Raw genomic sequence first — 52,089 nt, 5'->3', positions numbered from 1 at the left:
GTCTATTTTAGTACTGGTTAAGCATTAACGAGTCTGCTGCGGGACAAAAGATGCGTTGAAATTCTTGCTCTTTGTAAGTACATTATTTGTACTGTAGCATATAGATTTAACCCTGATGAAATGTTGTGTTGACATAGTACTGTGCTGTCACCTAGAAGACCAAACCAGGCTGTTTTAACACACCCTTATAATTAATTGGTTGCCTCTATACATTAAGCAACATATGGAAGTAAGCAAAAATTCAAGATCTAGAAGTTCTGATGTACTTAAGTTTAGTCTTTACAAAACCTTTGCAAAAACCTCCTCAATACTCTATGAAGATGACTTTGAAAGTAAACACAGATGTTTGTCTAAGTGGAGCTACTCTTTGTTTACGAGTAACTTCAACATTTAGTCAGTATCTTATCAAATGTGAATTCTCTTTTGCCGACCAGTAATCAGAAGCACAGTTCAAAGTACTGTCATATACTTACAGTATTGAATAGACATTCAGCCTTTAAATCATAATCTTATGTCTGTTAATATTTTATTTACTTGCCCTTCCCTCAGTCAGCTGAAAGATTTATTTTTTGACCGCATTGACCTCCCTGCTTAAAGGGAAAGTTCACTCAGGTTTGTCGGGCTCTGACTCTGGCTGTCACCATAAGTCAGCACTGGTATTAAGGTCACATCAAGTACTCAACCGAGAACAGATACATGCATGACTTTATGCAGAAAATGGTTGTAGCTAACATTTCAGTTTAAAATGCTAAACTGATTTTAAAATGATTACCATTTTTGTAACAACAATTTCAACAACAACTTTTAATCTTTCATCTTTAATCTTTGTCTGCTGTGAATTCCCTGGTTGTAAAAAACTACTGTATTCTCACAGAGATGTTTGATCTTGTAAAAAGTTTAATCCGTACCATTTAACAGAAAAATGTGATGTATTATTATTATTATTAGCAGTAGTAGTAGTACTAGTAGTAGTAGTAATCTTCCTTGTATAGCAAACGTGTCACTTGGTGTTGGCAGGTGAACACTCAACAATTCCCTTAAATACTTCTAAAAATAAAATAAAAATGCTTACTTTTTCTTGAGTTTTTTTGTGTATGCGGCAGAGACAGTGAATACATATTTTTTTTTCCCAAGCACAGAAACATTAGTGCTGTGCTTCAACATTTAAAACCTTACATTTCTACTTAAATTAGTATTCAATTAAAAGCGTTATATTGATCAGGAAATTAAGCAAGCTCTTCGGCCTTCAAGATGACTTTGGAAATTTAGAGAATTATGAAAACCAAACAACCTTGCATTTGTCCACTAAACTAAGTTTAGATTGTGATTCATAAGTGGGTTCATTAATTTGCTGTAAAAGCTGTTTAAATAATGTGACATTGGCAACACTTTGAACAGTCAGTATTTGTGTGAAGTCACTGTTTCAATACCTGCTTTTATTGATTAATATGATCATGAACTCAAACACACACATTTACACAGAAGCTTGAAAAGTCATTGATGTGAATGGCGGACCATAGTTGACCTCATATTGCTGGGCTGGTGTAATGAAACATTTAATCTGATTTACAAGAATAACTTTCATGCTCATCTTAGATATGCATGGAAATGCCTCTTTGTTGGTCTGACCAACAATTTGGTTCAGACTGAAATATCTCAACAACTATTGGATGGATTGTCATGCTATTTTGTATGGACATTCATGGTGCCCAGAGGGTGAACCCTTGTGACTTTACTTATCCGCTGACTTTTCCTCTTGTACCAACAGGTTTACATTTGGTTTTTTTTGTGTGTGTTTAAGAACAAATACTTGCAAAACTAATAACATACCCATCAATCTCATATGTAGGCTACTTTGTGTTTAGTTCAAACTAATGTGGTGACCATGCTAAACATTGCACACCTGCATCAGCATGTTAGCATTGTCATTGGGAGCATGTTAGCATCCTAATGTAAACTTTTCGCTCAAAGCAGAGCTGTGCATGGCTGTAGACTCATAGTCTTGTTAAGCAACAATTTTGATAAGTAAAGTCTAAAGTCACAGTTAATAGTAAAGTGATGATTGATACATTTCACTGTACTATTTCAATCTTCAAATAAAATATGTGTGGGCAGTAATTACAAGATAATTCTTTGTGAAATTGTGTTAAAGTATGACCACTGTTTAGAGTATACCTGACAATGGTATCTGATAAAATGTAATCCCACAGTCACTTTTACTGCTGTTCCAAGTGTTAATTTAAGATTAACTTTTAAAGTTAGACCTGAAATGCTCTGTGGTTTAATAATTTACCCCTACGGTAACCCAGGAGACTGAGACAATTTAAATAAACAAGTGTGGTGGTGATTTCAGTTATTGTTTGACCAAAATTGAAACTTTGTTGTATTGTTATCTAAAATAGAGCGTCATAAACTTAAACCACCCCATCACTTTTGTATATAGATATCAAAAAGTGGTTTGATGTACAAACTGAATATGTAGTCTGATAAAGACTTCACTGTTGTGAACAGAACAACAATCTTTGTGTTCTGTTGTGAACAGAACACAAAGATTTCCAATGTGCCATATTACATTTTTATTACTAAAAGGGTTTATAATAACATGATAATGAAGATAATGGTTAATATTAAGAATATATGGTAGATCCTCAAAAAAGTGCCCTATTCACATTTTTGTGTCATTTTCAAATGTAGAATACCTTTTTTAATTCACCAAAGTTCTCGTCATTGCTATCCAGTTATTTATATAACTTAAGGTTTATAAGTATATTATAGTGGCATCAGTAAAATCTTTTTTAATCTAAGCTTTTGCAGAATATTCTTACATCATATGCTAATGAAGATATTTAGAAACAATAAAATATTTGTATAAAATACAAAAGAAAGAAACACATATGTGTCAGATCCTTGATGCTTTATTCAAGAGGCGTAATTAGCATTGAATTTGTATTTTTATTCTCTCTTGTATTCTCTTTATTTGTGGACAGCCTCATATAAACAGCAAAGCCATGAAAAGGAGAAAGAACACACATGTTGTGTTTACAATATTTGATTGACTGCTTTTTCTACCATAATAATAACTATTTGTTATATAATAAATAGATAATTACATAATGTTATAATGTCAATACTTTCTTCCGAAAAATATATAAACATTGTATATAGTTTCTATACAAAATAACTTATATTCAATTTGTCTGTAATTACTTAACAAAAATATTGACATATGTGGTATGGCATTATTTTTGCAACCATATTTACATTTTATATTACATATATTATTACACCATACAGTTATAATACATGTTTACCATGCTTCCACTTTTACTTCAACACTATAAATATTACAATATAGGTACATGATGATAGTGATATTTAAATACGCAAATAGTTCATGAATTCATTACAACAATGACAGACAGACTAGAATTAAGTGGCACCAAATGAGAACAAACTCCAAATGTGTTTAGTAAGAAATTCTTCCCTTTGCTCTCTCCATCTGTTTCTGCTCAAAGCAGCACACATCCTCCACCTTTGGCTTCCACGTAGTTTGGATCAAGATCATTTGGTAGCTTGCCGTTCTCTCCCCAGATATTCATCTCTCCAAACACACCTGTCTCGATCATCTCATCCTGCCAAGGAATCGGGACATTGCCAGAAGAAAAGTCATTGTAGAACTCTGTGTCCTTGGTATCCAGGACCACACCTTTGATTGAGCTGAAGGCGCCCACATCACCAATATTTTTGGCATAGACCATCTTAGGATCGGGGACAAATGGTGGAGGTAGCATACCTATAGATTGAACACAGAAGAAACAAATTCAATACCTATTATTTTTGTAATTTGGTTGAACCATCTATATCCAAAGTCTCTGTACCTGCTTCCAGACGGCCCCAGTTAATCTCTTTAAAGAATGGCTGATTCTTGAGTTCTTCACACTCATTATTTTTGAACCTGAGGCGTTTTGATGGATCCTTTTGCATCAGACCTTCACAAAAATCCTTGCATGCTTTGCTGAAGTTTGGTGTATATGAAACTGGATCGTTCAAGATTCTGCGAGCTACCTCGTCATTCTCAACCTGAAGAAAGAGACCATTATATATATGTATGATTTGGCATCGGAGAAGATGATTTGGACAAGAGCAAACAGGTGAATTGAGGATATCATTTTCCATAAAAGTCACCCAATGTGTCTGTTCTACACATGTTTAGTACCTTCTCTCCTCGTACTCTAAAGGGCCCTTTAGCGGCAATCATCTCAAAAATGGTGACTCCCAGCGTAAAATAGTCCACCGAGTAGTCATACTGCTTCTTCTCCAGCAGCTCAGGAGCCATGAAACCTATATTTATGGACAACATGATTTCACACACAATAGACTGCTGAGAGAAACATGCTCTTCATGGAAGTACAGGTTTTTTTTCACAGTAATATTGACATGGATGGGCCATGTCAATATTACTGGGCCTTTGTTTAACTTAATATTAATATGTTGGATTTTTACTTACCTGGAGTTCCTGCATATCCAGTAGTTGTGTCTTGTCCTGGTGGAAGTTCAACAGCCAGACCCAAATCTGACAGGCGGACATGTCCTGAGTGAAAAGGCTTTGATTACAACAGTGGCATGTGGCTATTAAATAGACAACCAATATGTCAAAAACAAGTCATAGTATAGTATGTTTTAAAAAGTCATAAAAAAGTCTTTAATAAAGTCATAGTATGGTATGTGTAAAAAAAACACTTACTATAGTATGTCAAAAAAAGTAATACAAAAGTCATAATATATTATGTCTTAATAAAGTCATATTATAGTATGTCATAAAAAAATCAGAGTTTAGTAAGTCATAAAAAAGTCATTGTATAGTATGTGATAAAAAGTAATAAAAATGTCATAAAAAAAAGTAATGTAATGTGAAAAAGTGAGAATATAGTATGTCGTAAAAAAAGTCGTAGGATGGTATTTCATGAAATGGCGATGAAGATTTAATGGCTCACCTGCATCATCCAGCAGTATGTTCTCTGGTTTCAGGTCTCTGTAGATGATCCTGTGCTGGTGAAGGTGCTCCAGCCCACAGATGACCTGAGCTGTATAGAAACATGTTCTCTTCTCATCAAAACCAGGATTCTTTTCATCTACATCATACATATGAAACCTGTAAGAGAGGGCGGTATGTTATAGGATTTTCTGAAGCCTCTGTGAAATCAAGAAGTATTGAAGAGGCAAGTGAAGGTACACAATACTCTTTTAGTTATTCTCTGACTTAAAGCATGGTGCCCCTGAGGGCTGCACGTCAGTTTATATAATTTAGGCTGATTAGTGGAGATGAAAGGAGGGAAACGCTGTCCCCATGTTAAGTACAGAAACCAGTATGTAGCATGTGATTTAGAGGCATAGTGCTTAGGTCAGTGTGAGTGTATATAAAGCTGTATTCATATAGAGCACCTGAGGTCTCCACCATTCATGATGGTCATGACGAGGCAGAGGTCATTCTTGGTCTGGAAGGCGTAAGCCAGCGTCACAATAAAGCGGCTGTGAACTTTTGCGAGGATACGCTTCTCCACAATTGCTCCCTAAACACAAATCAAACATCAGAACATGATCAATCCAACAAAAGCAATAATTAACAATGTCAACTAATAGGAATATTTAAAGGCCCGATACACTTACTGTCCAGCCACACAGGTATTTTGCTGGATTACACCTCCCCTGATGTCTTAACATGTCACTTAATGTCATTGTATTTTAAATGCTGGCTTGGGTTGGCCAACCATGTGCCATGTGCAGGTTTTCATTCCAACCAGTTACCTCAGCAGGTGATTTCAGCAGATGACTTATTCAGCTTTACTTGAAACAAAGCTAATCAGGTGTCTTTAGTTTTAGTTTAACAGGATTAACTAATTAACTAGTAGTTACACCTGTGCTTCTCTTTATTTAACAGGTCAAAATGTCTGTTGTGTCTATTGTGGCTTACTGACAGACCCAAAGGGAACAGAGACAAAACTGCCCTTAGTTACATCTGTGCTATGAGAAATTGTCTACTCTCATTAGTACATCAAGCATCAGCAGGTCTAATCAGCATTAACTGAAAAAACTGTTTGAGTAGACTTTAACAGACCGGGTGGACTTACTTAAAGATCTTTTTTAGAAGAATTAGGCTCAAGTGTTTACTGTCTTTGAGCCACTTTGTGAGGTCTTAAAGAGACTCACAAGCTTCTTTGCATTGAGCCTTTTTTTTGTAAAACTAAACCTCTGCACTCACTCTTATTTCCTGCTGTAGTTCAGTATGAGGTTGCTAGTAGAATGATTTCGCTTTGTGTTGTAACTATTTTCATACACACAAAACATGGTTATAGGTGGGACATAGATGCCTCATCATTGCTTTACCTCGTAGCCATTGCGTTTCTTCAGCCTCTTTTTCTCCAGTTTCTTGTTGGCGTACATTTTGCCCGTTGCCTTAGCCTGACAAGCAAACACTTCCCCAAAACCTCCTTTACCCAGGACCCTGAAGTCCATGAACCAGTTCTCATCAAAAGGCTGGCTCTCCACCCATTTGAACTGAACAAAACGCAGAAAGAACATGCTGTTCTTGAAGGAATCTGTAGCCGTCTTCTCCAGGTGTTTGAGAAGCTGCTGCTCGCTCTCTTTAAACAGGTCACCACGGGCGTTCTTGAAGTCTTCAACAACTCGAGCGACGGCCTTCTCTTCCAAGAAGCTGCAAAAACTCTTTGAAGCTGACTTATAGTATTTATTGACATTCTTTTGAGCCTTCTGCACTCTCTCAGTTTCTTGACATATGGTGTAGTCTTCGATGTCTTTCCACAACTCGACAGCATTTTTATGGGTTGTGTCACTCTCCAGAAACTGTTGGAACAGGCGCTTGCCGATGGGCTGTTTGACACACATGCTGTCAAAAGTGGTGTCTACAGATGTTTTCATGTGTTCACAATCTCTGATGTGTGGGAGCTTCACCCTGGCACGCATCTTCTTGTCACGCATGGATGCTGCTGCTGCTCCTTCCCCACGAGCTGAAACGTAGGCAGAGTTTGCCACCACTGTCTCCAAACCACCGATGTCCATGGCTGCGCCTTTGTCTGGCACACACAAATCCAGGAAAGAAGTTAATGAGAGTGCTGAAAAATGCCTTTTCAATCATTATGATCCTGGCGACTCAGGAAAACAGCAGAGTCTTGACATTTTGAATACACAAAAAAGGGATTTTTGATTAAATCTGCTATCATATTCTATTCTTGATGTTGCTATACTCTGAATTTACTTTATCTGTCTTGTACAGTTAAAAGCTTTTTTGTCTTGTTTCCTTTATATTGACTTCAATAGTACCAACACCATGTTATAATCTTATTCAATTTTCATATTATCATTAAAATGCTTTTTGTACAACATGACATAAGAAGAGGCACTGATTGTTTTGTTTTTTTCTTAGTTAAATATAACGTTAAAGTATTATAATGTATGGGTTTAGTCATCAATAGCGAACGTATTCCATGAGTTACTTTGTTTGATCATGTATTGTTTTTGTATACTAATTTTCCCAGTGTCTATCCACCTACTGCTCAAGAGTATACTAACAATAACAATTTTTCCAGGTAAGAGGAAATTGAAGTTGGAGAAGAATTGATGTTGTGATATGCTGCACCCTGCTGTTTGAAAGACACATTTCACAGAAGAGGGCTTTCTATTTCAGATGCAACAGACAGGCCAGGAAATGAAGCTTTGCTTGCGTCTTGCTTGTGCATGAGATCACGCAATCCAAGGGATTTGGGGTGCTTTGAGGTAAGGGAGCATTAGCTCGTGCTTAGTAGCCCAAGGACTTTCACTTCCTCAGCCTGGTTCATCTCTGTCTTTTCCATTCTGCAGATTACCTCCCTGATGTTGTAATGTGAACTCGAGAGTGCATTTACCATGCTGCATAAATACCACAAACAGAAGAAATGTGTATAGCTTGGCATTTGTTGCACAGTTAGAGGAATTCTCATTAGATTTCTTCCTGTATTATTGAACGCTGGTGCAAAACAGTAATTCAAGAAAGGAGTTTTTGCTTGTTAATCCAGAGAGACTGAACCAAGAGCATTCATCATGGATCATAGATGTTTTAGATTGTTCAAAAGATAACATCCGCAATTATACATTATTTTAGCTCTGTTAATATCTTACTGCATACTGGGCCCTTCATGTGCTGTGCAATATGTGGAAAAATAAATCTCCCTGCAACAAAATGGGACAAGAAATGTGAAGTGGGTCATAAGATCACTGTGTTAAGTCTTTCTGGGTGTATATTTCGTGTATAAGCTGCTCTACTTTGACCTGGTACATGTAGTACCAAAAGTGATACTGTTGGCTGTGGTGCTTTCCTGACTCTAATCCAATGAAGGCTGACTGCTGATACCAGGGATTATACAATGCAATGCAGATAATTGGCATCCTTGTTAATTAACCTACTTTTTTAGACGTGTTTCTAAATGTTTTTAAACAGGTGGAAGACTTAACAGAAGTGAGGACCTTATCACGTATACAATGTTATTGTTGGTCCGTGTAAAAGTATGTAAATATTACCGACAATCTTTAGTTTAAGTATCACTAGTAAAAGTACTTATTGTGCAAGTGTGATGTTTTTGGATTATTATTACTGCTATACAGTCATATCAAACCATAACAATGACTTTGCATTTGGAGGGAAAGAGAAGTATAGCTATGCTCTTCACGTAAATGTATTATTGTTGTATTAAATCAGGCTTTATAGTCCAAGAGGTTTTTAAATAGTTATTTAGTTTCAGATGAAGGACAATTTTCTCAACCTATAAAAGAACACGTCATCAGAAAAATTAAAAATCCCCAAATTTTGAAATACATGGATATCACTGAAGTAAGAAACATTTTAATCTCAAAAGTAGCTAGTAACTAAAGCTGTCAGACGAATATAGGGGAGTAAAAAGTATAATATGCCTTTGAAATGAAGTGGAGTATAAGTATAAAGTTGCATAAAATGGAAATACCGAAGTAAAGTACAAGAACCTCAAATTTGTACTACAATACTTGAGTAAATATCCTTAGTGATATTCCAACACTGATTAGGATTTAGAAAATAGCACATTTTGCCCAAATTCAGTTGATGTCAGGGTTTAGTTTTTAAATTGTTTAATTATGAAATATAATTGATCATAAAAAAATCTTGAATGTGTAGTATTTTTTGGCAAAACCAATTAATAATGCCATAACAATAAAAATGTTATTTAAGAAAGACAGTATTTTACATCATGGTTACACATTTCATACTGATATAGCAGCACTCACCGGATACTTTTTTGCAGTAGCAGAGTAAAAAAAAATTAAATCCAGCTGGGTAGCATTCAACATATATTTTCCTTCTTCCTCTTATCTTTCATCAACCAGAACAAATAGAAATCATCTCTGCCCTGTTGGATCCTGAACACATTTCCTTTTCTTTCACATCTCTGACCATTCTTTTCTCGCCCTCGTTCCTACAGTGTGGTGTGTTGAAAAGGTTGGCGCATCAGGTCGAGGTTTACTCTGCACCTGAAATCCTACTTGGTTGTTCATTAGCTGGTCAGGATTACACCCTGACATTATTGGAGGGAGCAACACGGCAGAAGCTATTAGTGTAACTCAGCAGCAGGAGTGATTACTGATAAGGTGCTAAATCAGTATGGGCATTACTCAACTGTTAAAAAAAGAGTTCATGCTTGGTTTTAAGGATTTTATATAAAAAAAAGGGCAAAAATACAAACCACGACCCTTAATTAATGCTATTCTTGATTGATAAATGTCCTATTTTCCTTGTCCAATCTATGTTTTCAATCATACCTATGAGGAAAAATTAAGGCTGAGATACATAGCAAAGTAAAATCAACACATTTTGATTTTTGCCACACAATCTGATGAGTGACAGTTTGTCACAGACGCAGACTGCAGATTGTAAGTGGATTGTTGCCTGTAGGTATCTAAGAGCACAACAATGCTGCAAGTCTTTACATAATATTTGCATAATACTCTAAGACTGTATGAGATTCACTGTATGAGAACGTACTGTTTCTATTCATTGTAGATGCTGCATGTGAATCCAGAGCTTTACAAAAGTATTCAAACATGCTTGAGCAGGTGAGAGAGAAATTATGTGGTAATTTTTCAGGTACAAGGATTTAGGGTGGTTAAGTAAAAAGAGAAGAGGGATTAAGATCATGCAGCTAAAGCAGACAAAGACCACGTCAAACAGCAGAGAAACTACAGAGCACCTGTTTAAGATTAAATTATAGTAATAAATAGTCATTCATGATTAGAAACACAAAGCTGCTTGCAATAATGTAGCTGCTGAAAGTAGGCCATTCAATTATAAGAAAGGGGCAGCAATGCACATAAACTGGTGAGTGTCCTTGAGCAAGACACTTAACCCCAAAATTGCTCCCGTAGCTGCGTCTACGGTGTGTAGATAGATACTGAATTGTAAGTCGCTTTGGATAAAAGCGTCTGCTAAATGACCGTAATGTAATGTAATGTAAGGTTTAAGCAGCTGCTAAATCACACTGTGTTTGCAGATTAACATATAATGAGACAACTTCCAGTTTCAATTAGTATAATACCAAAAAGTATACTTTTATATAGCAAATCCTACATTATTAGAAGGCAAAAATATTGTTTAGGGTTTTGGATTTTGTATTAAAGTTTAGCATTTTGTGTAAATGTGAGAATTTAGCAACTCCCTTTGGCTCTTTGCATGAAAATTTTGGCACATTGAAACTTCGTTGTGTGAACTTAGGCAAAGCAATCGTAAAACACGGTAAAAAGTGTTGATGTGTGTAGATTCTCAAAAGTTAAAGAAATAATGATGTTGTGAAGGTAATCTGGAAAGAGATAAGGTATTTTTTGTTAAAATAGAAACATGATTTTATTAAAAATCCTGTACATTATGTACACACCTACATAAGGCATTTTCAATTAAGCTATACAGAGAAAAGCATCTCAAAATTAAACTCTGGTGTAGATAAATAACTCTCTTCAGCCTTTTTCTATTAAACATATTCTACATTTTACATTTAAAAGCTACTAAGAAAAATAACAGTTTACAATCTGACCTGCATTAACATTTTGGGAAGAAAACAGGTTGAAGTAAAGTAAGACAATACAAAACAAATAGGTGGATCAATAGCAGAAACACTTAACCCAAAACATAAAATGTAATTCTATTTAGGTCAGTTGAAACCCACTTCCTGTCCTGTGCTTCAGGCTGAGGCGATGACACGGCGGTACTAAAGACAGTGAGCACAAATCCTATTTAAACGGGAGTAGAGGTGAAACAGATTTTACGTTCATGTCTAATCTAGCTCAGTGACGAAGAACAAACCCACGGATGCGTGAAAAAGAACGATATGCCACTGTTCTCCCACAGACAATAATGTCTAATTGAGAGGGTCATGAAAAAAAGTTATAAAAAGTCATAGTATAGTAGATCATAAAAAAAGCGTTTAGAAGTCTTTGTACAGTATGCCATAAAAAGTCAGAAAAATTCATGGAATAGTATGCCAAAAAATGTCTTCACAAAAGTCATTGCATAGTATGTCATGAAAAACATCATAAAAGGTCATAGGATAGTATGCCGAAAAAAGGCATAATAATATCATAATATAATATATCGGAAATAATTAAAAAAAAGTCATAGTGTAGTATTTTGAAAAAAGTTATTAATAACTCATACTATAGTAAATCGAAAAAAGTCACTAAAAAGTCATAGTATGTTAAAAAAAGCCAGGTTCGAAACCATCTTGAACCATTTCTTCAAAACTTCTGTCAAAGTCATAAAACATTCATAGTACAGTATGTGGTAAAAGTAATAAAACAGTCATAGTAAAGAAATCATAGTATTGTCATAAAAAATCAAACAGTCGTATGTCAAAAAAAGATATAGTATGGTTTGTTGAAAAAAGTCATAGTATAGCGTGTCAAAAAAGTCATAAAATGCCATAAAAGTCGGTACAGTAAGTTGAAAAAAGTAATAAAACAGTCATAGTAAGTCATGTTAAAAGAGTAATGTCGTGTTTTGACAAAAGCCTGAAAAAGTCACACTATAGCATATTAAAAAAAAGTCTTTGTATAGTTGGTCGAAGAAAGTCTTAAAGTCATAGACTCAATAAAAAGTCTGAAAAAACTCATTGTATAGTATGTTGAAAAAACTAATAAAAAGTAATCGTATAGTATGTCTAATAAATTCATAATATATCATAGTATAGTTTGTCAAAAAAAGTCATATGGCATGTCAAAAAAATGAATAAAAGTCATAGTAAAACATATTGAAAAAAAGTCATAGTATGTCAAAAAAATTCGGAAAAAGTCATAAAGTATGTCACAAAATGTCAGAAAACGTCATTTCAAAATGTCTACAAAAACATCTTAGTATAGTATGTAGAAAAAAAGAAAAACATATCATTTTAATATGACATACAGTCATAACAATTTCATAGAATAGTGTCGAAAAGTATAGTATAGTGTGCCATAAAAATTGCTAAAACTTAAAACTTGACCACCCTAACAAGTGTCTGTTGGGTTAGGAATGACAACTTGTGTCATTGCATACTTTAAACTCCTTGTGTCTGAAAACTTGCATTTCCGCATTAGCTAGGCAGTTTAAACACCCAGGTGGAAGGAAACTGCGCGTAACATTATCAAGCAGCAGTAATTAGGTCGATTAGTGAGCATGCTAAAGGTTTTCCTTTTCAATAATAAACTAGACAGAATCCACTATGCGCCTCCGCAATGATTACATTCAGACAAACTTTAGCATACAATCTTTTTGGACAAATTACATATATAAAACAAGATAATTTGCTTAATTGATTCATCAACGTTAATACCTTTTATGACCCCACAGACACCCTGGCTAAAGGAGATGTATTGAACATTCTGAACATTAATATAGCAGCAAACAACCATTAGCTATTTAAAGATATAGTGGAGTAATGTCTATTAGAGCAGAGAATGAAGTCAGTCTAATACTTTTAATCAGAGCTTCACCTTGCTTTGCTTACTTAGTCCGGCTGGGCTTTTAGTGCATGTTCGTGCATGAGAGCGTGCCCTACTGGCTAGCTCACAGCTGCCGATGGCGTTGCAGCGTCGTCTTAGAAATCTAGCCCCCGTCCTTCGAATCCCCCTCAGGTAAACACCGTTAGCTCTGTCAGCACAGTTAGAGCTGTTGAACACGGCTCGCCGTCGTCGTGTTGAGAGGCAATCCAAATGCTCCCAATTCACGTATCTTGCACCTTTAGAGATTAACATCACAATACAAAAATCTTATTTTTTTTAATGACTCAGTAGTTCCCCTCATATTGCTACAGTGATGTAGAAGTGTACTCCAGGGTGTGGTCAGTACACCATGACGTCACTGCTGGGTGTGGTCAGAGGTATTAGGCAGTGAAGTACCACCTTTAAGCTTGTCGCTCAGTTACTGTTTGGACTGACAGCGCATGAATACATATTTTACTAGATGCAGAGCCAAACTGTGATTACAACACAGACAGATGTGACAAAATATTGTAGGGTTGTCTAGCGAGACTATCCCAAAACAGCTTTAAATGTCCAAGACTTAATAAAAATAAGCACACCAGGCACATATTTTCATCACAGTTAAGATTTATTTCATTCAACATTTCACATTACAAATATTTAAAAATTATGCATACTGTTATAAATAGTTGGCTGCAAACAATTAAATAACATTAGATTTTTCTTTTTCGTTTCACTAGCACTTCTACAGACCAACTCCTAGAAATATGGACATATCCGTATTACATAACTTAATTAGAAAGGAAAATACAAAAATAGGAACTTATAAAGTGAAATGACAATAAAAATTAAGGTGATATCTTAAGTAAAAAAATGCTATTAATAAATACAACAACCTTCCCATACACAGTTAAAAACTATTGAAATCTTGCCATTAAGTAACATCATTAACAGACAAATATTTAAATATTTATTTTCCTTCAGAAAATGTGAACCATATATTGTGGAGCACAATATAGCAATTAGTAAAAACTAGACACTTTAACATATTAAAAGCTTCACCTCAAAAATATAACAAAAATCTGATCAAAATTATAAAAATCAATTATACATTCCAATTAAAAATATACCAATAAACAGCTAAATACATTGTTGACCTAATAATTACAATGCAATCAATCACAGTAGCTTAAAATAAACAAAATAAGCAAATGAGCACAATACCTTTAATGTTTTAAAAATAACTTCAATTATTTATATTAGTACAAATAGTTTGATTTCTTTTCTTTTTTACAAACACCAGCATGAAAAGGATTACAATAACAGTAGAAAATGACTGTGAAAAACATATTAACATCTTCTTTAATTAAATGTCTGCAATTAAAAATGGCATTAAAGAATTACATTGCAAAGAGTCTTTATCTGGAAAAAGGTTCAAAAGAAGTATTGCACATAACAACTTGAAGTTAACTTGCAACATTTACCACATTCAAGTCTTTAAGCTCCCCTTCCTCCAGATAGGTCTATATAAGATCACCTCGACAGACAGTGGGAATGAGTTCTCAAGTCTTTTTAAAACAGTGTTTCTATAAAAGGATGCTCAAAGTCCTGCACTGCCAAATCGATTAAAAGTTATGTTTCTGTCTTGTTTTCTCGTCTTATCTCTGTCATGTGCATCCTGCAGAAGTCTGCAAATGGGGAAGCGAGGAGATCAACACGTGGGGAGGGGAGGGGAGAGGGGGGGTGAGGTGAGAGCGGGTTTGGGGTGTCCTTAACAACTTAATAGTTGAGAAACATTTGGTGCACACCACAACAATTAATTTTAATAGCTAATTCATGTACTTGTCATTTTCTCTTTTTTTTGTCATGCATGCTAAGGATTACAATAGGTGCTAGTTGGCAAGTTCAAGAATATATATATATATACTTTTTTTGAAATATTAAAATATCTAAACACCAAACATCCATTCTTGTGATACGAGATTCAGCATTAAGCATGAACCAAATTTTGCATTCTCCTTATAATAAGTTATACTCCATCTATGGAGAGGAAACCAAGACAGAAGTTACCATTTTCCAACTAGTATAGCCATGTTTAGAGACATTAACATCAATTTCAAATTACACCTGTTTTTTGTATTTTTTATTATTCTCGCCATGCTGTTATTGACCAGATTGACTGGAAATATCTAGTGTACGAAAAGCTAAGACCAAGAGAGCAATACACTTTGGTCTCTCCTCTGCAGATCTGAAGCCGCATCAACAGAATTGCGCACTTAGTTGTAAAGTTTCCTCAGCACTGAAATGTATAAAAAGCATAATTGAAAATAATATATATTGAAATCACCCAACTTTTTTTTTTCTTAAAATGAACATTTCCATATATGCAGATCTCTCAGTAACAAAAGTACAAAAGCTACCTTTCACAATGTGAAAAATTGAGGTATTGCAAAAAGGAGTTTCCCCATTTGTGAAAAATGTGCCTAAAATGACTGTTGGAAAAAGAAAAAATATTTAGAAAAGTAGTGCATAATAAATGTTTATATGTGCATGACAAAATAATTTAGCTAGAAAACACTGTACCAAAAATCAGCAGGCCATGTATAAAATAATTTTTTTTTTCATCTCATTTAACAGCAAATTCTTCACAAAGTGTTTTAACTTCTAAAATGCTCACCCACCACACCCACAAAACTAATGTCCAGGGTGCAAAACTGGTGCAACAACGCCGATATGAGGATACGTTACTCACTAGTGTGTATAATCAAGTTTCTGTACTAACTCCCTGACATATTTAAATGCTCGGCTAGTAGGTTACCACTGAGTGACTTAAAACGTCAAACAAATGTAAGGATTAGTTAGTTACTTTTGCTGTGTGAATGTGCACTTTATGTTAAACTTTCCACAGACCTATTTGAGATAAAAAGAACTGTGCCTACCAGCGTGCACCTTCATTTTGAGCTATGAGGCCTGTGTGTGTGTGTGTGTGTGTGTGTGTGTGTGTGTGTGTGTGTGTGTGTGTGTGTGTGTGTGTGTGTGTGTGTCTACAAGCCCTGTTGTTTTTCCAGTGGTGTTCTAATGTGTTTTGACTGCACTGTCAAATATACATATATAAATATATTATGTTCAAGGCCAATCTTTGGTTTGCTGGGCTTGACAGTTGAGCAAAACTGGGTAGACGTGACAGAATTTTAAAAATATATATGAGAAAACATCCTTAAAGAAATGAGAAGGAAAATAAGAATAAAAGACCTAAATAAGAAATGAGCTACAGTATGACCCACTACTGCACAGCCATCTTTGGTTCCCAAAAAACCACTGGGTACAAGCGACTGTTATCAAGAGCAAACTGCATGTGGGTCACAAGTGTGGAGTAGTAGAGCACACTGCAGAGACTATCTTCATTTATGCTTCAAAAACACTGGATGCTGAGTTGGATTAGCTTAGCAGGAGAAAGGATAAAGGGTTCGCCGAAAGGGCAGACCACTCCGTGACTCAAACGTGTGCTGACGATTGGGAAATCAGACAGACTTTAATTGCTTCTTTCATTAAATGTAGCTGACTCTCAGATGCAAAGTAGAACTTTTTCATTAAAGACCGGGGAGAATTGCACAAAAGCATTTAAAGAAAAGAAAAAACTAACAAAAGGACAGGCATTTCCTGTTTGGTGGTAGCCCCGTAGAAACTGCAATGAAAAGGTGGCCACTTGCCCCGCCTTCTCTCTAGGAGTTACCATAACTGCAGACCTGAAAGATCCAGATCCAAACCCAACAGACACAGAAAGCAGGGTTTGATCCATGAGGCCAGCCCCTTTGTTAGCTGCTAGCTTAGCAGCAGAGGCCGCAGGCAGGGGGGAGGAGGGGGGGGAGGGGGAGGGGGGGGGGGGGGGGGAGAGGGCTGGATTTATCTCTTTACCAGTAGGCCTGTCTGTCTCTCCTGTAGCCAACCTATGCCGTACATTCCCCTAATACACTGTACGATGCTCTGCTCTGTCCCTAGCACAACCCTGGGTTTGATTATAAAAATAAGGAGGTGATGAAGCAAGCGAGTACAAAACGGTGCCAGTCACATCACACTCTGCCTGTTGCATCACTTCCCTTTGATTATAGTTCTAAGGAAAGGAGAACACAAGCAGGTAATAATGTTTTCTTTCTTTTTTTCCTTTCTTTTTAACTGTATTCGGCACATTAGCAGCTGAGTTTGAGGTATTAGTTTTTGCATGTCAAAATGGAGATCAAAACCCAAATATGTGTTGCTAAAATTTCGTTTGCAAGTTTCAAGTAACATCAAAATATTTGTATGACGTTGGAAATCATAAAAAGAAAGGTTCAAACATTTTGATATGGGAGAGAAAAGAATCCATTTCGTTCTGCAGTGGGCCCTCTCTGTTGAAGTTAATTCAAGATTCCGCTTTGGTTAACTACTAAGGGTCTCATTTACTGTCTCTGCACTCTGTAGAATTGGAAATAAGTGCACTCTTCTTTAGCAACACCTTTTTCAAGTCACATTTGTTCTGGAGCCTCTTGTACCAATAGAGAACTTAATCACACCTCTCAGAAATAAAAAGCCTCTGGAGACTCGGTACACAGTAAAAAGCAATAGCTCTGTAACAAAACAAGTCAATCAAAATGTCAAATGAAGTGTATTGTTTTGGGGCATCTTGTATCAAAATTAAAATCAAATACATCGTTTAGAAAAAAAAGAGCCAATTGAACAGCAGAGTACCATATCAAACCTCAAACTTTCCTATATATGTATTTTTTTGAGAACTAATAAAATATTAAAAAAAAAAATCAAACGCATAAATAAAATTATGTTACACATATTTTTTCCTTTGCTGGACATATTTGGATATAATTCCAGTTTTTCTTTTCTATCTTCAAAATATAGATATATATTAACTTAAAAAAAAAATTAGGAAAAAAGGTTCAGTGAAATTGGAACAAAAAGGAACCAGCAACAGAAAAGTGCATTTATTTGTACAATGATTTGCGACTCCTGCACTACCTGCCCTCCTGCTCCCCTGTTGCCTCTCCCTCTCTGTCGTCCGCTCAGTTCCAGCGGAAGGAGATGTGACGGGGCCGGTCGCCTCCTTCCTTCACCAGGGGTTTGTGAAACTCTCGGCCGGCGCGCGAGTGGATGGCCGCCCAGCAGTACTCGCAGTAGTACTGCAGACAGGTGACATTGGCGCAGAAGAACGGTGCAAACTTCCCGCCGCAGCGAGTTCCCTGGCACTCATCGCACAGCTGGTCATCCAGCACGTATGGCTTCACTTCCACCTGCAACCAGAGGAGGGAAGAATTGGGATTCAGTGATGGTATTTCTCTTGTCTGTATGCCAGATGTTTTCCAGCAAACTTGTGGGAAATGAAACAAATGGAAGGTAAAAAATTCATGTGAAAACTTATCGTTCGTTTCGAAAATGTAACAAGTATACTACTGGTATTATTCAGAAAAGCGTTTAGATTTCCAATGAAACATTTTTTCATTAGCAACAGCCAATGTATTTAGCTTCAGTAATAAGATCTTTTGGCCATGAGAAAGCAGCATAATATTCCAGTATTTCATACCATGATGTTACCTCTTCAATAGATATTTGTCGGATTTCTGTTCACGTTATCTTGTTCACTCACCTCTATTGTGCAAATGTGAATAATATTTGAATAATTACAAATTCATTGGCTGCAGACAATAGCGGGTAAGTCACTGCCTTAGCTCGAAAGCGTAACCGCATCACACAAATGTAAACTGTGTGTTTGACTGTGAAGTCAACCTTCAACGTGCCTTTTGGACCGTTTGTTGCAGAACAGAAGTAGTTGACTTGAACAAACCAGCAAGTGATCAACGTTTAATGTTGCTGCAGTGGTGTCAGAAAATAATGTTCTGTTCCTGTTATTTTACTTCCCTCTTTAACTGTGAACAAGGCATTGCTATAAATAAGCATGGATGCTCATCAAGCAAACCCTGTACTGTAGAGAGAAAGGTGTTAATAACTGTGTCATTTATTTGATTATTTATCATGCAACCTTGAAAGTGAATATCTGTGTTGGGGCGATGACTCTGTAGAAGCAGCAGTTAAAAATATCACTACTTTTTAATCATCAAAATACTTTCTTGAGATACTATCAATCCTTTTACACATTTTAAGGATTGAACCCTGGGAGCACAGAGCTGTTTTTAGATTATAACAAGGAGACACTAGAGGGCAGTATTACAAAAGATGACACGATGAAAGCCTCAGGAGAATCACCAGGCCATGACTGATTCCCCATAGAATACTACAAAAGATTTAACCAAAACTGATAAAAAACCTGTTTGCAATTTTTAATTATGCCATAGAAACAGGTGGACTCCCAGAATCATTTGAACAGGCACTGATTATTATTCATTCAGATCATCAATAGCCAATGAAAGACGATTTTTCAATATAATCCAAATCTGACCTAAACCAACGTGTTGCGGTGTTGCTCGACGTGGAAAAGGCATTTGAGCGCGTCCAGTGGAAATAAATGTTTGAGACAAAAAGAATGAACATAGAGCTCAAATTCACGCATTTGGTCAAATTGCTCTATAGGCACCCTTCTGCACAAATACAAACTAAAAAGGACACCTCGGTCCTATTTGTTCTATCACGCAGCACTATGCAGGGCTGTTGTCTCTCTATTATTCGCTGTTGAGCCGCTGGCCATTCATGGTATATTTAGTGACTGCGTCCATACTTTATTTCTTAATGCGGACGATATATTGGAAATCTTCACAAGTCCAGACGAATCTATCCAGACTCTGATGGATACACCGACAGAATATGGTGAGATTTCAGGCTACAAGGTTAACAAAAATATGAATGCTATTTCATGGGTTCTTGAACAGTTGTTTAGATTAGTATCAGGAGCTAATCACATGCACAGATACTTTCATTATGTGTATGAAACCTCCATGCAAACCAGTGATGTATGTCCCCACATGACTGGTGGTCACTCTAAATTAAAGGGAAGAGACATTGTTTATGATGGATTTCATCTAAATCTAACAACAGTCTTCATACTGTTCTGTGCTCTTACTCCATGGCAGACATTTTGGTTGAATTCAATTCTGAATTAGTGAGAAAAATCTCTTCTTGAAGCTTGGAGTCATGACACGTATTGCTACTTGCACTGATCTTCTAAAGTGAATCAACTAATGTACTTCCCCACCACACATTCTCCACTAATAAGCAAACACATTATGTATACGGTGCTGCATTTTTTTCAAGCTCTAGTGAGACTTTCTCTCTTCTAGCACAACTAGAAGAGAGTCTGAGAGAACGAGAACAGGAAGTGAGATGTGGGGAGACAAATGAAGAACGAAGGGGGCTGGAGAGGGGAGACCAAAAAAAACACTCAGCTCTCTTTTCTTTCCACTCACCCGTTTATCGATTTCTCCATGCTGCAGCTGTACAAAGCGAGCACTGATAGCAGCAATGTAGCTCTGCTGATTAGAGAAGGCGACCCGCCCTGCTCCCTTGGGGTACTTCAGCTCGGGGTCTGTGTCGATGCCGGCGTAGCAAACCCCACCATACAGGCGGTCCATGATCATGGCCAGCTCCACTGCAAAGGGAGGAAAAACAGACACGTTGAACAAAAATATTCCCAAAAACAAGTTTGACGCACAGAAGCAAAAGACATGAATAAAATAAACATTCTGGCAATATCCAGCGAGACACACACACACACACACACACACACACACACACACACACACACACACACACACACACACACACACACACACACACACACACACACACACACACACACACACACACACACTGTAGGTTGTTGATCTGAGGGTTTAAAGCCGTCGACACAGATGGATTTAAGTTCAGCAGAATTTAAAAAGGGGCAAATATGAGACTAGTGTCTGCTGCAGAAATGGCTGCAATAAATCCCAACAAGTTTATTTTTGGTCTGTAACAGCAGTTCATTTGCAAATTAAGGGGAAATAAACTTTAAATTAAAATGTATAAGGCAGCTTTACTTGTTAAAACATTGAAATGACAGTTGTTGTTTTTTATGTGTATATTTTACACATGTAAATTGAGACCCAGAACTACACAGGGTCAGAGAACATTTGATGCACCACAGGGATGTATGACCGTGGAGCACATAACATTGCTATCAGGATAAAAAGAGATTTAATATTCTTCACAGCACAGTAAGCCACAGAGGGTACATCCTGACAGGACCAGTGTAGGTCAAAGCTGATCTCAGTGTACAGTGACTCTTTTAGCGCGACCCTCTTAGCAGGTCTAATGTTTATTATAAACACAGGCTGTCATCATAAACGCTGATTCGTTGTTGATTCACCTTGTGGAAAGACTTATAAAACGGAAGGATACCTGCACGGAGCGGACGAGGGACACCTCCCACAAAGATGGTTTTCCTCGGGTCCAGAGGCTGAGAGCCATCCATCACGAAGTCGCTGTCGTTCAGGTTCCACGGGCGGATCTGGACCTGTCACACCCAAAGCCAACAGGTTTCAGCACTCGTTTAGCACAAGCTGGGCGTAAAAGTCACACTCATAACCACAAGTTTCACTGAGTTCAGTGAACATAACATTTGAGCAGATGTGTGTGTGTGTGTGTTCCTACTGACCGGCTTGTCTTTGATGGTGGGGCTGGACACACAGAGGTACAGCTTGCCGTCCTCTTCGATGCAGGCGTCAATCAGAGCCTGCACTGAGCTCTCATCCTGGAACAGCAGGAAGGCGTAGCCTGCACAAAATACAGCAGGGTTATTCAGGCTGCTGGGGACACGATGTACTGACAAAGAGTCACGCTGGAATTTAGCGCAATGATTACTGTGAACATAACATTCTGCATTCATAGCAGGAAGGCATAAGCTTTCGCAAACAGACAGAGAAACGGACAAACAGTCCACACATGGTTACAAAATGTTTCAGACAATAGCCTTAAGACAAAACCAGATTGCACACATATGAGTAGTGGTAATACGCAGATACAAGGCTTACAATGCTGTACTGAAGAATACTAGAATCAGCTACCAAAAAATACACATATCTGTATTTTTCTCACACAGATGCACAAAGACACTGAAGCAATAACTGAAACATATCTCTTGTAGTAATAAATTGGTTCAGGATGTAGTACTGATACGTGTCAAAAAAAGTGTTGCAGTTACTCTCACAAAACGTGAAACAATTGTGAGACAAAAACGGCACGAAATTAATAATTTAACAAACCTTTGGGTGGAAAATAGGATTTGCTCTCCGCTTTGTGAGGCCAGTCCACAAACAGATGTCCAAAACGCCGGAAACTGGCGGTTATCTCATCTGAAATTAAGTAGACAGAATGCATGACTTATTGGCAGCTTGCCAATTAAAAAAAAACAACAACAACAAATAATATAATATAATATAATATATATATATATATATATATATATATATATATATATATATATATATATATATATATATACACACACACACATAATACACTGCTTGGCCAAAAAAAAGTCGCCACCAAAAAAAAAGGTCACACACTCTAATATTTCGTTGGACCGCCTTTAGCTTTGATTACGACACGCATTTGCTGTGGCATTGTTTCGATAAGCTTCTGCAATGTCACAAGATTTATTTCCATCCAGTGTTGCATTAATTTCTCACCAAGATCTTGTATTGGTGATGGTAGAGTCTGACCGCTGCGCAAAGCCTTCTCCAGCACATCCCAAAGATTCTCAATGGGGTTAAGGTCTGGACTCTGTGGTGGCCAATCCATGTGTGAAAATGATGTCTCATGCTCCCTGAACCACTCTTTCACAATTTGAGCCCGATGAATCCTGGCATTGTCATCTTGGAATATGTCCGTGCCATCAGGGAAGAAAAAATCCATTGATGGAATAACCTGGTCATTCAGTATATTCAGGTAGTCAGCTGACCTCATTCTTTGAGCACATACTGTTGCTGAACCTAGACCTGACCAACTGCAGCAACCCCAGATCATAGCACTGCCCCCACAGGCTTGTACAGTAGGCACTAGGCATGATGGGTGCATCACTTCATCTGCCTCTCTTCTTACTCTGATGCGCCCATCACTCTGGAACAGGGTAAATCTGGACTCATCAGACCACATGACCTTCTTCCATTGCTCCAGAGTCCAATCTTTATGCTCCCTAGCAAATTTAAGCCTTTTTTTTCCAGTTAACCTCACTGATTAGTGGTTTTCTTAAGGCTACACAGCTGTTCAGTCCCAATCCCTTGAGTTCCCTTCGCATTGTGCGTGTGGAAATGCTCTTACTTTCACTATTAAACATAGCCCTGAGTTCTACTGTTGTTTTTCTACGATTTGATTTCACCAAACGTTTAAGTGATCGCCGATCACGATCAATCATGATTTTTTTCCGGCCACATTTCTTCCTCAAAGACGATGGGTCCCCACTATCCTTCCAGTTTTTAATAATGCGTTGGACAGTTCTTAACCCAATTTTAGTAGTTTCTGCAATCTCCTTAGATGTTTTCTCTGCTTGATGCATGCCAATGATTTGACCCTTCTCAAACAGACTAACATCTTTTCCACGACCACGGGATGTATCCTTCGACATGGTTGTTTAAGAAATGAGAAGCAACTCATTGCACCAGTTGTGGTTAAATAACTTGTTGCCAGCTGAAAGATAATCGCCCATGCAGTAATTATCCAATAGGAGGCGCGTACCTATTTGCTTAGTTAAATCCAGGTGGCGACTTTTTTTTGGGCCAGAGGAAAAGTCCTGCATCAGACGGTATCCTTAATGTACAGTAAGATGCTTGTGCTGCAGGTGTAACTTTCCAATGATGTCTTATGGTATAATTTTCCCTCAAGTTCCCCATCTCTTAAGTTTCAATCATAACCAAAAAATGAAATCCCTTTGATCTTAATGCAACTACTTTACCTTCATCGATGTCTGGGGGAAGTCCTCCCACAAAGACCTTGCGTGAGTAACGTTCGACACGCTCTCCGTTCTGGTGAGGAAAGCAGTGTGGAGAGCCCAGGCCTGCAAGGCCCTGATCACCACGCTCGTCATCAGGGAAACCATCCTCCATCGGGAAGAGAGAGGAGTGGCCTGAGAGAGGGAGAGAGGAAGAAGAGGAAAAGTTTATTTCCTGAGGAGAGAAGTTGGTTCAGGTTCAGGAGGCGTCGATATATTTCACTTTCATTGGGCACCGGGGGCCTTTTACACCCTCTGGTGAGAGTGAAATGTTGCAGGGATTTTCTAAACCACTTTGGCATGGGGAGCAACAATAAACAAAAAGTAAGAAATAAACAAAAAGTAAGAAATAAACAAAATGTCATGTTGTTATCTAACTAGTTGCTATGTATATGAAGGACTGAACGTGCATGCAGGTTCTCTGTAACAAACACATTAGTCTCCTCAGTGAGCAAGTCTAGATAGCTTCACAGACTGTTAGTGTCTGTGTTGTAGAGAAGTCCTCACCGGCCTATTCCTGCTCCTATACAACCTGAGCTGAGCTGCTTTATAAAAGATTTATGCAACAGAGTTAGCCTCAGCTTAAAGTATGTGCTGTGTGTGTGTGTGTGTGGATGTGTGTGAGTGAGGATGAGTGAGGATGTGTGTGTGTGTGTGTGTGTGTGTGTGTGTGTGTGTGTGTGTGTGTGTGTGTGTGTGTGTGTGTGTGTGTGTGTGTGTCTCCTGCCATGTGCCTGGCCATGTGTCTTTGCTTCTGCTGCAGTGTGTGTAAATCGCATATTACAATTTCTGTCTCTCTGCTTCATTAACTTCCAGCTAAATGTGACAATAACAACTATTGTCTGACTTAACAATATTGCAAAATGTGTGAGAAAATGAGTAAAAGGAAAAGCAAGCAGAGTCGAGCATAATGAGAGAAACTCAAACTAAACGATGAAAGACGATAATTTCATCATTTCACAAGCTTATGAGAGTGTTCGACACTTACAACAACCATGCAGACACACACGTCACTTCACCGTACTGATACAAAGCGCAGAGTCATTCAAAAAATTGTTGGAGCATACATCTAACCACCAACGCCCTATAACCAATAAAATCATAACAGCAGCTTTCAGTCAATATATTGAGACAGAGAGAGTTAATTTATGCCGGACATAATACACCCATGAACATATTTTACCTCGTCTCCTGCTATAATTCCTGGCTGCATGTGGAATAAGGACAAATCAAAGAAAAGGGTGATTAAAAACGATGCATAATACACTGTACCAATAAAAGTGCCAGGTGCTTCCATTGTCTGTCTGCCCTCAGCTGTGAATGATAATTAGCCCGTGGAACTGTCACCATGCCACTTAATTAACACTAGACTATAAAGTTAAAGTACAAGTCGAACTTGTGAAGGTCTGTAGACTTCAGGGAAGAAAGGTACTGACTTGCAGCATGATCATGTCAACACGATAATGTTCTCTCAGTGTATACTGAAACAGAATGAACATGTTTGGCATCTGGACATGAAAACGTGGCTTTTTATGCAGGTCTTTCAAACTAAAGTTCCCTCATTATCAATGAGATAAAAAATACAATCCAAAGAAGACAAAGGAAAGATCAGGACAATAGTAACAAAGATTATAGAAGTCCTATAACAAAAGAAAAGCAAGTAAATACAGGCACCAGGATTACAACATTAGACATTAGAACAGAGGCTTGCGTAACAGTGGAGGGAGACTTCCTGCCTTCTAATTATGACCAAGAATAATTTAAGGTAAAGAAGAACTTGTCCAAGGACTGAACTTTGAAGCACACCATAGGTAAGTAGGGACACTCATAAGAAAGTAAGATAGTTTAGTTTATCAAATTTAGTTACACCAGGAAACAAATACAAAATAACATTGACCTCAAAAAAAGAACAATATATGCGCTTTTAGCTAATTTCCATCTGCAGTTCCTGTGCAGGTGAAAGGAAACAAAACACAGGGCAACGCCTATCATCACCACTACATAGAGTCTGTTGTTGATATGAGTGCAGAGGAAACACTAGTGTGGCTAACTATGGGGGCAGCGGAACTCTCTTACAATATAAATCAAATGAAACTGCCAGAGTTAATAACTGAGCAGTTATACCATCAAGTGTTTCAGCCATTTCACAATATGTGATTTGCCCTCCTACAGTCACGCTTCAGACTGTTAAGCAAAATGCATCTACATCAACAATCGGTTACTGTCAACAACCTTCATTGTTACCAATTTAAACACTATAGCAGCCCAGGAAGGCACCAAAGAGAGTTATGCCACTGCTATGTACATGCATGGCTATCTGCTTCTGTCGCCCCAGCTGATAATGGTTGAACTTATGTGACCATGGCAAGATATAAATATAAAAAAGGTAACACTGGCTTATTTTTTTTGGCTGATTTTACAGGTCCATCAGCCCACAATGCAGTTCACTTTCATATGTGTAGTCAAGAAGATGCTCTTTCGACTCATTCGATTTAATATGCTCACAGGGACACAACGTTTCTTTAGCGACACTGGAGAGATTGAAGCATCGACCCATCTAAAAGTGTAAGGACATGGAGAGGATGAAGGAGCGGCCAGAACACACAAGCAATAATCCCTCAGTGGACTTTCCAACCCAGATGGACATTAACTCGGGGGTCAAAGAGAGCTAGAAAGAGAGAGGGGCAGAGAGAGAAACAGGAATGCAGATTGAAAGAGAAGAGAGTAGAGTGTGCTATAAAAAGGTATATGTGTGCATGTTTGTGTGTGAGTGAGTGAGGGAGAGATAAATAGATTGGAAGAGATAGAGAAACAAGCTGATAATACACAGAGTGGGGGTGAGCTGAAATGAGAGTGAGCGAGAGAGAATCAAGAAAATGAGGAATGCAATCTGTGTACGCTTATGAGACAGACAGACAGACAGACAGACAGACAGAGAGAGAGAGAGAGAGAGAGACAGAGAGAGAGAGAGACAGAGAGAGACAGAGAGAGCTGGTGTGCAACCTCTGAATCCTGCCTATCCGCTGGCACCATCTGTCTCAGAGCTTGATGACAGCTCCTGACCATGTGACCTGACCATGTGACCCAGCGATCTTGTGAAGAAACTACCGGCCTCTCGTGTTTTACATCCTGGCCCAAGACCAGAAGGCGAAAGCTACAACAACACAATTACATAGAGAATGAGAGTGTGCAAGGGCACAGGAGAGGTAACTGAATATTAAACTGCTGTTGTGGAAACTGTGGCACGTCAAAGGGATTTTCCAGATTTTATTCAACCATTCGAAAGAGGTAAAGAGTTATATATATAAAGGCATTCTGTGCAACAGGACCATATCTGGAAATCAAATTAACCTTTTGTCTCCATTGCATCTTTCAGAAACACGGGGATGAAGGAAAATAATTAAGAGTGTTTGTTCTTATTTTTATCTACAAAAGAGCCTAATATTTTGCATCAAAAACCCTAAAATCAGGGGCAACGGCGCTAGTTTGCATCCGGTAAGGGAGAACATAAAATCAATCACTGCTCATGAAGTTAGTGAAATCCGATCAAATTGTCAAACTAGATTCTGTTACTGCATTGCCCATTTCTCGCCTCAAATGTTTGCAGAACCACTTTTTAAGTGATTCATTTAGCTTCAGAATGTGAATGATTGTGAGCCAGCTTCCATGTTGAAAACAGTAGAGCCAAAACCAAACAATGCACAATAGGTAATAGTTGTGAAACGGACCGCTAACAGCCAGCATGCCGAGGTTCAGATCAATTTGTATAGGGCTAAGTTATATTACAACATTATCATGTGTTCTAATGTAGAAGGAGTTGTTTTCACAGCAATATAAAATAGATATTCGACAGGGAATTATGCCCCTCTTTGTCCATCTATGTATTTGAGTGACAAAGCAGTATCAACAGTCAAAGGTAAAGGATCCGACAGAAGTTCCTAACTAGGTGAAAGGTCACTTCTTTACTTTGTATTTAAGCTGCCGGGTGGGAGCATATTTTCAGATTAATGATGATTAACGAGAGCTAGATTCAAACACTATTTGAAACGTGATAATCTCTTGTAAAATGACATTTAATCAAATATGTTTTAAAAGATATTGGAGACATTTTTCACACAAAATCCTTAGGATTTCTATTTGAATTCCTGGTGGGCCCTTGGAAACCTGACTAGGTTGCCATACGTACCGTTGAGGGGTAAAGGGTTGTCTCCTCCTGGATGAGGGAATCCCAGACGACCTGCACAGGGAGACACAGAACAGAAATAATGAACCTCCTAACAGGATGAGGCCTGAATATATCATGAGGATGTGTGATGCTATTATTCATTATTCTAAACAACAATGTATGTTTCAGTAAAACATACAGAAGTTTCTATTTTGATGAAGTACAGATCAGACAATGGCAGCCACAACAAAAAATCTGAGGAAATATAGCACCACTATCAGTTCAGCAGTTTGTAATTTGGTAAAAAGGCTGTGACCATGATAATGCTCTTGATTATTGCTGCATGTGAACAGATTTACTTCGCTGACGGGCAACATTTGAACAGTTTTGCACACAATGTAGGACATATTCCTCTGTGTCAACTGTGTGACACCGACCATCTCTCTCCCTCTAATCGACCTCCATTTCCCTGTTTGTGCCTCACGCTCGCTTTCTCTGAGCCGCATATCATACATTTCACATTGAGCCATTTTGCCAGGCCCGTCTTGCATGCACACACACGCATATACCCACACAAATACATGTTATGATGCCAAACAAGCTTCAAAGTTATGCAAGGCCCGCTTGCTGCAGAGGGATAATGAGATGAAAGAGCTGAAATAGTACAACCATTGTTGTACGGGTACGAACCACCCTGTGATTGGTGCATTCCGATGCCACATGGAAAGCTGCTGGCCCCTCCCCCACACCTGGCTTATTGAGTCCCACAGTGCTCAGTAGATGTGGCGCAAACAACTAGAACTAGACCACGGAAACCAGGACGGACCACCCGTGGCTCAAGCCTAGGCACTACACTACGGCTTTCCATACATTCAAGCACATTCATCATAGTCATGACATTATGAGCATCAAAACACAAATCACTCTTTCTACCAAAACGCTCAGTTTGATCAAACTCAAATTACAAGTGCCAACCAAAACCAGATTACGCAGACACGCTCAATTCCTCTAGACTGCGAGGCAAATTTCGACCGTTCACCTCTCTCTGTAATTTAGGTTAGTAATATATGTGTGCTGATAGGTGCACCGCCCAAAATCAAAGTCCATCTGAGCACAACCCGTCCTATTGGGCGTTTAAGAGCCTTTAATAGTCTCTGAGGAGCAAGTGCGCCGACACGTAAGCACACCACATCCCAGAGTGTCTGCGGGGTTCTGGGTGCCCGCTCTGTGAACCGTATTTGCAAGCGGCTGGCTGCATACATGTACAGTGCAGTAACAGTTTAAACACATGTGTGCAAGCACACACAACACGGTGTGTGTGTGTGTGTGTGTGTGTGTGTGTGTGTGTGTGTGTGTGTGTGTGTGTGTTGGCTGAACAGAGGGATCCTTTCTGTCAGTCAGGACAATGCTGGAAATGATTCAAAGCCACTTCTACTGTAGACATTTTGTCTCGCCTCCTCCCGTGCTTCATCGCGTTCACTTTGTTCAATATGTTGTGCTGGAATGAGAGATTTCTGCTCTGGTTATGAGCATCTAAATGTGCTTGTGTATGCATGCGATCTGAGATTATTATACTCGAGTGTGTGCATGCTTGTATGCGTGTGACAGAGAGCAGGAGGAAGCAAGGGGCATTTAATCTGGAGAAGAGTCCGTGCTAAAAAAAATGTGCTGTAATTATGTTTTTCTTTTTTTACTTTGCTGCAAGGAAAAAGGGAAGGAGTCACTGCTACACTTGGCACAGCAGTGTACAAGCTCGGACTATAATTATGAAAAGGAGAAATAAACAGATACATGTAGCAAAGGCTACAAGACAAAAAACAATTAGGACTATGGGGTGAGATATGTCGTGATGCATCATGTGAAAGCAGTAAAGAATGGGGCACCGAGGGCAATTAAGAGGGTAGAATGTTGTGATACAATATATTGGACAAAGCATAAAATGAATTGTAAAGATGGAGGATTCATTCACTATATAACAAATATATACATACAAACAAGTCTGTCTTTCCTAAACAAAGATAAACAGAGCTGCGACACAAATGGACAAAGTAATCACAATAAACTGTTACAGGAAGTTAGGTCAACAATACCTCATAATTTAAAAACCCTTCATGGTTCAATTCCTAATGAAGCAGAAGCGTGTGGGTTTTCAATTTAGAAGAAAACTTGTCGTTGCCAAGCTCTCGGATCTAATCTAGTCGCAGGAATCTGTGCCAGCATGGCTGGAGCTAAGACACCAGAACATGGCTATAATGAGGTAACCTTCCAGTCTTCCACTATTAATATTGAGAGAAGATTTACTAAGGTTTGACAGCAGGACATTAGATCACAGCTGGATGTGGCTGAGCCCAGTGGGTGTGAGGCTGAAATAAATACAAGGTGATAGTGAAGTGTCTGGAGCTCAGAGTGTTCACTCATCTTGTTCTTCTGGTCGTGAAACTGGTATGTATGTGTGTTTTACTTCTTTCTTTGACGAACATATGGGATTATATGCATTAAATATGATTAAATCAGGTACAAGGAGTAATGCACTTACTATTTATTTTTTTTTAATTTCCTGCACAATACCATTTCAAATGTTCAACAGTTCGACATAGCCAACTGTACATACAGACTAGAAAAGGAAATCTTGTTAATGGATATTTTAGATTTTTGATCTTTTGATACAGTACAATCAGTTTCTGTTGCTCAGCCCATTAGACTTCAATGAAGTAAAACAAATTTTTTTTTTAAAGATGGTTGTACAGTAGTCATTGTTCGGGGTTAAGCCTTATGGTTTGATAAACATAAGAAACATGGCTAACAACTTAAACTCTACACCCAAATCCCTTAAATTCCTCTAAAGGTTGAAAAAAAGGTGTTTTCTTTGAATCAGTCATGACCAAAACTAGTCCTACGAGCTACTCCCTCTCAGCAACGTGAACAGGCTCCCTCATTCTTTTCATTTCCTCTCATTCGTTTGACAAATAGAATGTGCGCTAGCCCTCCATTTTAACTCCAATGTTTTAAGCAGGCTACATTCAGGCTCCCTCATGTGGCAAGGTATACATAAAATATGAATGCTAAATAAAAAAATAAAAAAAAGATAATAAAAGAAAGTCTGCAAGTTTATTTGGCAACCTACCTTTGGGTCCAGACCAAGTTTCTGGGACTGGGAATGACTGCTCTAAAACAATAAACAACACTGACTACCTGCGCATTCAATAACCCATTTCTGGGTTACCATTGGCCAATGTTGCCTCACACCATTCAGCCAATAACAGGCATCCCCTTGTCTCTATTAATCAATGATCCAAAACAGTTAAGATTCCAATTTCCAATGGATGATTCTCTTTTTCAGCCAATTACAAGTGTTAGCACCTACTTTGTATTTTATAGAATATACTGTATATTCACTTGTAATTTAGTAACCTACTAGTTTAAATAAGGTGTACCTATTTTTGTTATTTTGTCAACCCAATTCATATCTATAAAGACTACTGTAAACACATCTCAGTATAACGTAATACAGTGCAAGAGCAAAACAAACTACAGTCTCTAAAACAATCACAAAGTGGAATCACCAACTCTCTAAAACAAAAACTGAATATTATAACTGATAATGAATTATAACCTTCATTAAGGTAGGACTGATTGCAGAGCTGTTGCATTCGACTGAAGTAGTAATAAAGGGATTTACACAGACCCAGAAATGAAACAGACTAACATCTCTTTTGCCAACAAGCAAACAAATGTTTCCTTTTCACACTTTTTTACTGGCAATATGTGGAAAATATATTAATTCTGATTTGATGTGTTGTTAATAAACAACCACCGAACTTCACACTACAGGTAACGGCAACATGCATCTGTATCTATGTGCCAGACCTTTTGGATAGAAACAACTGTGCGTCATTGTGTTATGAATTTTTTTTTATTTTATCATCCTTCAAAATGGGAGGCTTTGCAGCGGTGATCATTAGAAACTAATGATAGCCAACAACTTCAGTTGAGATCAGTGGGAGTCTTTCCATCTCTCTCACAAATCCCGTCTTAAATACAAAGCCTAAGCTTCCATCAGCCCTGTGTTCTCTCTGCGTCTCCTTCTCAAAATGCATGAGAAAAAGAGGTCAGGCTCATTGCATTGAATTTGATCAAAAGTGAGAAAACTTAAATTCAGTGTGGGAAGGAGAGAAAAGGAGTTGACCTCTCTTTTTATTGTTGATCACAACACTAAAAGACAACACACTGTCTAGACATGTGATCTGTGGAGGAAGTGAAACTTTCCCGTTAAGAAATGGTGTTAAATTGTGAATAAGTGTGCGAGTGGTTATCAGCTCTAGCTTGAAGTGAAACCATCCTACTGAATGTTTGGCCAATGTAATTAAATCCTTACACATTTGTTTTAATCTTCGTCACAAATGTTTGAAGTTCATTTATGAAAGAGTAGGGTAAGTAGTAAGGAATATATTTTGCCATAACACTCAATAAGTCTCAATATTAATGAGGAAGGATTCACAAATGTATTTTGTGACTGATATATAAATGCCTCTCTCAACAAAAAGATTTTTAAAACACCCACAAAAATATGAACATTTTATATAAATGTGAAAACAATCCACATTTGAAAAAAAAAGAAAAAAGATTCACAAATATATTTCTGATGCACACACAAATATTTCTTGCTTTAAATGAATGTATAAAAATCCACAAAAATATATGGATTTACATTTAAAGTTTATTTATATAAAAACTGTTGAACCTCCATTTACAAACTGCTTGTCATGTGTGAACTTAACTGCATTTGTGTGTGGAAATTTTGAGACTCCCATGACGTCATTCAACCAACGACAGTAAAACATTCACAGAGAATTTATCTGCCTTTATTCGTTTATAAGTAATATGACGAATGAGCGAAGTGTGTTAACGCTTTCCCAGGCTTCTCACTGCTGCGCCACTCGTCTGTCAGTAATCGCACTCACTGTCTCTCCAGCGCTAGAGGACGTTGGCCAACGTTAGCGATTTTATATTTAATTTCAAATGAGTTGACACATGACCATGGCTAAATATCGTGCACTGACCTTGTAAGAAATTATGTCATATGTGCACCACACGTTGCTAAAAATACACCGTTAGTAGAGTAAAATACCCTCCTACGTCTTTAGACAAATTACATATTGTATATGGATCATCAATAAATGAAATCCAAACAATGTTGTTTTGTCCACCACATATCATGTTAGCTTCTATGCACTATGTCTCTGCTGTTGACAGAGTGTAAAATGAAAACTGTAGTACTGCTAGTGGTAGTCTGCTTAGTGTTTTATGTTCCTGATTGACGTCTTTACCTTTCAGAGTGTCCTGCTCAGCCCTCATGATGTCGATGAGGGAGCTCTCCAGCGTGTTCATGTTGAAGCTGTCAAATGACCGGGTGCGTTCCTAAAGAGAGGAGAGAAAGAGGAGAAACACCATTTACTTTTATTTACCTGCTACAAAGACGAGCAGTTTTAAAAAGCCAACAGTCCTTACAATTGGTCCATTGGAGCAACTGGGACAACTTGATTTATCTACATCGTTTAATGTAACACTGCCTCTATTAACCAAAGCTGGACAAAGAGCACACAAAAGAGGAGACTAGCATTCTGACAGCTTCACACTCTAAACCCAGCCTGAACATTCTGGACACTATTAATTACAAAAGAAATTTTAAAATTGGGGAGCAGCCAGACACTTTCCCAGTTATCTTTGAAGGGTTTTCACTTCATTCTTGCTTTAGCTTGAGCTTATTTCAAAGAAAAATACAAAAGATATGACGCCTCGCTTAAATTTTTTTTTTTTTTTTTTTATACCTTTCTTTTAATACATGCAATATCGAGATATTGTGAGGATTTCAGATATTAATTTAAGATTCTGGCGCATTGGCATAAATAGCAGAAGTGACGAACAAAACAACTTAGGAGTGAGCCCTACTTTCACGTGGAATCTCAAGTGATTCACTAATATATTCTGCAAACTGATGTAAAATCTGAGATAAAAATAAGTTGGATAAACCTTATTAAAAATACTTTTTTCTGCTTGAATATTACCCAAAGCTGGTTTTCAAGACAAACCGGAGTGCCCATGTGTATGTCACAGGTGTGTGAACCACTTGAGTGACACATGGTTTATTAGGAGACACTCCTTTGTTGATTAAAGTTTATTTATGTTGTCAGCATTAATTTTGTCTCTGTCTTATTGTTTAGTGAGTTTGTATCTTTTTAAAAACCTAACCTCAATTCCCCTCTTCACATAGTTATTGTGTGTTTAACTGCTGTTACTTGAAAACTTAAGTGACTGAGCTATAAATGTACTCATTCACCTCAGCAGCATAATGGAAGTCAACAGTAAAAACATCAGTAGAACGAAGCAGGAGCGGAGGAATTCTTGAGCGACAGCTTCGTCACCCACAAACAAGGGCATCCTTGGCATACCAAGCATACTGGAAATGTTTGTATGCACACAGAAATATGTGCAAGAACACACAACTGTATTATGTGTAAACACAACATGTGCGCGCACACACGCACACGCACACACACACACACACACACACCAGTGCCATGCTGATATGACTTCTGTTTTGACTCCACCTCAGCCAAACAAAATATGCAGCCTTTGACAACAACTTGTTAACAAATTCTGATAAACTATATTGGCTTCCTTCTGTACAACACCTTCAGGCAGACACTGCCGCTGAGGACCACAGAACAACATTCATACCCTCCTTGTTTACATTTATAGTTGGTGCTAAATGTCGCCATAACATCATGTGATTGATTGTCTCATTTCTTCCTCCGTCTCTTTCCTCATTTTTCCAGCCATTCTTCAATGCCACCTTAAAAGCAGAAATACCTTAAAAAAAGATTTCCATTCCTCATTTATGTGTCAGAGATCTCACACTGCACAGAGCCAATGACTCTTCTGGTTGTTGTTCAATAAGCTGTTAGTCATGATTGTGTTTTTCTTTATTGTCTGGTCACGACAGAAATACACTTTTTTTTCCTTTCTGCATCATATCGGTTATTTTAAAGCACAGCTGTGAAAAAAACATAACGAAACGCATAAATAATATTAATTGTGGAAACCATTCAAACATTTGCAGAGTCGCTGTCAAAACACAACAGGCGTTAGCATTTTATGAAAACACAGTGATGTATATGCGGTATTAGGTACACAAAAAAGAGCAAATTAACACTAAAGTAAAATATTTAACACAGGGACAGGGAGGAGGAGAGCCTGTTGGACTTAAAAGATGTATGCTTGTAAAATAGAAATGCCACAATACATCTTTTGAAATCAGTTTGTGCTACAAGATATAAGTCTGGGAAACACACGCAAGAGATGATCAATGGTGACAGACAAATCAAGGACCTGTGAGTTTTTAGGAGATCGCATCACGGCCTCTCGTGTGTTATTGAAAATAATGCTGCAATCTGCAAAAGCATTTTGCTACCCACTTTTTAAAAAAAAATAATTTGGTGCATAGTAGATAGAAATTGAACATTTCCAGAACAGCCACCATTGTTCTCCCATTGAGAATAATAAGCAGGTTTAGCAACAGTATACCTTAAGGTCTGATTGAGGTCTATTGTACGGCCGGCCGACTTGAAATCACACCCGTCTCAAGCTAACGGCAAGTGAAAACAGACAATTATGAGCTGATGTTAAAAAGAATACATTAACATTAAAAAATGTGAATAAAGGCATGAAAGCCTGTTTATTAGTAGTGGCCTATAAAGACGTCAAAAGAAAACTACAACATCCTGCCCTCATCATGACTGATAATGGACGAGCCTTGCACGACAAGAATACCCAACCTGTCTGTCAACCTGCAGGTAACCTATCTATATAGTCAATCACTCTCTTCATTCACCACTTTGTCTGTCCGACAAATGCATCTAAGCACAACCTCTCCATTATGTACTCGTTTATACAGCGACCAGGTAACACCCTCGCTACAAACATCAGACCAATGTCTGAGGAGAACGATCCAAAAGCAAAACCACAGGGGTCCACAGGGGTCAAATGCTAACGGGTTCAGAAAAACAGACCTGCGTCAGTGAACCACATGACCAACGGTCAGGGCCGGCAGGCAGTTCATTTTTTTCATCTAGCGTCTGGTAGTGGCTCCTAGAATCTAATAGCTACTTTCACTATCTGTCTGAGAGCGTGGTTGGATGCCTGGCACACGCTGGCTGATGAAACAGCCAAAAACTCCCCCAAGCTGTAGCCAAAATTTTACCAGCATTTTGGGTTGGTGCCGATTACCCACACTGACTGAGGCCACATACGAAAACACAGAGATGACATGGTAGGAGAACACACCCAGTACACACTCGCTCCCTCAAAACAAATATCAACACAGGGATATAGGCCAGACTAGGTCCACTATTTTCTCATATCCGCCTCAGTATCTTATGTGGACTTAGGGTATTGCTTAAGGTCAAATTAACCAAACAGTCAAAGACAAGGGAAGCAGAAACGAGAGGTTACTGTGGGAAGTACACACCACTAGTGAGTATATAGCTGAGGCAAGCACGTAAACACATTACCCAAGACAAACACGGATAGGTATAGCAGCAAAGTGCCATATTTCTGGGATCTTTTCCAGAGGTTCTGGTCTTTCTGTGATGCACTACGACAACTGAGCAGAGGCTCTTCCTGCCTTCATGTTTTAACAGATTCAACAAATTGAATGCTTTCATTGGGTGTCATTATTCTTTACAGCACCAGCTCACTATCGTAGTACTGCGAGGTAATCCTATTAGATTGTTTCAGGACGATAGGAATTAATTTTGTGGCCGAGATGGACGCAGTGAGCGGACATGAGGCCCGGCTGGTGCTTGGCAGTTGCTAAGCATTAGCCTGGATAGGTGCAGAGGGTGATTAATCATCAGATTCTCTCTCTCTCTCTCTCTCTCTCTCTCTCTCTCTCTCTCTCTCTCTCTCTCTCTCTCTCTCTCTCTCTCTCTCTCTCTCTCTCTCTCTCTCTCTCTCTCTCTCTCTCTCTCTCTCTCACACAAAGTACTCATCCCAGACAGATTGCACACACACACACACACACACACACACACACGCACACACGCACACGCAGAATTTAAAGTGCAGATCACATTATATGCGTCTATGAAAGCTTATCCATGGATGTAGATGTATAGGATATAGCAGTACACAGTTTGAACAGTGAAATGTAGGCCAGTATACGTGGGTAATCAGAAAAAAATTATAACAACCACGACCCAATCTAGTTAAAGCTAAATGGATCAATACGGCGAGACACGCCCCTTTTCTTTTACAGTCAATAAAAATCTGCGTGATGGATCGATTTGCATTATACAGTACAGCAAAGTACTGTCGCCATTTTTGAAAGTGGATATGGATCAACAAATCTTGTAAATATGTGTTCTCATATGAACAGCTCATCTGAAACTGACTAAGTACTGTGATCATTTGGGAAAATGCAATTTCGCCAATGCTACCTGAATTCAGACGAATGCTAGAGTTGCAACGATTGGTCGATTAATTGGTTAGTTGAGCAAATGTTTTCATAATCGATTTATCATTTCAGGCCTTTTCAAGCAAAAATGCCGAACATTTGATGGTTCCCCAGCATGATTTACTGAAGTTCTTTGTCCTCGTATTATTTTAAACTGAATGTTGTTGGGTTTTCAACTGCTGGTCCGACAAAACAAGACAATTTTACGCCTCAAACATGGGCTCTAGGAAATTGTGGTAAAAACTCAGGTAATGAAAACATTTTAAAGCTGCCTTTGTAACTATAAAGTGAAAAAAGGTTCAAATGACAAAATGGATCAGATAGCCTGTCAGTCAACTCTAGACAGGTTTTACTCTTAAGCAACACAAAACAGAGGGGAGAACTTCCAACAGATTCTGATGACATATAGGGAAGTTAAGAATGATTAAATACAGCAAGCTGTGGGTGATTAACATTAATCTTCCACGTCGCCTGTCTGTTAATGAAAAATGCCTGTTAATGTCTGTTAATGAAAAATGGAAGTTGAGGGAGGGTGGAAGAGTGGAAAAAGTAAAGGACATACGAATATATAGGTGCATTGTGATTTTTAAGTTTTCAAAGGCGTAAGATGTTCCACATTAACCTCACATTCATTTATAGGAAGGCTGATGTTTTTCCCCGTATTACCTTACATCTAATCACATCCCTGAGACAACAGGGAGAGAGAGAGGAAGCCAAAAGCAAAGAAGGGAAGGGGAAAATGGCAGATGAAAGAAAGGGGATGACGGAGAGAGAGAAAGTGAGTAGTGAGGTAAGGCAAAGTCAAGAGAGAAGAAAGGAGCGCAGGAAAGGGAAGCAGGTTGTGCTTTCGATGCTTGCGATTATGTTTCTTCCTGGTCAAAGTATTTCAAAGGCCCTCTGTGACATTAAATACCCTGAACTGTCAAAAACAAACTATCACCCAGTGTTGGCTGAATGGTGTGTGGCTGAATGGTGTGTGAGTGTTGCAACAGGGTGACGGAGGTAAGGGGTTCCAGCAGGATTTGCACTGTTTGGAGATGAGACTAAACTGACTCCTTTATTGCATGCTATAAGCTACAGCGCTACGCTAAATACAATATGACACTTTTGCGCCGACTCTGCTTTGTCGTCTTCCTTTGTGAAGACACATGTGCAGAAGACAGAGGCCAGGGACTAATTAGGCCTTGTGCACTCATGGTGCACAAGCCACGCACGCACACACGCACCTACACAAGCTCTCTTTCTTCTTGTTTCAGAGCGTCTGTCTAGGGTGTGAGGAGGGCACAATGAGGCTGTATGAGCAGCAGAGTTAGGTGCTTGCCAGCACAGCTCAGGCCGCTCATTAGTCTAAAAAACATTCCTCTCTCATTTAACACCAATGTCGTAAAAAGACCAGAGGTAATGACGGAAACCTCTACAGCTTGATGGCTCGGAGAATGTATTCATAGACATGCTTGCAAGAGAACTTGCATGCACACATGAATAGCACGATTTGTGACACTTGCCTAAAGACCTGCCGTATTGATTCGACTGCCTTTCAAACAATCAGAGGTTAAAAAGGAGGCAGAATCCTCAAGTCAGACAACAGGTGTGGAACATTTGTTTTCCACTGCAGGCACGAAGAGGTAGTTTAATAATGAGCCTTCATATAACAGCACAGTATACGGCTGCAGTGTATCTAAGCTGCACAAACAGTGAGGAGGCAGGCTGTAACCAGCAGTTACCCTGGTAGCTTACCGAGACAATATCCTGTCCTGGCTTACTCGCCTTCAGGCGCTGCAGGTCTTGATCTGGTCCCAGGCCAAACTTACCAATCTGAATGAGCCCAGTACACCTGACACAGCAGAGGGCCTCTGACCTTGAATTTCACAGGTGAAGAATTAGGGAGCAAGGAAAGAAAGAAGAGTCACGTGGATTTTCACCATGTGCTCCATTTTCCTCCAACGAACCAAAGAGGTTTGGTTAATTGGCGACTCTAAAATTGCCTGACGTTGTGAATATGAGCATGTCTCTTTGATTGACTGGCGACCAGGAATAGCGGATAGATTGAAGGACGGACGGATAGAAAAGCAAGAGAATAAAAAGCAAGGCAAGGACAGCTTTCCTGGCATTTAAAAACACATTTCTGGCCTGAGGCTAGTTCCTAGCTGACCAGTGTATTAGCAGTGTGCCTGGTCTGGAGCCCATCCCAAATACTAAAGCTGCTCTAATACAGCAGTGGCCCTGCCTGCTGCAGCCACAGTACTGGAACATTTTCTCCCTGTGTGCCACGGTGCTGTTTGGATGAAATATGGCATATGGCCTTGCTCTCAAATTGCATCTACACATTTCTTCACAGACACAAATTAATGTCAAAGCCAAAGGCAACCAGAAGAAAATGCCACACTCTGTAAAGGTGGACAGAGAGAGGGATTTTTGTTTTTTGCTTTAGCAGATAGCTGTTGTAACATACCTCAGCCGTGCCAAATTGCCATTTTAATGTGTGATCTGCTTGGTCTCTGTAGAGCAATTTAGTTATAATAACATCTGATCCAAAAGTGTACAAAGACACTATGACGAACTAACTTTGATTGTACACAGGCTGAAAAACAAATGGGACTTGTAAAGTAAAAGTAACTCATCCTTCAGCTGTTGTGTCGGTGCTAAAATGGAGACAGTTGGAGAGGACTTACTGTGAAACAGTGTGACAACAGTTCCTCATGGGGTCTGTTTAGGAGCTACAGTATTTCATTACCAAACCCAGGGTGCCTTGTGTAAGGCAACATGTGTCATCAGTCCTCTAAACAGTTCATGATCTCGACAAGCCCCGACAAGAACCATTTTGGGTTCACTTTTGGCTATTCCAATCAGCAAATGCAATACAATGGGAGTGAATGGGAATGAAATGTCCTTATTTTCTTCCGATCTTAAAGACTAAACTACACTGAGGTGGCTTCTGGCGAATAACTTGACACTTGGTTGCCTGTGAAATAATTCAACAGCGGTTTCTATAGTGACAACTTCAATGCTGCAACATTATCTATTTGCTTACACCAAAATGACACATTTTCCAATTATATTACAGGGGGTGGAACAATACTATCAGTTTATGGTTTAGAAAGAAACATGAAATATGGACCCAATTTGATATGCTTCAAATATTCTTTTACGAGCACGTCCCAGAGAGAAACAATGCTCGTTGTCACAGCAAATATCTCTGCTGTGAGTCAGAGAACTCGTCCATCGCCTCTCAAAACATCATCTTTATATCACCTCAGTCCTAGCAATTACAAGTCCAATAGTTTAAAGGTTAGGTGTCAATTTACGTCTTCATTCAATAAAAGCAATCTTTATAGCTTTTTAAAAAAAAAAAAAAAAATCTAGACCCATTATCAATTCTTCCACAATTCTGATTGTCAGAGGATTTGATGCTAATTGCAGAGCCTTTTTATGTAGCATCTACCTGACGAACATTGTGACTTTTCATTAAAATATGCTGCTCGTAAGAGTAAATTTTACCACAACATGACTCCATAATATTAACGTGGATTCAGATGTTTTAGAACAGGCCAGATATGAACCTGACCCCGTGGCTTCCTACAGCGATCGGGCTGTTAGCTAATGGTAAATTGCAGCTAAGAAGTAAGCTTTGCTGCCTCTTCAGCAAAAATACATGTCAAGACATGTCAGCACAACATCCTTACCGTTTGACCTGTGCTGCACTGTGAGTCATTAATTGCAAGTAGGGATAAGGAAACACGTGGAAAGGTAACAGCAAGCATCACTTTCTAAATTGGAAAATTAGTTAATTTGCTTGTTTGTAAGATTTTAGTTAATACCTGCAAAAAAAATATCTGAATGAAAATGGAGATTATGGCGTAAACTTATCGGCAAAGGATATGTAAAGCGCTTAAAGAAGCTTTTCATCGGGTCACTGGTATAACCTTCCTCTCTTCACCCCCGCCTCCTCAATCAATCATGAGCTGGATCAATAAAATGAATTTACCTCCATGCTTCCGTTACCCGTTTCCATCAATCCTATCGTCTCGTTTTCTCCATGTGATTATACAATTATTCAAGCCGTCTTCATTGTGAGAGGACTCGGCTATCATGATTACACTATGAATAGGCTGGTATTTTGAAAACAAGTTGCTAGGCTATGGCAGCCACGATCTGGCTGATTAATAATTGGCAATCCTAAAAAATCATTGGCCATTATGCCCGGGCCATAAATCCACAGTATTGTGGGGTGTTTTTTTTTTTGCTTTAGGCCAGAGTAAAATAAATCCCATGATGATGTCTTCTTGTACACTGGTGTATCTAGATTATTCTTTACATCTCAGTCATTCTTGGTCATCCATTGCTGCGATTGTTCTCTTCGCAACCAGCCTGCTTTCCCCATTTTTTTACCTCCCTCTCCCCATCTTTTTCTCTATATCCACGATGCCTCCCCCACTCCTCACTCTAACCCCCCAGCTTGTATACGTGGCACACACCACTGCAGTGACAGAGCCACATTAGTCATCATCAGAGACATACAGCTGTGGAAGTGCAGAGCCCAACGACTGATTTCTAAGCTACCACGGTAACAAATGCATCATGTAAATTCATACCCACCCCCCATGTCTAAAAATAGAAACTATAAACATACTGTAATAAAATCAACAGCGAACATAAATTACACATTGACGTTTAAATCATTCATGTAGCACACACACAAAAGCATGAACACACAGTGCACACACACATATATATGCTTAGGTTAAATGTAATAGCATGCCAGAATTATTGCTGAATCATACAATGAGACTATCGCAGGAAAACTGACCTGAAAGGGGAAGATGTTATCACTGCGGCCGACTCCATCATCCATCCAGGACTTGGGGTTGAAGCCTGCGGGACTGTTTCGAGGGTACTTCTGGGACGCCACATGGTTGTTGGGAAAGGTCTTCTTCAGAGGAGAGATGGAGTTGATGGGGGTCATCCCACCGTTCAGCCCTCGGCGATAGTCTCTGCCCTGAGAGCCTCCCCAGCCGCCGCTACCACTCCCATAGCCTCCTCCAGGACTCCAGGAGGTAGAGGAGCCGGGGGATGGAGAGGGGCTCTGGTAACTGGCCGGACCCCAAGGGGACGGGGGCTTGTTCAGGCTGTTGGACAAATGCGGCAACTGGCTGAAAGCCGGATTCCTGTGCGGAAAGGGTGGTGGAGGGTGTGGAGAGGCCGGGGAGCGCCGATGCTGCTGGTGTTGGTTGTGAGGGTGTTGGAAGTGAGGGTGTGGCGGGGGAGCCGGGTGGTGTTGGGACAAGGCCGCCGCTGGTCCAATCTGGGGAGAGAAGTTCCCGCCGAACCCGGGGCTGACGTGGTGTGAGAAGTTCTGGAACAGCAGGGGCCCGTTGTTGGCAGAAGCCGGGTTGAAGAAGCTGACGTCCTCATTGATGATGGTTGACGGTGCTGGCGGGATAGCAGCTGACCAGTTGTTGAAGCCAGTAAGCGATGACGAGGTTGTACTGGACTGGACCGGGCCAGTTCCCCCGAGACCAGACGTCTCTTGGTAATCAAAGCCCGTCAAGACAGGAGAATCGAGACGTAACTGCTTCTCCTTTCCGTTACTTCCTTCAGACGTGCCGTTATCCGTCTTGGCTTCATCTGACCGGGCTTTTTCCAGTTCTGAAATGATCCCACCACCACCCCCACCCTCCTGGTGACTCCCAGGGGACAACTGCTGCTGCTTTTCTTGCGCTTCTTGCATTTCCTGTTGCTGCTGTGCTTTGGGCTTCTCTGGGCCCCCCAGGATTTCGTCTTGCACGCTGCTGTGGGTGGCTGAGGCAGGAAAGAGCCAGGGAGAGCCTCCCGTGGTGCCATTCCCTGCGGCTGTGGTGCTGTTTATGAAAGCAGCAGGGCTCTGCGACACATTTTGGTGGTGGTGTGGGGGCTGCAGATGCGGGTGGATTCGAACCGGGAATGCAGACTTGTTGCCAGTGTTGTTTTGAACTAGGACTCCAAACCCGTAATCCCCCATTTGTTTTCTCCCCCCACACACAAAAGCTATCCCGTGATCGTTTGTCCTATTGAGAGAAGAGCACACAGGATGGCATGCACTGAGTTAGCAGTCGGCCTCTCTCATTCCACTACACATCAATGGATTTACAAACCATTGGGTGACGGCCATAGACAAATTATTGTGACATTAAAGACATTTTATTCCTTCTATAGGATCTATTTTACTCCCTCAGAGAATTTCTAGACATATGATAATCATACACCACTGTCATGAATGAGCTCATTCTTGTACTGAACAATCTGTTACCCTTATTATTACTCTGAGCAGTTTTAAAAAAGCCAACCGGTTAACGTTACATCTTTAGCTAATTATAACCCCGTGACGTTGCCAGCTTGTAAGTCTTCAGCTGAGCTGCTGGCAGCCTCCAATATATCTAGCTGCAACACTGCTGTGTCGAGCCGACACAATCTCCATTTAAAGACATTTTTCTCCGCACAAACCGACTGACAGACATTCAAGTACCCGCAGTGCAACCTTAGAGACATCACCGCTGTGCAAAATAAACATGAACGTTGATAATATTAACAATAAACCGTCTTAACGGTCAGAGGAAAAAAACACTCGACCTTGTTTGACAGCTGTCACCAGTCCGTGGAGTCCAACCTAAAAATGTATCAGGTAAAAGTCACACAATAAATAATGTCACACGTTATCGCGCGTTAATACATTTTTACACGTCAAGTAGCAGCCGAGCAGTTTAAATAAACTCGACATGTTAAGCTAGCCAGCTAATTTCCATCCGTTGCTAACGTTAGCTAGTTAGCTAGCAGGCTAAGTAGGCTAGGTGCTAGCTAGCCGGACAGGCTGAATACGGGCGAACAAAATGTCTTTTCACCTTCTGATAACCACCTTCGACTTCGGCGATGTCTTTGTCGAGATCCTTTCCTCGGTTTGAAAGCAAAGTGATGTCCTTGAAAAATAAAAGAGTGCGTCAGGTAAATCTTTTCAGATGCGATAGCTGACTCGTACAGTGCAGTCGGTCAGCTCTTTTTTTTTTTCTCCTGACGTGTCCTGCCTGCTCAATGACACAGCTCTCTATCTGCTGCCTCTAATCTGTGTAATCAACGAGCTTTGTTCACGTGGCAATGACTGAAATATAATCGGCCGCGGTTCTTACACAAGCCTTATTCGATCGGTTTCATTGTTTGTTTGATTCTCGGGATATTTTCTCTCGCTAACTGTCTTTTTCCTACAGAGCCAGCCCGATTCCTTGTGTGCTTCCTTTGGCTGTCTCTCTCTCTCTCTCTCTCTCTCTCCTGAAACCGACCGTGGCCGAATGACAGCGACTGTCAGCGAGAAATCAGCCGAGACACACTTCCGCTTCTAGCGCCACCCTTTCCCCCGTGACCACGCCTTCCGAGGACCACACCTCGGTATCTGATTGGCCGGACGACCGGCAGCCTCGTCTAGTTTCTACAACATTAAAAGGCCATGCACCAATAATACACCCATGCCATCTATAAGTACTGCCCACTGAGGTCAGATATTAATTTATTTATTTTTAAAGAGAGAGGAAAAAAAATCCTCCCAGCACGACCCTGTCCTTTCAAGATGTAGCCGGTATCAGGTCGTGAGAAAACAGAGATACCAAATCCCCCCTCCGAAAGCATGGCATTGCCTCAAAGAAAGAGTATCCTTGGGCCAAGCTGTTTGATCTCATGCTCCTTCATTGTAAATGTGGAAATGAAACAGGAATGCATGATACATTTTAGTAGCTGTGAAAGTGTCAAGTTGCAATATAACTATATATTTTTTGCATTGAGGTCATAGTTAGTGGTGGTTATGTGCTGAACTAAATTATATTCAGAGGTGTTTCTGATATTCTGCCTCTTTCATGTCAGGAAACGTGAAGGACAAAGGATTAAAAACACCTGTGAATATATACTGTAGTCAACACAAAGCTACAACACCACCTTTAACTATCACCTCAATAATAAACATATTTTAATTTACACATTTTGAACATTGTCAACACAAACTGGACACATGACCTTGCAAAGATAGATGTTGTGGCACGACTATTTTACTGGATTGCATTGGCTTGAAGGACCTCCTCTTGTATTTAAAAATGAAACCCATTTCAACTCCTCCCTGCACGCACAGTATTCTATCTGATATAACTGCGTTAATCTTAATCTCCTCCAGTTTGTGCAGTTTCTGTATAGTCTATCACACTATGCAAGTCCACAACCCGTGTGTCTGCTTTTCTGTACTCGGCCAGATGTCTGGCTATCCAACCCTTTTTCCCTCATCACCCGCCCACACCATTCCCCATGTCTCTTTTTCTCCCTCTCTGTCCTCCTCGGTGTCCTTCTCTCCTGTACTGTCATTATCACCTCGAGGTCATCAAACGGCTTTGACTCTGTCAGTCTCGCTGACCCTCAACTGGCAGTGTTACACGCAGCAGCAAATGGCTATCTAATAAATCTGTCATTTCAAGTCCAGCTGGGAGAGAGCGATAAATTAGGGAATCCGTAGTGTTGTGTGCATTATTAAGTGTGTACAGAAAGGATGGACAGGCGCTGGGAGGTGGGCGATGGCAGGTATTGGCAGAGTTAGGGAATGACCAGCTTAAAGTAATCCGATTAAAAAAATAGATTACAGATGTCTGATAGTAACACTATTCACATTAAGCTTGCAAACTGGTGAGACCTGTGCAAATACCCTCACATGCGATATCATTTGGAAGTCTCAAATGTGAATTTGAGACAATTATTTTTTGTTATAATTCAATGGTAAAAATTATTAAATGCAAGCTCTCCATGTACCTAAAAGAGAAGACAAATGTCAAACTCTCCCTACTTTTACTATTCACCGAGACCATTATCTTACCCACAGCAACACATTTAAACTTTTGAAAATGTGTCCACAACCAAATGTTTTTTTATTGGGGTTGGATTACATTTTAGAATCTAGAATTTTAGAATCAAATGACTTCCAGAAAAATCTCTCAAGCTCACATTGTGTCATTTTATTTTTCAGTTCCTTTTAATTAGAATGTAAGGCACATGACACTAATGTCCTGCATCAAAAAATATTGAATTTAGAGTGCAAAGTATTCTGTCCTTTTTTTGTCCTCAAATAACATAATTAGCACATCAAGCAAGGAATCTCTGTCCGTCTGTCTGTTCTTCAGATCTCTCAAGAACCGTTCATTTGATCTACTTCACACTTGGTGGGTGTATTGCTGGGGACCCACGGGAGTGCTTTGTTGAATTTGGCGCATTATTGACATGCAACACTTTCAATCTAAGCGGATAACAGAAACAGCACCACTCTGCCATTTTAACTCAAATTGTATGTTTTTCATATACTAATTTATAACACTAATGGCGTTACCGCCAGCAAAATAGCTTGGGCCGACTGCAAGTCCCTTGGTTGTGTTTGAAATCGCGTACTAATATAGTTAATTAGTGTTAAGTATGATTTTACCAGCAGACTGTTTACACCACGAGTTCAAGTATGCAAAGGGACAATGCCGGTCTCAGGGTACCTGTAGCTCATCTTCCTTATCCGATAACAATTCCCGACAGACGTTATTTGGATAAACTGACCATATATTGGAATTCTAAATGGTTACTTTAGTTACTTGAAAACTATTAATGCTGCAAATTTTACTTCACATGAAGAGTGAAAGAGGCAATGTACTTAACGTCTGTTCAAGGTGGAGCTTTCAATTTATAATGCTGGATAATCACATGAATAAATAATTCATTATATAGTAATTATTATATACTTTGTGAGTAAAATCTGAATCTGGAATGTAACCAGTCTATCTGTCAGGCAATTGTAGTACTACAATGTTTTCTTAGTAAGTAGTATATAGTTGAGTTGCATTTTTTTAAGTGCTTTGGGGGCCTTTTGAAAGTTAATTTGGGTTACAATGAGTTTGAATAGTAGCATAATTCAAGATGTTTCATATCTAAACATCATAATAAATCTATAGCTGTTAGGGGCCCTTTTAGTTGGGCCCAGGTTGCCTGCCTTCACTAATGTAAAAGTCTGTCCCTGGTGTTTCTTACTGAAACAAGAGTGTATTTCACCAGTGTTTCTGAACTTGAATAGACACCACTTGGGTTTATGACCCAAGTGGTGTCTAGGTGTATTGTTCAGGACTCAAGGAAGCACAGTGTTTAGTGTACAGTTGTTTGTTTAAGCGGTACTCTACAAAGCTGAAAGCAGCAGTATCCCTGCATGGATTTTAAATCAATGTAATAAGTCAAACACTACATGTGCAGTACAGAAACTGCAGCCAAACACTTGCCTCATGCATTTCTATTATATATTGTCATTTCTATCTGTGACCTCCGCTCCCTTTCCTCACTTTCTAATCTCCATTTTGTTCCACAAATTAAAGTGTTCAAGTGAAATCTTAATCATACGCTGGAGGGCAAGAATCAGCAGGGGGAAGGAGTAATGTTTGATGGTCCTAAATGTGTTGTAGCTTAACATTTCTCTTGCGTAGGGCAGAGTATTCCTCTCACAGCGGGGTGGATGTTTAGGCAGAGTGCCCGACACAGTTAAAGGGTTTCTAGGACAAAATAACCGGTCTTACAGGCCTCACTCGGGAGGCAACACCCTCTCCTCCTTCTTTCCCTTTCTCTGTCTGTCTTTCACTCTCTGTCACATCATTATCAAATTCCCCATGTCCAAAACAACACAAAAACAAAGCATACTTAATTGTCAAACGATTTATGGAATCTATATGGCTACAGTTTCAGCCCAAAATGATACTATGTACAAAGCTACTGAGATGTGTGATTGCATCCACTGTATGAAGTAGCTAACAGACAGTTTTTCTGGTAAAGGTTTTTCAGTGTCCTCTGCAATACCCAAGACTGGATAGGTTCAATGAATAAAACATTGACTCCATTAAAAAATTAATCGCCTTTTACCATAGGTATAATTATGGTACAATTCCTCCCTGAGTGCATGTGAATGTGTGTGCATGTGTGTGCGTGTGTGTGGGCACAAATGTTCATTTGTATGTGTGCACAGAGGTGCCTGAGTGCGAATGTGCACATGCTAATTTCACAACTCCAATGTTGATTATTTATATCTTAGAATCCCATTTTGAAACAGTTTCCTCCCACTCTGATGGTGGAGAAAATTCCTTTCACTTCAGCATGTTTTCCAAGTTGAGATACAGGGACTTTTTGTATTGCTTTGTAGGGAGGGGGGACTTGTTGTGAAAGATATCGCAATCAAATTTTTTAAATTGTATTTAGTGTCAGAGGCAGTGTCAGGACCCAGTGATGTGTCCAGAAGGATCCCTGCTGTGGAAGAAACAGGTGAGCTGTACCACAGTGTGTGAACAATCTAACAAACCAGTTATATTAGTTCCAATATACCACTATTTATACCTACATAATACTCATGACCTATTATGCTTTTTTTTATCATTAACAGTAGAATAGAGACTGCATGTGTTGGCATGGGAAAAAAAATCAATGTTGTTGCAGAGAGAATAGTGCATGATAGCGGAGTCAGACTTTCATAGTAAAGCTATAATTACAAAACCTTCCGGGCTGAAAATTTGTCCCCATCTGGCCCTGTTGGGAAATTCAAGGTTTTGTATTTGTGTAAAATATGTAGATGTTTAACAGATAGATGGTTTTTGGATGATGTAACGAAGCCTCATGATGTGCTGTTGTAAGGTTGTGTTTGTGTCCTATCAAATATTCAGGGTGTGTACATGCTAACATAACGGTGTGGACGTGCTCCTGGGTGGCTTTGGGACACAACCAGGACCTCTGGGTAAAGGGCGGAGTTGAAGGGCATGGGAGGGGGGCAAATATAAGAGAGTAGGTTAGAAGGATAAAAGAGCTTTGGGATATAATTATCAGGGATGGATATAGAATTAAACAATATGTGTGTTTAAAGAAGGATGTTAGTTGTATTGCATTGATTCTGAACCCAAAGACGACTTGATAGATGTGGCAGAGTGTGTCAGTTTTCCAATATTTCTACCATATTGATTTGTTTTAATCAATCATTCATTATTATTGATAAAATAATTAGAAATATAAATAAAATGCATCAATGTTCTTCATTTTTTTAATATTACAATTCTCAATTTTTTTCCCTGACAGTCTGAGACCTTTCACATCCTTCTTCCATTCAGTGTATTTTGCCCTGTTGTTCTCTCCCTGGGGACTCTACCCTAATTAAGCTAAAGAGGTCTCTGCTGGGTAGAAGCCAGGACGACTGTTTGAAAAAGACACATGGACTGAGTGACTGAGTGAGTGTGTGTGTGTGTGTGTGTGTCGCAATAGCCAGGCTGATTTCATGACTCCACTGGGCACAGACGGGATAATAAATTACAACAGAGCAGCAGCTGGGGGTCTGTGATCTGAGTGTCAATGTGTGTGTGTGTGTGTGTGTGTGTGTGTGTGTGTGTGTGTGTGTGTGTGTTTGCGTGCGTGCTTGCGTGTGTTTGTGTCTTCGGGCACACTAGATTGAGCAAATAAGTAGTTAAGTGAGTTAACACACATTTCGAAATTCAACATCTTTCACTATAGCAAAATCTGCTAATCTGCAGTTTGACAAATCTTTCATTCCTAACTTGTATCTGATCATGGTGTTACTTCCCCTATTATTAACAGAAAATATGACAACTGATATAAAAAAGTGGCTCACAATTTATAAAGTGCAAAAAAAATTAATAATTATTTGTATTTGGAGAGGCACCAACGTCAGGGAAAAATTGGCATATTTACTATAACTGGCATAGAAAATGCGTACTGATGGATTACCCATTTTTTGCCCTGGTGGTAGTTGTGATAATCAGATGAGGACTGCGCATATAATGCCAAAAAAGTTTCACAAAGAACTGGGACTGAACACAGTGTCTTGGTTTAGCAAAAGTGTTGTTGATCCTTCTGGATAAATTGGGTCAACAATGTACTGAAAAGGTTTGTCTATCTTTCACTACACCTCTGTATCTTGAGTGATTCTTGTACTACGTGTGGCAGTCTGCAATGTGTGAATTTGTTGTTGCCATAGAAATTTGGGCTACTTGTTTATTTATTCAGTGTTGGTGACACATACAAGGGATTCAGATGCTGCTTATTTTCATCTATTTGCATCTTTATTTTTCTTTCAATGAAGAAGGAAAATAATTTAGAAACACGTATCAATCTGTCAAAGGGTTGTGTATGTGTGTGTGTGTGAGTGTGTGTGTGTGTGTGTGTGTGAGTGTAATTAAAAAATGTGCACAGATGTGTGTGAAATCAATGGAAGGACTGTGCCGCTAAAGCGGGAGTGGTTTCATTTACCTTCTGGGCACTTCTCCATGGCTGATGAATCTGGCTGGGTGACAGGCTGAAAGGAGCCAGGACAACAGACGCTGGATGAATGTAGTGGCCAGCTTCAAGTAACAATATACCATTTTGATCCTTTTAAATGTTATTTTTAATCACATGATGTTCAGGTCACAGATCAAGTCTCTCTATGAGTCATTTTCTCAGGAAGCGTTGTAATATGGATTCCAAAATAAACCAGATTATATGATATTATGCATAATCGTGTTTCCTCAATGTGCCTCATCCATTTTTGTTTGTGATTTCCTTTTTTACCCAGAAAGATTTTTAGCCATGCTCCTGGCATGGCTCTATGGATGTCAGTCTGTTGGTCTGCAGGTCCACCACTTTGGAAACTTTGAAATCAGGTACACACATTCAGGTCTCCCTCAAGGGTGTAATATGAATTTCAATAATGTTGTTAATTACCTGACATCCAGCACCGTTATCAGGTCAAAATTTCTAATTTTTTCAGCACTTTGGTTTATAACCGAATACCTGCAAAAGTGAGTAGACATTCCCATCAACCTCAGCTGTACTTTGTGTTTAGTGCCAATTAGACAATGTTAGTATGCTAAACTAAGTTGGTGAACTTGGTAAACATTATACCTGCAACAACACTTTAGCATCATCATTGTAAGCATGTTAACATCCTGACGTCAGCATGGATAGATAGTGAATATTTACTTGTATATCAGAGAAATGGAAATAAAGCCTAAATTAGATATTTTTAACGTTGCATATTGGTAGAAGTTCACAAACAAGAGTGGAGCTCATTTTTAATAAACTCACTCAATTCTTTGTGTGTTCATATATCAGAATATTTTCAAGTCTAACTGCCCGTGATGGTTGATTTGTAGCTATTTTGCCACAATTTCTTGAAACTTCTGTAGTTTTTTTTTTTTTTTTTGCCAAGCAGGAGACATTGTTTCCCTCAGATATTCCCCAACTCTTTGACTGGAAATAACAACTAGGCAGCTGACAATTAGCTGCTAGCCAACTTGTTTGTCATAGCAATGGTTGCAGCTACTTCTCTGACTCAAAACAGTAGGTCTTGTATGGAGGTTATAGGATGGAAAT

The 52,089-nt window shown here is 39.2% G+C and overlaps 2 protein-coding genes across 6 annotated transcripts; both read right to left on the bottom strand.

The window, feature by feature from the left end:
- Window positions 1–3,509: 3,509 nt before the first annotated feature.
- On the bottom strand, window positions 3,510–7,143 carry grk1b (G protein-coupled receptor kinase 1 b). Its single transcript, XM_068716561.1, has 7 exons — window positions 6,385–7,143; window positions 5,443–5,570; window positions 4,995–5,152; window positions 4,508–4,591; window positions 4,217–4,341; window positions 3,879–4,080; window positions 3,510–3,793 (listed from the first exon to the last, which is right to left on the bottom strand). Exons 1-7 carry the CDS (start codon window positions 7,075–7,077, stop codon window positions 3,510–3,512), a joined length of 1,674 nt encoding a protein of 557 aa, XP_068572662.1. The 5' UTR covers window positions 7,078–7,143.
- A 9,771-nt stretch (window positions 7,144–16,914) lies between these two features.
- Window positions 16,915–44,984, bottom strand: LOC137876539 (cytoplasmic polyadenylation element-binding protein 4-like). 5 transcript variants are annotated; one of them, XM_068716189.1, is made up of 12 exons: window positions 44,544–44,984; window positions 44,275–44,311; window positions 42,476–43,712; window positions 33,482–33,572; window positions 28,176–28,226; window positions 25,173–25,196; window positions 23,954–24,124; window positions 22,266–22,355; window positions 21,659–21,777; window positions 21,403–21,517; window positions 20,430–20,611; window positions 16,915–18,305 (listed from the first exon to the last, which is right to left on the bottom strand). In XM_068716189.1, the coding sequence occupies exons 3-12, from the start codon at window positions 43,664–43,666 to the stop codon at window positions 18,078–18,080; spliced, it is 2,262 nt and encodes a 753-aa protein (XP_068572290.1). In that variant the 5' UTR covers window positions 43,667–43,712; window positions 44,275–44,311; window positions 44,544–44,984; the 3' UTR covers window positions 16,915–18,077. The 5 variants fall into 5 exon arrangements, with proteins under 5 accessions (XP_068572290.1, XP_068572291.1, XP_068572287.1 ...); XM_068716190.1 differs by having other exon boundaries at window positions 44,558–44,984; XM_068716186.1 differs by lacking the exon at window positions 44,275–44,311.
- Between the last annotated feature and the right edge of the window lie 7,105 nt (window positions 44,985–52,089).

Source organism: Cebidichthys violaceus, unplaced genomic scaffold (assembly GCF_023349555.1).
Source record: "Cebidichthys violaceus isolate CVI_PGR_0920_01 unplaced genomic scaffold, fCebVio1.0.p SCAF_20, whole genome shotgun sequence".
Classification (NCBI taxonomy): Eukaryota; Metazoa; Chordata; class Actinopteri; order Perciformes; family Stichaeidae; genus Cebidichthys; species Cebidichthys violaceus.
The sequence above is the reverse complement of the archived record's forward strand: the minus strand, read 5'-3'. Positions and strand labels throughout refer to the sequence as shown.

Bases quoted from the DNA above. Each gene is read 5' to 3' on its own strand.
- grk1b (XM_068716561.1), bottom strand. From the start codon at position 7,077: ATGGACATCGGTGGTTTGGAGACAGTGGTGGCAAACTCTGCCTACGTT. The intron at 5,153-5,442 runs GTGCTCTATATG...CCTCTCTTACAG, and splicing joins ATGAATGGTGGAGACCTCAG to GTTTCATATGTATGATGTAG. The intron at 3,794-3,878 runs GTACAGAGACTT...TTCAATCTATAG, and splicing joins CTGGGGCCGTCTGGAAGCAG to GTATGCTACCTCCACCATTT.
- LOC137876539 (XM_068716189.1), bottom strand. From the start codon at position 43,666: ATGGGGGATTACGGGTTTGGAGTCCTAGTTCAAAACAACACTGGCAAC. The intron at 28,227-33,481 runs GTAAAGACGTCA...CTCCCTGTGCAG, and splicing joins TGAGCAGGACACTCTGAAAG to GTCGTCTGGGATTCCCTCAT. The intron at 22,356-23,953 runs GTAAAGTAGTTG...ACTTAATTTCAG, and splicing joins TCCCCCAGACATCGATGAAG to ATGAGATAACCGCCAGTTTC.